The sequence below is a fragment of the Ipomoea nil genome, unplaced genomic scaffold (assembly GCF_001879475.1).
Source record: "Ipomoea nil cultivar Tokyo-kokei standard unplaced genomic scaffold, Asagao_1.1 scaffold2957, whole genome shotgun sequence".
NCBI classification, from domain to species: domain Eukaryota; kingdom Viridiplantae; phylum Streptophyta; class Magnoliopsida; order Solanales; family Convolvulaceae; genus Ipomoea; species Ipomoea nil.
This window is the reverse complement of record NW_017619385.1, coordinates 3,206,867-3,278,955: the sequence shown is the minus strand read 5'-3', so window position 1 is coordinate 3,278,955 and position 72,089 is coordinate 3,206,867. Positions and strand designations below refer to the sequence as shown.

The 72,089-nt window shown below is 39.2% G+C and overlaps 3 protein-coding genes and 1 non-coding gene across 5 annotated transcripts; 2 read left to right on the top strand and 2 right to left on the bottom strand.

Annotated features, from left to right (window-relative positions):
- Positions 1 to 36,645: 36,645 nt before the first annotated feature.
- LOC109162827 (squamosa promoter-binding-like protein 6) lies at positions 36,646 to 41,163 on the top strand. Of its 2 annotated transcripts, none has more exons than XM_019311524.1 (4): positions 36,646 to 37,977; positions 38,282 to 38,418; positions 38,892 to 39,742; positions 40,917 to 41,163. In XM_019311524.1, the coding sequence occupies exons 1-3, from the start codon at positions 37,376 to 37,378 to the stop codon at positions 39,737 to 39,739; spliced, it is 1,587 nt and encodes a 528-aa protein (XP_019167069.1). In that variant the 5' UTR covers positions 36,646 to 37,375; the 3' UTR covers positions 39,740 to 39,742; positions 40,917 to 41,163. The 2 variants fall into 2 exon arrangements, with proteins under 2 accessions (XP_019167069.1, XP_019167070.1); XM_019311525.1 differs by having other exon boundaries at positions 36,647 to 37,977; positions 38,895 to 39,742.
- Positions 41,164 to 42,688: 1,525 nt separating this feature from the next.
- On the top strand, positions 42,689 to 42,760 carry TRNAD-GUC. Its single transcript has one exon. It is a non-coding gene; the product is annotated as a tRNA-Asp (tRNA).
- A 2,492-nt stretch (positions 42,761 to 45,252) lies between these two features.
- On the bottom strand, positions 45,253 to 48,102 carry LOC109162828 (UDP-arabinopyranose mutase 1-like). The gene is made up of 4 exons (XM_019311527.1): positions 47,687 to 48,102; positions 46,447 to 46,697; positions 46,196 to 46,364; positions 45,253 to 45,795 (listed from the first exon to the last, which is right to left on the bottom strand). Exons 1-4 carry the CDS (start codon positions 48,017 to 48,019, stop codon positions 45,457 to 45,459), a joined length of 1,092 nt encoding a protein of 363 aa, XP_019167072.1. The 5' UTR covers positions 48,020 to 48,102; the 3' UTR covers positions 45,253 to 45,456.
- Positions 48,103 to 70,801: 22,699 nt separating this feature from the next.
- On the bottom strand, positions 70,802 to 71,650 carry LOC109162732. The gene has a single exon (XM_019311416.1). The coding sequence runs from the start codon at positions 71,648 to 71,650 to the stop codon at positions 70,802 to 70,804; it is 849 nt and encodes a 282-aa protein (XP_019166961.1).
- Positions 71,651 to 72,089: the final 439 nt, after the last annotated feature.

Sequence of the window (72,089 nt, the reverse complement as noted above, 5' to 3'; positions counted from 1 at the left end):
AACAACTTAAGTTCATGTATACACCGCTTTGCAATTACACTATAATTTACATAAACATTTATCAAATATGATTATATATAATTCACTTTGATCCGAACCCTCTATTGTACTTGATGGAACTAATTGAGTCGGTTTCTAAATGGATCAACTAAGTTAGCATAAATTAAAGAGATAGAATGGTAAACGAGAAGAATTGTATTAGTATTGGATGGATAAGCATAATAATATTAAAAGAATGTTGTAGGAATTGAACATGATTTATAATAACTAGACAATGCCAATTTATACAAGAAAGAATCCAACTAACTTAGCTAATTTCACGGTGAGCCGTAAGACCGGGTCAAAGCCCGCAAGGTGAGCCGTGGGATTGGGCTGAATCCGGCCGCCCTGGCGGCCCTGAAGATGGGCTTTGAGGTGGCACAACGATCGTCGGAGGCCGGGCCCCAGGTCCAACCACTTGGCTCGGGTAGCCTCATCCGAGTCCCTGCCTTGGGCCGCCGAACCTTCTTCTTGAGTCCCGGGCTTTGGCCATCCAAACCTCAAGTCCCCATTCTTGAGCCATTTCCAATATCTCTATCAGTACTAACCAAAATTTAGACCATTGTGCCCGCACGGACATAACTTAATGGTTTAGTAGACAGTATTTGGGAGGATAGACCAAGGCTTGAACCTCGGCGACCCGGCAGTGTTTGGATTATGCCCAAAGTGAGCAGATCTCTTGTGCACACCGGCATTTGACCACGTCTGCTGAGCCATTGAGTCATTGTGATTTACATCATCCTCCCAAATGTTCTGTCAGGCCAGAATATGAGGAGCCCTTTGAAATTGGGAATTCAACCTTTTGGGAGAAGAAAATTAAGACCATTGAGGTTGCATTTCAAATCCTCTTAAATGGGAACAACAGCACACGATTTCTAAAGTGAATCAATTGTTCAAGATGATAAAATTAAATTGGCATAAACTTATAGAACCAAAATCAGTTTTAGTGGCTTCAGAATGAGTGATCAAGTAAGGAGAAACTAATTCTCATACTTAATCTTGTCAACACTCTCTTGGTCAAGCTATCACACGAGTTCAAAATACAAAATAATAATATAATAATAATAGATGAAGTGCATTAAAGTAAATTTACATGTTTACCACTACTACAAGTCCCGGCAATCCTGACAAGACAAAATTTTCTAAATGTTCATCTATCTTCATGAATGAATAACATAATTGCGTTAGAGTATGGTCCTCTAGTTTAGTTGAGGGTGCTCAGATTTGACTGGACTTCCCCATTGCTCATCAATGTGGTGTTCCCCACTCAATTTAATGCAACAGAAAGTTTGATATTGCAGGGCCCTCCCCTTAGCTTGCTTTGCTTGTACTTGTGCATCATAATAATTGTATATACTAATGCAAATTCTTTTGTTTTTCTTCCTAAATTTGATAATTATTCTAACCATTATCTCACATATTTAATTTGTTTTGTATGCCGGGGCAGATCCAGAGGGGGCAATGGAGCAGTTGCCCCCCTCACCCCTCACCCCTCCCCACTCTCTTATACATATTGATGTGTATATATATATATATATATATATATATATATATATATATATATATATAGCACTAACTTATATATAAAAACAAAAGAGTTAATTCTATTTTTTACAAATAAAAAATAAAAAAATTCCATCATGCACACTAATTCTACACTTTCAATTCACACATATGTGCAAACAAGGGCGGAGCCCGCCCTTGGGGTAGGGGGCCCTAGCCCCGAGTCGTTATGCTGTGCAACTGTGTGCACCATGCATGGTGCATGGTGCACACGGTTGTAAAAACGACGTCGTTTTGACTAAAAACTCATAATCCATTTTTAAAAAATCAGTTTCGATTCCCGCCAACAACATTATATTGTTCATTCATTACGGATTTTCATTCATTATGGATTTTTAGTTCATTCATTCTGTATATTTAGTTCATTCATTCTGGATATTTAGACGGAAATCAAAACTGATTGTTTTTTCATTCATGCTGGATATTTAGTTCATTCATTCTGCATTTTTAGTTCATTCGTTTTGGATATTTAGTTCATGAATTCTGGATATTTAGTTCATTCATTCTGGATATATAGTTCAAATTATGCACAATATAATGTTGTTGCTGGGTATCGAAATTAATTTTTTTTTATTTTTAAGTGGGACGCGCGTTTTTAGTCAAACGACGTCGTTTTTGCATCCGTGTGCACCACGGATGCACAACATAATTTGCCCCAGCGCCCCCCCCCCCCCCCACACCCGCCCCCCACACCCCACCCCCACCCCATTTTTAGTAGATATATAGATATATATTATTATAATATGAATAAATTACACTTTTGGCCCCATTCTTTAAAAAAAAAAAAATCTATTATGTATATATTAAATGAACTCGAAAGTTACACTTTTCGTCCCTAAGTTATGGGATAATTGTAGAATTCGTCTATAATTGTTGGTCGTGTTCACTTTTCGTCCCTAAGCTATAATTGACGTTGCAAATTCCATCTTTTTAATAACAGGTTGTGGTCACTCTTCCTTTCTAAGCTATACTTTGTTCCTAATGTTTTGTTAATAAAGGGACGAAATTTGCAACATCAATTACGGAGTATATTTTAGGGACGAAAAGTAAGCACGACTAATAATTATGAATTCTTCAATTACCCTATAACTTAGTGATTAAAAGTGTAATTTATCCTATTTTTTACTATAGTATAAATTTTGTGTTATGTAAAAAATTCAAAAGTAATGTTTGACAATCTTAATGATCGTACTCATATAATTATATATTTCATATATTATTGCACATAGTATAATTAAAAATAATTATCAATAATAATTGACACAATCATATATATATATATATATATATATATATATATATATATAAAATAATAATAATAATAATAATAATAATATTGTGTGATTGGTACTAATATCGACTAAGATGATAAATTTCCTCTATAAATTTAGCCCTCATAACCTTGACTTTTTAGCTCCGCCATTGTCTGCAAAGTATTAAATTATTAAAAATCATTAGAGATAAAATAATGTCATGCATTCACTTTTCAGCTAATTGTTTGCAAAGCAGGAACATGTATACAACCCAACAACTAGCACCCATAAAGACAGTAATAAACCATTGGACCCCATATATATGAAAATTTATTAAATTCAAATATGATACCCTAACAAAGCTAACTAATACAACAACCAAGAACTACATAAGTTTGCAAAAGACAAAGGAAAACATACAAAACTTGTAGCCATTATTGAATACATAAAGGTAGCATACACACTTGCAATTGCAAAAAACAAGGTAATCCAAAATCAATTTCATATGCAAATTAAACCAAACCCAACCTTATACATATATAGAAGATACATATAGTCATATATATATATATATATAAAATTAGGTTCTGGTGCGGTTAAGGTGCTCAGGTGCGGTTGTGCGGTTTAATCTGGGTCATTCATCTCGCTTAAATCAACGTTCAGGATTACCAAAATTTAAATAAAAAAAAAAAAAAAAAAAAAAACGCGGTGGCAATTTTGTAATTTTTGCATCTAGGTCAAAATTAAGGTGAGTTGATCTGTGATTAATGTGCGTGAGTTTTGTATATAAGATGCGTGAGTTTTGTGCGTAAGGTGCGTGAGGTTTGTGCTTAATGTGCGTGGGGTTGTGCTTAACGTGAGTAGTTGTTAAAACTTAAAGTCTGTGAGTTAATTTTGCGTGAGTTTGTACTTAATGTCAGTAGTTGTTGAAACTTAAAGTCTGTGAGTTAATATTTAAAGTGTGTGGATTTTGTGCTTAATGTGCGTGAGGTTGTGCTTAATGTGTGTGGGTTTTGTACTTAATGTGCGTGAGTTTGTGCTTAAGATCTAACACTTAAGGTGCGTGTTTCTATCACTTAAGGTGCGCCATTTTTAGCTTATGCTTCTTTCTTCCAGACACGTGTTTTTTTTTTTTTTAAATTTTCATCGATTTGAGCCATTGATCTAAATTTGATCAACGGCTCAAATCTAACCGTACAACTGCACGGGAAACAATACCCGCACCTTAACCCTTCGCTACTAGTATATGGTGGATGGAGGTTCACAGGCTCGTTCGCTGCTCGCACACAGGTTTTCTCGTTGCTCAATGTTCACACACAGATTTGCAGGCTTGTTGCTGACAAAAAAAAAAATAAATAAATAAAAGAAGAAAAAAAAAAAGACAGATTTGGTCGATTGGGGATTTTGGGAAAATCGTTGTAAATTGATTGGGGATTCCTTGTAAATTTTGTTTGGCTAGTTGAGACAACACAACATTCAGTACTAATATAATAAAACATTCATGTAAATCATTTTTTTTTAAAATAATAAAAGTAATAATGTTTAGTTTCAAAAGATAATTTAAAAAGATAATAAAATATATGTTTAATTTAATAATCCACGTAGGTACCACCTTGGGGAGATAACCTGCTGATGAAGGGATCAACTTGCTAATTGGTATAATTGATCAAATTTGGCTAATTTAGTGATATAATTGCATTTTTTTTTTAGTTCAATGGCCGGCCTGATTGCATTTTTGTATACGAATTCTTTTTACAAAATAATTTGAAATAACGTGGGTATATATATATATATATATATATATATATATATATATATATATAAAGAGATTAATTATAGAAAAGAATTTTTTTTATTGATAAATACAAATTTTTCTAGAATATTTGCATAAATGCTAATTATTTTATTTTAAAATTTGTAAAATTATTTAAAGAATGTGATTTTTTCTTATTTTTTTAATATATTAAATAAATTTATATATTAATAAAAGAGATTAATTGTGAAAAAAAAAATTTATTGATAAACAAACATAATTTTTTAGGTGATGTAAAAGTGGGCTCACCGTTGAAAGTGGAGAGAGAATTGAATGGATGGATAGTGAATAATGGTTAATTGCACATTTTGTGTTTTTGAGAGAGGGAAGATTTCATAAGTGCGGATAGTCTAGTAGCAACTATAGTGTTGCAGTTGAGCCAATTTCAATCGATCACATGTGGATTTTTTTTTTTTTTTTTTTTGTCCTTGTTTGTTAAAATAGTTAGCTTATTAATTAATTTTGTCTTGTTTTACCGCTATTAGGTTTTGACTTGGTCAAAAAAACTTATTATCTCAAAACATTTTATTAGGCTAGTTGAAATCTGATTCGAATTGAAGGTTTAATTTGAGCATATATTTGGCATTTTAAGGCCCTCGGGATTAGAAACCGCCACAAGTGAATTTCGCACTTGATTATTCTAAACACCGTGATTAAATCATGGTTGAACTTGCTCAAGTTCGTGAAAACTATCACAGCTTTCTATCTAAAAAAATTCACTCTATATTTATTGATATAAAACAATGATATTTATTACTGTAGAATTATAGATCCCCTAGACATTCCTCAAGATAACTAAAAATTCCAACAAACTACCAATAGCTAGATACAAAATTAATCCAAATTAACAAACTAAATCGAAAAATAAAATAAATCCTAATTAACAACCTAATCTAATAAAAACTCCTAATTATACTCGATGATAATTTCCATATCCAACTAATAAAAGTAGCACCAATTTGATTAAAATAATAGTGACACGAAAATTATTATTATGATTAAGCTCAGTTGTGGATACCTCTCATATTTGCAAAATTCTCTCTCTCTTCTGAGAGATTCGTCCTCGACTCTATGACCCGAGTGCCATTGAAATTTGCTACAGACCATGAGTTATAGAATCTATTGAGCTCCATCTTACAGGTGAAATGTTGTGGATTGGGTTATTTCTTCGTGTAGTCCTTGTGCTCCCAAGTTTTGGGTTTCTCCTTAACCTTCTCATGCATGCAATGTAAATAAATTTTTTAACATTGTCACTTTATTTGTAATTTTTTTTTGTTTTTTTTTTGTTTTGTTTTTTTTTTTTTTGTTTTGTTTTTTTTTTTTTTTGCACAACTCACTTCTACTCAACAAGAATACATGAGAAATCCAACGCATAACATTTAAAAACAAAAACAAAAAAAAAATAAAAACAAAAACAAAAACAAAAAAATGAATCACACCAGAAACAACAATTGACAAAAATAGCAAGAAATGTGACCCAACTTGTTCAATTTAATTTTCTCTTGGAGGGTGAGAGCAACTTAAACTCTGATAGCTAATGATGTAATCATGGTTGGTGACGGGAGGCGACTTGGACATCGGGCGGGCGGTGTGCCAGTGCTTCACGCTGGAGGGGGCAACTGTGGCCTTCATTTACGTGAAACCGCAGGAGGATAAAGACGCAGAAGAGACAATGGGAATTATAAAGAAGGCCAAAATTGGGGACTCCAAAGAGCCGATAGCGATAGGCGCGGACTTGGGGTTCGACGAGAATTGCAAGAAGGTGGTGGATGAAGTGGTGAAAGCGTTTGGGCAGATTGATATTCTGGTGAACAATGCCGCGGAGCAATACGAGGCAAGCACCGTGGAGGAGATCGATGAAGACATGCTTTTGAGGGTGCTCATGACCAATATCTGCTCCTACTTTTTCCTCACTAGGTTGGATTCAGGAGGAGGGCCTCATCGACTTGGGCTTCACAGGGCCAAGACATATGTGGGTCAAAGATGGGCCCTCTGACGCTTTCAAAGGAGCTCGTTTGGATCGGGCCTTGTGCAACGTAGACTGACGCACTAGGTTCCCAGACGCCTCCGTTACCCACCTGCCTCGTTTTGCCTCCGACCACACGCCGTTATTAATTCGGCTGAAAGGGATTGATCGGGCCCACTCGCACACTAATTTTGCATTCCAGGCGGCTTGGTTGAAGCATGCAGATTTCCGGCTGGTGGTAGAGGGTGAATGGCAAAAAGATAGCAACGTCATGTTCAACACTAGCAAGTTAGCATCTAAATTGGCAGATTGGAACAATACGGTTTTTAGGAACGTTTTCAAGCGAAAGAAACGTCTGCTGGACAGGCTAAACGGCATTAAAAATGCATGACTACTGGCTACCACAGTGGCCTTGCAAGGCTGGAAAGGAAGCTCCGGGAGAATTTGGAGGAAGTCTTATATCAGGAAGAGCTGGTGTGGTTCCAACGATCTCGGGAAGAGTGGATTAAATCAGGGGACAGGAACACAGCCTTTTATCATGTCGCAGCCACAGTGCGCAAGGCACGAAATGTCATCGATTCTCTCAGGGATGATGCTGGGACTTGGATTTCGGAGGATATACGACTTCGGGAACACATTCGGCAATATTATGTAATGTTTTTTTCCACCGAGGATACTGGGGCTAGTGACCGTGCAATGCAGGCGAACTTCCCACGACTCTCGACTATGGATTGGAATATATTTAACATGCCAGTTACACAGGAGGAGGTTCATAAAGCTCTTTCGGATATGAAGCCTTTCAAGGCGCCCGGCCCGGATGGCTTTCATGCAGCGTTTTACCAACGCACGTGGGAAATCACAGGGGAGACCATCTTTTTGCTGGTTCGAGACGCCTTCAATATTGGGGGCCTCCCGGACGGCATAAACGACACTCTTATAACACTCATTCCCAAAGTCAAAAGCACGGAAACCATCAAGCAGTTCAGACCGATCAGCCTGTGCAACGTGAGCTACAATATTATAACAAAGACAATTACCAACAGGCTGAAGCGCATTCTTCCTAAGATCATCGGGCCTTTCCAAAGCTCTTTTGTTCCCGGACGACAGATAACTGACAACATACTTATTTTTCAAGAAGTCGTGCATACAAGGAGGGACAAACGGGGGGCAAAGGGCTACATGGCGATTAAGCTAGACCTCGAGAAGGCCTATGACCGACTGGCGTGGGACTTCATTGACGATACCCTCGATAAAGCCGGTTTCAATGGCTAATGGAGAAAGCTAATGATGGAATGTATTACATCTTCCCGGTTGTCCATTATCTAGAACGGACAGCGTCTTGCCCCATTCAGACCTGAATGAGGAATTCGTCAAGGCGATGCTATGTCCCCGGCTATCTTTGTACTCTACATGGAGAGACTTAGCCAACTGATTGTTTCGGAAGCAGAGGCTAACAATTGGAAGGGAATTAATTTAGTCCCAACAGGTCCAACTTTAACCCATCTTTGTTTTGCTGACGACATGATTTTGTTTTCGGAAGCTTCTTTAATACAGGTGGAAGTGATCAAGAATTGTTTGGAGCGGTTCTGCGCGTCCTTTGGGCAAAAGATCAGTCTGAGCAAGTCACATGTGTACTTTTCTAAAAACGTTCATCCGAGGCTTACGGAGGAAATCACGAACAGACTACAAATAATGAAAACTGTCGACCTAGGCAGATATTTGGGAGTGCCAGCTTTGCACGGAAGAGTCACATGCAACACTTACTTGGCCCTCCTTGACAGAGTATTCGCGCGTTTGGAAGGGTAGAAATCCAAGACCTTATCCTTGGTTGGGCAAGTTGTCATGGCAAAGTCTGTCCTAAATGCAATACCGGGATACACTATGCAAACAGTAGCGCTACCCCTGGGAATATGTGCAGAACTCGAGAAGCGCATAAGGCGGTTCATCTGGGGCGGGAATGGTGCTGACGGGAGGAACAAGCTTAGTTTGATTAATTGGCATACCTTGACAAAAACTAAAGAGGCTGGAGGTTTGGGGCTGCGTCGACTCCAGGACCTGAACACCGCCTACATGTTGAAACTCGGGTGGCGACTTCAGACTGATTCACAGAACTTGTGGGCCAAAACCCTTGCGACGAAATGCAACATGAAGGGAACGAGCCAAGTAGCAGCTTTGGAAAGACGCAAAGTGTCAAATGTATGGAGGGGCATCTGCACAGCGATGGAGCCTTTATCGAAGAGCCTCGTTCGCATTGTCCACAACGGGGAAACAAATCGGTTCTGGATGGACAAGTGGATCATGCTACACCCCTACGTGAGCAACTATGTACTCCGCTTAGTCTGGCCGAACTCTATGCAAATGTCGCAGATTACTGGGAAGAAAATATAGGCTGGAAGTGGGATCTTCTCAACCCGTTGTTGCCTTATGATACCCTTGCACGCCTTGCAAACTTTATTTTGGTGAGAGAGGTGGACGATGAGTTTGGCTGGGGACCGGACTCCAAAGGAAAATTCTTAGTGGCGTCAACCTATGAGATGTTAGGAGGAAAAGAGACAACCAGTGTGGATAACAACTGGAGCACTATTTGGGCTTTACGCGTCCCCGGACGGATTTGCATGTTTCTGTGTCTCGTAAAGCACGGAAGAATATTAACGAATGCCGAGAGAGTACAGCGACACCTAACAACTAACACTTACTGTGGTCTTTGCGCAGGTGTAACCAAAGACCTCGATCATATTTTCAGGCATTGTACATCGGCGAAGTGCATTTGGGATACAGCTCTGGACTACAGAACACTGGAGAGATGTTCAGGTTTAAGCTGGATAGAGTCGCTAGCGGCGAACCTCAAAGACGACACTCAACAAGGTTTCACAAAGGGCTGGCCGAAAAACTTCAGTATCAAACTTTGGTGGCTTTGGCGCTGGAGAAACGAGATGGTTTTTGACTCTCAGACGAAGTCGATTGGGCAGAAGCTGACCTGGCTCAAGAGTTACGAGGCTGAGGTGCGCGCTGCGTTCACGACTAAGCAGGTGGAGGGGGCGGGAAGAGAAACAGCGGTCGATATTAGAGTGGGGTGGTTGAAACCTGACGTCGGGTGGTTGAAACTTAACACCGATGGGTGTCGCAAAGGGGATGGGCGGGCAAGTTGTGGGGGTTTGCTCCGGGACCACCAAGGGAAGTGGTGTCGGGGCTTTACTTACAACATTGGACGATGCACGATTGACGAGGCAGAAGCTTGGGCAATTTTGCAAGGTCTCCGGATGACGAAGGAGTATGGGGCTACCAAGGTTGTGGTGGAATGCGACTCAAAGACGACAATCGACAATCTGAGGATGGGGCTCGCAGGGCAGAACTGCGGTCTTAATAGTTAATACCCTCAGGTGGTGTAAACGAGAGGTGGCGCAGATTAGTGATGTGAAGTTCAAACACGTGTACAAGGCCGCTGACATCCTAGCCTCTCTAGCCTTAACCCACCGGATCGGGTTACAGACCCACGAAGAAATGCCTAATGATGTTAACAAAGAGTTTAGTCGTGACTAGATCGGTGCCCTTTACAAGAGAGGACCCCCGTGTGATCGCCCCAAGGATACTAGGCGTAGATAGTTTCTAGGTAACCCCCTCCCCATGTTCCAAAAAATGGTTGGTTGATACCAAATGATATAATTCTAGTTGGCATGGTTTTCCCCGCACACTCTAATTAAAAATATTATCTCAAGATAATTTATTAGGCTAAGTAAAATCTGATTTGAAGGTTTAATTTAGACTGGAAATAAGATATATTTGTGGGATTTTATAGATTTGGTTTAATTTATACTGGAAATAAGATATATGTGTGGGATTTTATAGATCTTCGGTCACATCAGGTTATAAGATGATACATAGGATTAGGACGACGCCACAAGTGAGATTTCACACTTGGTAAGTCTAAACACGATGATTAAATCATGGCCAACCATGGATGAACTCTCTCGAGTTCCTGAAATCTATTACAGTTTTCTTTCTAATTAAAAAATCCACTCTATCTTTATTCATATAAGACAATAATATTTATAGGTGTAGAATTCTAGTTTCGTTGAACACTCCCCAGATAACTAAAAATTCCAACAAACTACGATAGATACAAAATTAATCATAATTAACAAACTAAATCTAAATAAAATAAATCCTAACACCCTAATCTAATTTTTTTTTTTTTTTTGTGAGTAACAACCTAATCTAATAAAAACTCCTAATAATACTCAATGATAATTTCCATATATTCAACTAATAAAACTAGCACTAATCTAATTAAAATAATAGTAGTGTTGCAAAAATCCTGTCTAGCCACTAATTAATCGGCGCCTAGGCGCTAGGTGCGGGCCGACCGCCTAGCATATCACCATAATCGATGGTCGCCTAGGCGTTGACCGCCTAGCCCTCTTAGGCACCTCCTAGACCTTCTAGGCACCGATTAGCTATTGTTCACTTTTTTTAGATGAGTTATTTCACTCAAAACGACATTCTTTTGAGCGAAATAATCCTAAATTGTTCAAACTCTAGATGTTTTTAAAGTTAATATTTAATATTTTAGTATTAACTATCAAAGTATTAAAAGGTTTATAATTATCACGTCTTAAAAAATTAAAGAATTCTAAACAAATTTTTAAAAAATAAAAAATTACACGGACGCCGATTAATCGCCGCCTAAGTGCCCACCGAGCGCCTAGCAATTTTTTCAACCATAAATAATAGTGACACCAAAATTATTAGAATGAACAAGCTCAATTACGGATGCATCCCGTATTTGATAGCCTTTCATGGTGACATGTAAAAAAAATATTTTTAATTCTATTTAAAGTCAGGTGTATTGCAAGCTTGAAACAAATACAAAAGTTGTCAAATTGACATCTTTTGTACTTGTTATTAGGACTATTAGGACTCTATTATCCATATTAGACTAGGACTATATTATTCGTGTTAGACTAGGATTCTATCTAGCATCTCTATATATTCGCTCCCTGTACTCTCAGATATTATTATTGAATACAGAAAATATATTCTCATCTGGTATCAGTTAGCCAGGGTTTTCTTTTCCAACATCCATGTTCCTCACTTCATAGCAGTAGCCGATGGCATCAAACCAAGATATACCGTATCAGAAGCGGTCCGGTCAACGACGTGACGTTGATGATCTGTGTCAAATTTGTAAAGGTTTCGGCCACACGGGAGCCAATTGTGTTTGGCGTTATGATGATCCGTGTCAAATTTGTAACCGTTTTGGTCACACGGAAGCCAATTGTTTTTGGCACTATGATGATCCGTGTCAAATTTTTAACCGTTTTGGTCACACGGGAGCTAACTGTTTTCGGCGTTATTCAGGGGCTCCGGGTTTTCAGGCTAATGTGGCCGTCTCTGGTGATAATGGTGATTCCAACGGTCCTCATCAGTGGTTCCCTGACACTGGTGCTACAAATCATGCTACGCCTGATTCTTCTTTGATGACTTCTGCGACAAGTTATGATGGCCCGGAGACTCTGCGAGTCGGCAATGGTACAGGTTTGCCTATTGTTAATGTTGGTTCTGCTTCGTTAGCCACTGATTCTATGTCTTTTTAAGTTACATGATGTTTTGCATGTCCCTGGTCTCTCTTCTTCTCTATTATCTGTCCAGCGTTTTGCAAAGGACAATAATGTTTTCTTTGAGTTCCACCCTCTTTGTTTCTATGTGAAAGACATTTTGACCAAGAAGGTTCTTTTTAAGGGACATGCGTCTGGGGGTCTCTACACATGGCCTGCGTCTTCTGCTTCCCCTGCTACATTTGTTGCTGCACGGTCATCTTACGTTTGGCACATGCGGTTGGGGCATCCTCATTCTCGAGTCTTACATAAAATTTTAGCGTCTTCGTCTGTTGGTACATTTAGTTCTAGTGATCTTCCCAATGTCTGTTCCTCTTGTCAATTAGGAAAATCTTCTCGTTTTCCTTTGTCTCGTGTCGAAACTACTAGTACGCATCCTTTGGAATTAATTTATTCAGATATTTGGGGCCCTGCGCCATTACTTTCTGCGTCTGACTTTAAATATTTTGTGTTGTTTGTGGATGATTACACTCGTTATATGTGGTATTATCCCATGCGTGCTAATTCTGATTTGTATGCTATATTTGATAAGTTTCGGTCACTAGTTGAACGTTCCTTTTCTCGCAAGATTGTTTCTTTTCAATCTGATTTAGGGGGAGAATATAAAAAGCTTGGTTCCGCTCTTGCGTCCTTAGGTATTCGTCACAGGCAATCCTGTGCGTATACTCATGAACAAAATGGCAGGGTAGAACGTAAGCATAGGCATGTTGTTGAAACGGGACTAGCATTAATGGCTCAATCCTCTGTTCTGTCTCGTTTTTGAGATTATGCTTTTGAAACTGCGATTTATCTAATCAATAAAATGCCTACTCCTGTCTTATCTGATAAATCTCCTCATTATCTTTTGCATCGGTCTACTCCATCTTATTCATATCTGCGTGTTTTTGGGTGTTTATGCTTTCCAAATCTGCGTCCCTATAATCGCAACAAACTACAGTTTCAGTCATCCCCTTGTGTCTTTCTAGGATATCCTCCATCTTTTCGTGGTTATCGTTGTTTAGACACTAATACTAACAAGGTTTTTATCTGTCGCCATGTGCGATTCGATGAGGCTGTCTTTCCTTTTGTTGCTTCTGTGGATTCGCAGGTTCCAAAACCACGCCCGGAGCCGTGGGGTGTTGCACCAATTGTTTCTGGTGGTGATCCGACTATTGTCACCTCTCGTGACCCTCCTACCGCGCCCATAGCACTTCTGATCACCTCCGCCAGCAGCCTGCTACTGCCGAGCCCGTGACCGAATCCGAGCGGATAGTCACGGACCAACCGGCTCCTCGGCCAAGTGGCGGGCCTCGTGGTCGGTCTCGTCCCGCGCCCTCACCCGTTCGCTCTCATGGAATGAATACGAGAAGTTCGGGACCACATGATCATGTTGCTTTATCTGCTATTGTTGTTACTCCTTAACCTACATGTTTTACTCAAGCGGTTAAATTTCCTTAATGGCGGGATGCAATGGATTTGGAATTTAATGCCTTGGTGCACAACAATACATGGAGGCTTGTTCCCTTTAAATCAGGTATAAATGTAGTTGGATGTAAGTGGGTGTTTAGAACCAAGAGAAAGGCTGATGGTTCGATTGAGCGTTACAAGGCTCGGTTAGTTGCCAAGGGATTCAATCAGATTGCCGGTGAGGATTTCTTTGAGACCTTTAGTCTCGTTGTTAAACCGACTACGGTACGTCTTCTTTTATCCTTAGTTATTTCTCGTGGATGGACTATTCGACAGTTGGACATACACAATGCTTTTCTAAATGGCAATCTCGCTAAGACGGTTTATATGCGCCAGCCCCCTGGTTTTGAAGACAAAACGATGTCCGGGCACGTTTGTCTCCTTCAACGTTCTTTATATGCGCTTAAGCAAGCTCCCCGTGTTTGGTTCACTCGTTTGCATGATTTTTTGGTTTCTGCTGGTTGCTCACCTTCCAAGACGGATGTCTCTCTATTTATATATTCACATGGCAATACTCGTCTATATTTTCTGGTTTATGTGGATGATATTTTGGTTATGGGATCTGATCCGGCTCATGTGACTGCTCTTATTGACAAGCTGGCTCTTGAGTTTAAAGTTTGTGATATGGGTTTGCCCTCATTCTTTCTGGGTATTGAAACCATTCCGTTGTCTGATGGCATGCTTCTGTCTCAACAACGATGCATGAAGGATATTTTAAAACGAGCAGGTATGGTTGATTGCAAGCCTGTGACTACTCCGGTTTCAACCACGAAGGCCGAGACTGATGCAGTGGTACCATACGCTGATCCCACTCAGTATCGCAGCTTTGCAGGTGCTCTGCAATATCTTACAGTAACTCGGCCTGATATTTCCTATGCAGTTAATCGTTTATGTCAGCACATGCACTCTCCCTCTATTGCGGATTGGGCGGCTCTCAAGAGGGTGTTACGGTATGTAAATGGGACACTACATCTTGGTCTTAAGATTACGTCTTCTCCTTCTCTAGATATTCATGCATATTCTGATTCAGATTGGGCTGGCAATCCTGATGATCGCAAATCTACTAGTGGTTTTGCTGTATTTTTGGGGACCAATCTTGTCTCATGGGTTTGTCGAAAACAACGCACTGTGGCTCGTTCATCAACTGAGGCTGAATACAAAGGACTGGCTGATGTCTCTGCAGAGGTTACTTGGCTCGTCTCTCTGATGAAGGAAATCGGGTTTGCGCCACCTTCTGTGCCCAAACTCTGGTGTGACAATCTGGGAGCTACTTATCTGTGTGCTAATACGGTGTTTCATGCTCGCACCAAACACATTGAGATTGACTACCACTTTGTTCGTGATAAAGTCGCGAAGAAGGAATTACAAGTCAATTTTATTTCTACCAAAGATCAGATAGCGGATATTTTTACTAAGTCTCTTTCGTCTGTACGTTTTAATTTACTCCATTGCAAGCTCAATGTTTTGACTGACCAACCTTGTGCTTGAGGGGGAGTATTAGGACTATTAGGACTCTATTATCCATATTAGACTAGGATTATATTATTCGTGTTAGACTAGGATTCTATCTAGCATCTCTATATATTCGCTCCCTATACTCTCAGACATTATTATTGAATACAGAAAATATATTCTCATCCTTGTTTCGTTTTCTTTTTGTATTATTATTTTGTATTAAAAGTGAGTTGAAATTGTAGAGATGTGAAATTGTGATTCATTTTGAAAATAAGTTGAAATTGCAAGAATGTAAAGAAAATAATAATGGAATTACAAATTTTATAATGTGAATATATGATCCACTTTTGAAAGTGAGAGAGTATCTCATGAATAAAAATAGCCTCTAACTTATTATGTCTTTATTAATTTATCAATATATATCATGAAAATTACGAAAGTCAAATAAAACAGAAAGAATTAATACCTAATATAGTTCTCGACTATAGTGATTTTACTCAATTTAGTATTAAATGACTTTTTGTGCATAATTTAGTCCTAAATGACTTTTTGTGCACAATTTAGTCCTCGGCTGTGATGATTTTACACAATTTAGTCTTTTGTTAAAAATTATGCTAGTTGACGGTTAGAAATTGGGTCATAATGGTAATTTCTTATCCTTCATCCCATTTTGGATGATTCCTTCTTCGTCCCCTTATTAAGATCCACACGGAAATTCAAATCTCCGTACCCAAATCAACTTCAACCCACACAGAAATAAATATTTGCCTAATCTTCCTTTCTTAAGGTGATGGGGTTGATTTAGGTACGAAGGTTTACATTTCTGCGTTGATCTTAATGAAGGGAAGAAGAAGCAATCATTCCAAATGGGATGAAGGATAAAAAATTACCGTTGTGACTCTATTTCTAACACTCAACTAATATAATTTTTAACAAATGTCTAATAGTGTAAAACTATCAAAGTCGAGAACTAATTAACTATAAAAAGTCATTTTAAAATTAAATAAAATAAAATTACGAGAACTATTCAAACGGAAATGTATGGCTGATTCATAATGTCATATTAAACTCTCTTTCTATATACAGTATTTAGATTGAAATGGATGTCTGTTCGCGCACGTGATGCACCTAACCCTACAACGTTGGAAGTATATTATGGCTCTGTTTGACAAACCTAGCTGAAAAGCTATAAGTTAGGAGCTGAAAACTGAAAAGCTATAAACTCTGAGTTGAAAACTGAAGAGCTGTTAAGCTAGCTGTTATGATTGAAAGTGTTTGGTAAACTTAGCCTTTTGACAAGCTGATAAATGTAAAAAGACTAAAAAGGACATTTTCATAAAATTTAAATTAGTTTGTTTACATATTAAAATTTAACATTTTGTCTTTAAAAAAAAATTAACGTTTTGAAATAAAAGTATTAGCATAATCATGATCTAGAATCTCATAATGAAGTAGCAACATTGTTGCAAATCTCATAATAATAATAATAATAATAATAATAATAATAATAATAATATTATTATTATTATTATTATTATTATTATTATTATTATTATTATTATTATTATTTGCGGTGAAAGTTGCGAATAAATTAAAGGAGAAGAGAAAAAGGTTTTAATTGAGAAAGGTAAATTATGTCATTTCTTTAAAATAATAAGGATAAAGATGGAAAAAAAGTTAGGAAGCTAGGAGCTTATTTTGAAACGCTACCTAAAGTAGCGTTCCAAAATAAACTCTTATTTTAAGCTAGGAGCTTATTTTAGGAACATTACCAAGTAGAGCTTATAGCTTGTTAGTAGCTTAAAATAAGCTATAAGCTCCTAAATAAGCTCTGCCAAACAGAGCCTATATATGCGTGAGCGTGTGTGTGGAAAATGATAATTTTAATCTATATGTCTAAATTGTAGATTCAGTCCATAAATTATTATCGTATACAATTTTTTTTTAATTATGTTTAAAGTGACACTTTTCATCCATCACTAACAAATTATGTTAATATTAATGTATTTTAAATTTTTAAATTATTGAGAAAAACCTTAGTCATTTTTTATTTATATCATTTTGTATCAAATAATTAATTAATCATTGAGGTTTACAAATTCATTTGTTTATTTGTTTTTTTTTTTTTTTCTATTCGAGTGTAGTTAGCCACTTAAAACTTCAAAATTATTTTGATTTTTTAGTTTACTATAAATATTACTGGTTGAAATAAATATTACAAATTTAATTACTTTATTATTTTCAATGTCAATAAATTGGAGTAAATTTCCAGTCTATAAGCACTTAAACATACACGTATTAAAGAGAGATAGAAACTCATGTTGTTTGTTTGCATGTGAAATTAAAGCGTTTAATCAGCTTGGCTGAGCTGATTGATTCCGATGAGTCCTTGTAAGTCTTTGGGAAAGTGACTCATCACTCATCCTTTCCCACACCTAACGCTTTGTATTTTTCTCTACTTTTCTTCCATCCTTGCCTGCCTGCATCTTCAACACTCAATTAATTTCCAATTATTTTCACTTCACAAATAGGCAAGGATGGAACCGGAATTTAATTTAGATAATTAATTCCATTCAAAATTTTGGTACGAAATCAAGATAATAAGGAATTTAATTTATAGAAAATTAATCTCACTTAACTTAGTTTGAAACTAAGAAATTTATTTATTTAAAATAAATAAATACTAAGAAAGGGTAACTTGAGGTTATAACGATGAGAATATAATTGTGTTGTATTCAATAATAATGTCTGAGAGTACAGAGAGCGAATATATAGATGCTAGATAGAATCCTAGTCTAACACGAATAATATAGTCCTAGTCTAATATGAATAATATAGTCCTAATACTCCCCCTCAAACACAAGGTTGGCTAGCCAAAATATTGAGCTTGTCACGGAGAGAATTAAAACGAAGAGACGACAGAGACTTTGTGAAGATATCCGCTAGTTGATCCTTGGTTGAAATAAAGTGCACCTCTAACTCCTTTTTGGCTACTTTATCGCGAACAAAATGATAGTCAATCTCAATGTGTTTCGTGTGGGCATGAAACACTGGATTGGCACATAAATAAGTAGCTCCCAAATTATCACACCATAGTCGAGGAGGAGACGCAGGAGGGATGCCGATTTCGTGTAATAGGGAAACAAGCCATGTAACCTCTGCAGATACATCAGCTAGTCCCTTGTATTCTGCTTCAGTCGAAGAACGTGCCACAGTCCGTTGCTTCCGACAAACCCAAGATATAAGATTACTGCCCAAGAACACAGCAAAGCCACTAATAGATTTGCGATCATTCCGATCCCCAGCCTAATCTGAGTCAGAATAGGCGTGAATATCCATAGAAGTAGACCGAGAAATACGTAGACCAAGATTCAGGGTGCCTTTAACATACCGCAGGACTCTTTTTAGAGAGGCCCAGTCCGTAATAACGGGAGCATGCATATGTTGACACAAGAGATTAACAGCATAAGATAGATCAGGACGAGTTACCGTAAGATACTGGAGAGCACCAGCAAGACTCCTGTATTGTGTTGGATCGGCATAGGGAACGGCAACGTCGTCGGTGATTTTCGCAGAAGAGACAGGCGTGACTACTGGCTTGCAGTCCACCATGCCAGCACGTTTGAGAATATCCTTCATGTACCGTTGTTGGGATAAAAGCATACCGCCAGATAACGGGACAGTTTCAATTCCTAAAAAGAAAGAAGGCGCACCCATATCACGAACCTTAAACTCAAGTGCTAATTTGTTAATGAGAGCAGTAACACGGTCTGAGCCAGAACCCATAATCAAAATGTCATCAACATACACCAAGAAATAAAGACGAATATTGTCACGAGAATAGATAAAAAGAGACACATCCGTCTTAGAAGGCGAGAAGCCCACAAAGACAAGAAAATCATGTATCCTTGTGAACCATGCACGCGGAGCCTGTTTGAGATTGTATAGAGATTTTTTAATCAAACACACATGATCAGGCAATGACTTATCCTCATAACCCGGTGGCTGTCGCATGTAAACAGTCTCAACTAGCTCGCCATTCAAAAAGGCGTTGTGAATATCCAACTGGCGAATATACCAACCACGAGATACGGAGGCGTACCGTAGTGGGCTTAACCACAGGACTAAAAGTCTCAAAAAGGTCCTCTCCAGCAACCTGATTAAAACCCTTGGCCACTAACCTTGCTTTATGACGGTCTATTGAACCATCGGCCTTCCGTTTGGTTTTGAAAATCCACTTGCAACCAACAACATTCATACCTAGTTGAGACGAAACAAGATGCCAAATATGATTATGGACCAAAGCGTTGAACTCCGCGTCCATCGCATCTCGCCACTCAGGAAACTTGACCGCTTGAGAGTAACAGGTAGGCTCAGGCACTATGGTGGAAATAGTGGTTAAGGCGACATGTTGATGCGGGCCCGAGCTGCGAGTGTTCATGCTATGCGACCGAGGAGGCAGAGTAGTACGCTCAGGACGTCCGCGCTGCTCAACCTGCTGGTCAGAAACGGTCCGCTCACTTGATGCGGACTGCTCGTGACCATCACCGTCATCATCACCAGAAGCCGACACGGGCTCATCAATCTGTCGAGCGCCATCAATAACCGTGGCCGAGAAACCACTTCCTCGAGCGCCATCATGTGCAGTAGCCCACGGTTCGGAACGTGGTGTAGCAACCTGCGAGGCAATAAGAGAAACAAAGGGAAACACAGTCTCATCGAATCGCACGTGGCGACAGATAAAAACCTTGTTAGTGTTAGTGTCCAAACAACGATAGCCACGATAAGACAGAGGATAGCCTAGAAAAACACAAGGAGACGAATGAAATTGGAGTTTATTTCGATTATAAGGACGAAGGACAGGAAAACACAAACAACCAAACACTCGCAAGTAAGAGTAGCACATAGGAGATCGATGCAAACGGAAGTGAGGAGACTCATCAGATAGAACACGAGTAGGCATATTATTAATTAGATACAAAGCAGTTTCAAAAGCATAGTGCCAAAAACGAGATGGGACAGATGCTTGAGCCATTAAAGACAGCCCTGTCTCAACAACATGACGATGTCTGTGTTCCACTCGACCATTTTGCTCGTGAGTATACGCACAGGATTGCCTGTGACGAATACCCAGCGAAGCAAGAGTAGAACCAAGCTTTTTATATTCTCCCCCAAAATCAAATTGAAAAGAAATAATTTTGCGAGAAAAAGAACGTTCAACAAGTGACGGAAACTTATCAAATATAGCATACAAATCAAATTTAGCACGCATGGGATAATAACATATATAACGAGTGTAATCATCCACAAACAACACAAAATATTTAAAGCTAGACGCAGAAAGTAATGGCGCAGGGCCCCAAATATTTGAATATATTAATTCCAAAAGATGCGAACTAGTAGTTTCGACATGAGACAAAGGAAAACGAGAGGATTTCCCCAATTGACAAGAGGAACATACATTGTGAAGATCACTAGAATTAAATGTACCAACAGATGAAGACGCTAAAATTTTACGTAAGACTCGAGAATGGGGGTGCCCCAACCGCAAGTGTCAAACGTAAGAGGATCGTGCAACAACAAATGCAGCAGAGGATGCAGAAGACGCGGGTCATGTGTAGAGACCTCCAGACGCATGTCCCTTAAAAAGAACATTCTTTGTCAAAATGTCATTCACATAGAAACAAAGAGGGTGAAACTCAAAGAAAACATTATTGTCTTTCGCAAAGCGCTGAACAGATAATAAAGAAGAAGAGAGACCAGGGACATGCAAAACATCATGCAACTTAAAGGACGAATTAGTAGCTAACGAAGCGGAACCAACATTAACAATCGGCAAACCTGTACCACTGCCGACTCGCAGAGTCTCCGGGCCATCATAACTTGTCACAGAAGTCATCAAAGAAGAATCAGGCGTAGCATGATTTATAGCACCAGTGTCAGGGAACCACTGATGAGGACCGTTGGAATCACCATTATCACCAGAGACGGCCACATTAGCCTGAAAACCCGGAGCCCCTGAATAACACCGAAAACAGTTGGCTCCCGTGTGACCACATTTACAAATTTGACAAGGATCATCATATTGCCAAAAACAATTGGCTCTCGTATGACCAAAACGTTTACCAATTTGACACGAATTATCATAACACCAAAAACAATTGGCTCCCATGTGACCGGAATCTTTACAAATTTGACATGGATCATCAATGCCAGGTCCGCTATGCAGACTGTCACGACCCATCCTACAATCTCGACTGCTTCTAATGTTCAACTCGGAGGTTCCGTGGACGAAGAGACCAAATTCGACGTTGAGAAGATTAATCAATTCTGCAATCTGGCTGGCAGTTTCCGTAGAGAATTGCAAAAGCTTTCATAATGCATGTCTAGAAGTAATTAATTGCAATAAGGTGAAGTAATTGATTGCTTCATGGGTTTTGCAACAGTTTGTTGCATGGAAAAGTCGCGGACGGTGGATCAAGAATTTTCCGGTAAGGATCAATCATAATTAACCCTAGCTAACTGATATCATATGAGAATATAATTGTGTTGTATTCAATAATAATGTTTGAGAGTACAGTGAGCAAATGTATAGATGCTAGATAGAATCCTAGTCTAACACGAATAATATAGTCTCAGTCTAATATGAATAATATAGTCCTAATAATAACCTAACGGAAACAAGGAAAGATCCAAGTCGTGCGTAACATACATTTTTCTTAAAATCAATTCGCTACATCCGGAGGATACTAGGAGCGTTGTAGTGTCAGTTTCCCATGATAAAATGGATCACGACCTTAAGTTTAAGAAGCACTCAAACAAAAGATCCAGCGAATAAGAATAACAAGCTGAGCACTTCGTACTTTTACATAAATGTTGGCAGAAATTTTAGAAGAAAACGAATTTGAGAGATGAAGAGAGAAAACTCAAATTTTAACAGCTCAAAATTAGCAGCTTAAACAATTCTGCCCAACACCAAGTATTTATAAGAGATGGAGAAATAAATAGCATTAATCCATGACATTAACATCTGAAATAAATTAGATATGTAACCCTCATAATTAATTCATAAAGGATTAAAATTAACAATGTCAGAACGATAATCCGAGCAGTACCCATGAATAGTTACCTGAAGGTTGGTCAATTATTCGGTCAAACCGATTGGTCAACTAGTAACATAGGGATGGCAACGGGGCGAGGCGGGGAGTATACTCCTCATCCCCGTCCCCACGACCTCGTCCCTGTCCCCGTCCCCGACGAAAAATTTGAAATATTCCCCATCCCCGCGGGGAATTAGGCGGGGACGGAGATTTCCCATTTCCCGTCAATTCCTAGTTAAAATGTTAAATAATTGTAATTTTTTATAATAAAAAAATAAAATCTAAATTCTAATTTCAAATATTAAAATACTAAGTCTACAAATATATATATATATATATATATATATATATATATATATATGAATAAGGGTCAAATACCCCATCAAACTGCACACAATAATGCAATTAGGTCACTGAACCTAAAAAACCAACAATTAGGTCCCGAAATTAACCAATTTCAAATAATTCTTTCAATTTGAAGGTTTCCAACAGGTCATCCTCTCAAATTAATTATTTTAAAAAAATAAATTTTAAAAATTAATTATTGTTAAATTAAAAAAAAAAAAAAAAAAAAAAAAAAAAACCCGACTCCGCCCAGAGACAACCGACTCTGCCAGAAGACAACCGTCTCCGACCGTGGAGACGAAGAAATTCTTCCTCTCCGGCAGTGGAGACGAAGAAATCGGCCGGAGACGGTCGTCTCTGGCCGAAGTCCTATTTTTTTTTTTAATAATTCATTTTTTAAATTTATTTTTTTAAAAATAATAAATTTGGAAGGATGACATGTTGACATATTGGAAACCTTCAAATTGAAAGAATTGTTTGAAATTGGTTTGGGGAGTATGCTATTACATTATACTAGTAATTCACCCGCGCGATGCACGAAAAAAAATTATGTTATTATAAATATAAATAAAAATAGAAAAACTAAAATATTTTAAATTATTTAATATAATAATATTTTTGAGCTTCCATTGGTCAAGTATTTATTATTTTTATAGAATAAAAAATTACAATTAAAATTAAAATTATAATTATAATTATAATTTTGTATGATTAATATAATCTCTAATTATGTGCATATTCAAATAAACTTATAAAGATAATTTACATAATTATATTGATTTATTCTTAATTATATTTCATCTATATTATAATTTTCACAATACAAATAATAACTAAGATAATTACATTTGGAAAGCAAATTTCAAATTTTGTATGTGTAAATTTAAACTCTAATTGAACACATTTTTTATATGATTATATAATATATAGCTATTTTATTTTTCAAAAGTATATTTTTTATATGATTATATAATATATAGCTATTTTATTTTTTAAATGTTGTGCTTTTTTTTTTTTTTATATAATAAAGAATGTTGTGGCATTAATTATAACATTAATTATTTCCCAAACCATATAGCTTTATTATATAAAGGATGTAATGAATATATAATTAATGTTGCCATTGTATTGTATATATAATTGCCAGTATGCACTGTACTATATAGTATATAAACATGCAGTATACAACGCATATATATATATATATATATATATATATATATATATATATATCCCGCCCCGTCCCCGATGGGGAATCACATATATTCTCCGTCCCCGTTCCTCGAAAATTTTCTCCATGCCCATCTTCGTCGGGGCAGGGATCGGATATCCCCGTCCGTGACGGAACACATTACCATCTCTATAGTAACTACTACACGACCGACCGAATGGTGGCTTTGAGTTGGAAAAAATTATACAAAGGTTTAGCACTACAAATACTGGTACACGAGTCAAGTCCTTTCAAGCTCATTTTGGAATTTGATTTGCACCCCTTGCGAGTAAAAGAGAACATCTATACTATACAATTTATCATAATTTTAAAAGGCACTTGTATATATAGTGGTGCAAATTCACTTCCCAAATCAATGTGGGACAAGTGCGTTTACCAAGCCTTTCCACCTTTATTTTCCAACTCAAATGGATCTACTTTGATAATTAATATATCACTCATCCATTATCCATTTTTAGCGTACAATATATCAATCTCTTCGTCTCACTGCGAAGAACAAGAATCTACTTTAACCTGATCCAAATCAGAAGTGAATCTAATATATATTTATACCACAAAATAACCACTTTTTTATATCATTTTATGCTAAAAATTCCAACAACATGGTCCGACCATACACAAATTAAAGAAACATTATCGCTAGCATAAACAATTTAAAATGGGTACTCGGAGAAATAGGGACAAACTCGCAATAAAAAATCAACTAATAATTCTTTTTTGCCATTCTTCTTTCCCGACTAAACACAAAATGAGACTTATAGGGTCTGTTTACTAATATGAAATTTTCTCTAGTTTTTTGGAAAATTAGAGAATTGAAAAACAAAAAAAAAAAAACAAAAAAAAAACAAAAAACATGTTTACTGGTGCAAATTTCATTTTAAATTTGAAAATAAGTTTTCAGTTTTCTCTTAAGAACTATTTTTTAAATGGAAATTAGAATCATCTATCATCAATTTGGTTATATGTCACTATAACCACATTACTATGATTACATTCATTATTATCTTTTTTACTTATTACCATCTTCTGATCTATCTTTTCTACTTACTTATTTATACATAACTTATTTGCTTACATTTTAAAGTTAGATATTATTTACATTATCAAAATTAAGAATTAAACTCTATACAATGTTTTCAATTTTACTTGAACTCTGACAGGATAATAGGGCTGGCACCCAACCCGGATCACAAGTGTGCATCCGACCCTGTGCCACGTGGAAACCAACGGGCAAAACCCCAACGGGCAAAACTCCAACGGACAGAATTCCAACAGATGCCACTTTTAATGCCATTGAAGCCACCATTGAAGTCACCATTGAAGCCACCATTGATGAGAATGAATTAAAGGCTTAGGCTCCCCATTTATGTCCCATGTTGTTACTGTTAGGACTTTAGTATAAATTGGGCCCTCCTCAGCTAAGCAAGGGACACACTGTATTTTCTATACTAAGACACTAAGGCAATACAACTATTGTTACAATCCATTATTCTAATAATATATCTCCGGTAACATATTTACCGTCATTGGTGCTTTCATTGAGAGACTCAGTCCAATACTCAAGCAGCCGACTACACACACAACTCATTCATCTTTCAACAGCAAGCTTTGAAAGAATGGTGTCCCGCAGCTCCCACGGATCCCGCAACGTGAACAATGGCAATGCCTCAGGTGACCTCCGGGACCAACTCACCAACAATCGCAGAGGGGACCTCCGAGAACAGCTCAACAACGGGAGGCCCGGGGACCTTCGAGACCAACTCAACAATGGAGGGGACCTTCAAGACCAACTCAACAATAGAGGGGACTCTCGAGACCAACTCAACTATGGAGGGGCGAACCAAGCCGTGAACCTCCAGGCGACCATTCAGCAAGCAGTAACGGTGGTACTAAATCAGGTGGCGGTGGGACTGCAAGGCCAAGTGGCCCCGCCGCGACCTCGGGAAATAGACGTAGAATCCCCGCGAAGGGTAGATGCCCAGGACGCAACCCATCCAGCGAGGGACGCAGGGCGTCGTACCAGGACAGGGGATCCAGGGGAGGGTACCCAAAGAAGTGGACCAGCCAGACGACAACCTGGACCCTCCCGCTCTGCAATGGAACGGTTGGGACACGGGGCGCCCGCTCGGCAAAGGCCAGAGTCACTGGCCAGGGGTCCTCCACTAGAGGCCCTCGCCGGCACGAAGAAAGAGAAGCAGAGAGGTCACCCACGGAAAGGATGGGCGAGTCTCGTGGGCCAGCCCCGCGCCGGCACGGTGGCGAGTCGGCCCTGCATCGACACTCGGACGAGTAACGCATCGATAAACCGGCTTTGCGTCGGCACTCGGCGGAGCGACGCATCGATGAGCCAGCTCAACGTCAGCACTCAGCGGGCGAGCGACGCGCTGATGAGCGAGTTCCACACCGACACTTGGATGGACGGAACGTCGAGGAACCACCACGTCGACACTCAGATGGACGGCACGTCGATGAACTAGCTCCACGCCGACACATGGAGGAGTGGCAGCCGGCCCCGCACCGGCACCCTGATGAGTCGGCCCTGGTCGAGAGGCTGCAGAGAAGAATCAAAGAGTTAGCAAGAAGGGTGGAGGCACGGGAGCAGTCGCCGGAACCCGAGGTGTGGATGGCGGCACCATTCTCCCCAAGCATCATGGACGTATCTTTGCCAAGGGACTTTAGGTTACCCGCTATCAAGGCATACACGGGGGCCACTAACCCATGTGTCCACATGATGAGGTACAAGGCTGCTATGGTAATGATCGGGGCAGGGGACGTCATCATGTGCCGAGCGTTCTTGTCCACCCTGGACGGACCGGCCCAAGATTGGTTCAACACCATCCCAGATGGGTCGATCCAGAACTTTGGGGAGTTGTCCCAGAGCTTCCTGACATACTTCTCCGGTAGCATACAGCGTAAGAAACCCTTCTCTCACCTCTGTGTAGTAAAGCAAGATAGAGGCGAGAGCCTCAAAGACTTCCTCATCAAATGGAAAAAAGAAGTCAATAATGTCTACGACTTCGACTCCAAGGAGACGATCCCGATATTTATCCATGCCTTAAGATCGAGGTATTTCCACAAGCAGCTAAACGCCCACCACCCCCGCTCTTACGAAGATCTGATGAGGACGGCTAGCCGCTATGCTGAAGCAGAGGACGTCGACAGGAAGAAGAAGGACGAAGAGGATGGCAGGAAAGGTGGGAAGCCTGGGAAAGCTGGTTCGCCCAGCCAGGCACCACGCTCGAACCACCCGACCGCCGGGAAAGGCCGAGACCACGAACGACCTCGCCTGGTCCCCTTGCGTAATTTAACTCTTCTTACCCATCCCGTCAGCGTCATTCTAAAGCAGGCTGAGGAGATGGGAATAGTGAAGTTCCCGCCAGAGTGCATGAAGGTCTCTCCCAAAGGAGACCAAGCAAAGTATTGCAGGTTCCATAGGCAACCCAGGCATGACATAGATGAATGTAACGTGTTGAAGAGACAAATAGAAGAGCTCATACACCAAGGCTACTTCCGAAATTTTGTCAAGCGATCCAAACAGCAGCAACAGCCGCAACACGATCCGCCGAAAAATCCACCAAAAATGTCTGGAGGAAGGAGGATGGCGCCGAGCCGTCCACCTCGAACGCCAAAAAAAGAGAACACGACCAAATATCTGAGCAGGATGATAGCGAGAAGGAAACCGAGGAGGTGGCGCCCAGACAACAAAAGAAGCACACCATACACTTTATCTATGGTGGACCTGCGGGGGGCGACACACCCAACGAGAGGAAGAAGTGGAGCAGACAACTGTACGTGGGAGAAGTGGTAAGTCTTCCCAAAGGAAAGAGGCAGAGGCGGGAGGCCATCACTTTCTCTGACGAGGACCTCCCCGAAGGCTCCCTGCCCCATCGCGACACATTGGTGATTAAAATGGACATCAATGATATGATCGTGCATCGCATTCTGGTCGACACGGAAAGCTCGGTCAATGTGATGTACTACGACGCCTTCAACAAGTTAGGGCTACCTAGGAGCCAGCTTAAAGAGGTACGAACTCCACTCTCTGGGATTACTGGGGATTCGGTGGAGACAGAAGGGTCGGTGATCCTACCCGTGGAGATAGGCACGAGCCCCAACATTCGCAAGCTGGACATGGAATTCATTGTGGTAAGACTCACTTGCGCGCACAACATCATATTGGGAAGGCCGGCACTAGAGGACCTCAAGGCCATAGTGTCGGTGGAATACTTGTGTATGAAGTTCCATACTCTGAATGGGATAGGAGTCGTCAGAGGAGACTGGCGAGCAGCCCGTAGTTGCTACGTAAAGGCATGTAAGAAAATTGGCAGCAAGGACCTACAGGTCCACATGATCACGGAGAAAATTTTCAAAGAAGAAGAGGCTTGGCCCCGCGCTGAGCCCGTATCAGAAACGGAAGATATAGTTCTGGATCCCTCCAGACCAGATCGAGTGGTGAAGATCGGCACAGGCACAAACCCGGAGCTAAGGGCCCAGATAGTGGATGTAATCCGCCGTTCTCGCGCGGTGTTCGCATGGGGGCCAGAGGACATGCCAGGCATAGATCAAAGCATCATAACCCACAAGCTCGCAGTCGACCCCAGCGGAAAGCCGGTGCACTAGCGAAAAAGGTATATGTCGGCAGAACGAAGAGAGTTCGTGAAAAAAGAGGTGGCCGCGTTGCTCCACGTGGGGCACATCAAGGAATCTACTACCCGTAGTGGTTGAGCAACATAGTCTTGGCTCCCAAAGGATCAACATGGAGGATGTGTGTGGACTACATGGACCTCAATAGGGCATGCCCTATGGACCGTTTTCCATTACCCAACATAGATCAGTTGGTGGATGAGACGGCAGGATGTGAACTTATGAGCTTCATGGACGCCTTCCGTGGGTACCATAAGATATCCATGCATGAGGAGGACACCGAGAAGACCGCTTTCACCACTCCCGAGGGGATATTCTGCTACTTGGTCATGCCATTTGGATTGAAGAATGCCGGGGCCACATAAACTCGCATGGTGGCAAAGCTGTTTAAGACGGTGTTGGGATGAAACATGGAAGCATACGTAGATGACATGATCGTCAAAAGTCGCAAGGCCACCTCTCATGTCGAGGATCTCAGCAAGGTATTTTCCATTATGAAGAAATTTAATTTGCGCTTGAACCCAAAAAAATGCACCTTCGCCGTTGATGGGGGAAAATATTTGGGCTTCATGGTCACTAGGAAGGCATTGAGCGGAACCCGGAAAAGGTAAGGACTATCCTTGACATGGAGCCTCCGCGGTCCATAAAGGAAGTCTAGAGGCTCAATGGGCGTCTGGTGGCTCTAAGCCGTTTCCTATCTAAATCGGTTGAACGATCCCTCCCCTTCTTCCAAATCTTGAAAAAGAACAAAGGGTTCGAGTGGACGCTAGATTGTCAAAAGGCCTTCGAGGAATTGAAAAAATATTTATTGTCCCCGCCCCTGCTTGCAAAGCCAGAGGCAGGTGAAACCTTAATCTTGTACTTGGGCGTGTCACAGGGTGCGATCAGCTCCATACTGGTCAAAGAAGAAGGAGGGACTCAGCGTCCCATCTACTACGTAAGTAAAGCCCTAGACGACGCGGAGCTCCGGTATAGTGTGTTGGAGAAAACAGTATTTGCCATAGTCACTTCATCAAAAAGGTTGGCTCATTACTTCCAAGCTCACCCCATCCACGTGCTCTCACACCAACTGTTGGGGGGCTTCCTCCGGAATACTAACAGCTCCGCCAGGATGGCACGGTGGGCCATGCACCTCAGTCAGTTTGACATAGATTTCAAACCGAGGCCCGCCATCAAAGGCCAAGCTCTTGTAGACTTTATAGTGGAGTGCACAACCCGGGAAGTGACGGACTAGGTAGAAACTGAAGATGGAGGGTGGTGGACCTTGTCCACAGATGGTTCTTCCAACAGCAAAGGTTGCCGTGGCGGCGTAGTGCTCGTCACTCTGGAGGGATTCCGCGCCTACTATGCCATCCGATTCCACTTCAAGTTATCTAACAATGAGGCGGAATATGAGGCCCTCCTCAATGGGTTGCGGTTGGCAGCAGGACTACAAGCTGAAAAGGTCCGAATTCGATGCGATTCCAAGCTGATAGTTAGCCAGGTTTCTGGTGAGTATGAAGCCAATGAAGGAAGCATGCAGAAATATAGAGACGCGGTGCTGAGAACCCTGCGCGAATTTGAGGGATATGAAATACACTAGGTACCAAGAGAGCAAAACGCTGACGCTGACATGCTCTCAAAACTAAGTATCGGAGTCCACAGCTACATCAGGAAGATCGCTCGGCTAGAAGACCTCGAGACTTCAAGTATCGATGTTTCGTTGGTCTTCCCTGTGCAGACTAGGGAACCATGTTGGATTAACCATATCAAGCAATACAAGGCAGATGGATCCTTACCGCAAGACGAGGCAGACACAAAGGTAACAAAGTTACGGGCACCCGGCTACATCGTCTTGGGCGATAAGCTATACAAACGCTCCTACAACGGCATGTTACTGAGGTGTCTCTACCCAGATGAAGCCAATTTGGTGATAAAAGAAGTCCACGAGGGGGTAAACTCCGCGCACCAAGGGGCGTACACCATTGCACGGGGCATCATGTTACAAGGGTATTTTTGGCCCAAAATGCTGAGGGACTGCGCCGAGTATACAAAGCGATGTCCCAAGTGCCAAGAATTCCAGACACTACCAGGTCGACCTGCGAAAAACTACACCCCGGTAAGCACCGCGATTCCCTTTTCAAGATGGGGAGTTGACCTGGTAGGGGCCCTTCCCACGGGGACTGGAAGCAGGAAGTACATCATTGTGGCCATCGACTATTTCACGAAGTGGGTGGAAGCCGAGCCCCTGGCGAGCATCATCGTAGCAAGGTGCAAAAGGTTTGTCGAGAAAAACATTTTGTATCGTTTCGGTATCCCTCTCCAGGTAATCACAAACAACGGTCGTCAGTTCGAGGCACGAGAATTTTCTGAATTTCTAGCAGGATGGGGCATTAAGCATAGCCGAGTGGCGGTATCTTATCCTCAGGCGAACGGACCAATGACGGTAAATATGTTACCGGAGATATATTATTAGAATAACATATTGTAACAATAGTTGTATTGCCTTAGTGTCTCAGTATAGAAAATACAGTGTGTCCCTTGCTTAGCTGAGGAGGGCCCCATTTATACTAAAGTCCTAACGGTAACAACATGGGACATAAATGGGGAGTCTAAGCCTTTAATTCATTCTCATCAATGGTGGCTTCAATGGTGACTTCAATGGCAGTAAAGGTGGCACCTGTTGGAATTCTGTCCGTACTTGAGTAGTTTTGTAGCCGTACTATAAATATCTACAATATCTGTTCACATTTTCCGGTAACATGGATCCATATTACCGAAAATATGTTCGCATTTTCCGGTACTCATTGGAATTCTGGCAGATAATATATCTCCGGTAACATATTTATAGTTATGTTATATCGTAATACAAGTTCGATCCATATATCAGATATTGAAATCTCACATATATTAGAATTCAAAGTAAAAATTATATATTCATATACATGCCATTCAAATGAATATATTCAAAAAAATATTTAAATATTAGCTCAAAAAATATTAATATTATTTAAACTAAATTTTAGGTGAACTTAGTATGGTATTAGTTCGGATATATTTTTTAGTTTTTATGTTATATATACAAATATAATTTTTTTTGGATATCAAATGTAAAAATCTTACATATATTAGACTTAAAAGTTAAAAAAAAAAATTAAATTTATTCTATTTAAATCAAACATATATAAAAATATTTTAAATATAAGATTTAAAAATTACTCAAAATTAAACTTGTGTTAATTTTATAACGTTAATTAAAAAGTAAATATAAAAAAATAAGTGTTAAGAAATTAAAAAAAAAAAAAAAAAAAAAAAAAAAAAAAAAAAAAAAAAAAACTGTTTTCTAGTAAACGGGCCATAACTACTCACGTAAGATAATCTCATCAACCCTCCAACGTTAACATAGGCGCACCATCAAAACTTGCATCATGCTCCCTAAACAAAGAATAATGTGAGATGTCAAAAGCTTCCAAATGTCTCCCCAACTAGCTACACCACTAGCCTTAATACATCTTAATTTTAATTCGATATTATAGATCGAGTGGGTCAAGTCAATAAATTCTAATTGAATTTTCCCAAACTAATAAGCCATATATCTAACTACAATTAGATATATCTCTGCCAAATATTAAATACAACTTAAATTATAATTAGATATTGTAGACCAAGTCAAGTTAAGAAATTCCAACCAAACTTTCCAATTATAACCTATTGGCAAGTTCTAAGCTAGCTTCAGATAATTTCTAATAGTTTAGCATTCCTACCAATTCAAGTGAATTGCATTCACTAGTGCGATATAATTGCAGACTTTATAATAAACACCTAAAAGTTTTCACTAAGTTACTCCTTAATTAAAAAAAAAAAAAAAAAAAAAACTAAAAGAGTAAAAGTTAAAACGTATTGTAAACTTAATTGTGTAATTTACAGGATGTTACATATGAGCAAGCTTTATCTAATGCATATCATCGAGTAATGATTGTGAGTTTTCCTTATCACCAATATATATATATATATATATATATATATATATATATATTTTACTATCTTTATCAGTTTTTTTTAAATCATTAAATTTTAATTCATAACTTACTAAAAAATTAGTTCCGAACACTAACTCACTGATGAAAAAATCTATAAATTATTGTTTGCCAGAGTGTATTATCTAGTGCTGTAAAAATTAGCATAACGGCTGCCTAGGCGCTAGGCAACCCTAGGTCGAGGCGATTTCATCCCTAGGTGGCTTTTAGCCGTCTGGCTAACTAACTGACCAACTAGGTGCCCTATGCGCCGAGTTGGGCGCCCAACTTGGTTGAGTCGGTGCTCAACTCGGCCGAGTTGTTTTTTTTTTTTTTTGCCTGCTCGGTTGCTCCTCTTCTATATTTCTCCAACCATGTACTCAATTAACTATCTAATATATGTAATTGACTAGTTTGTGGGATTATAACAGTCTAATAACTCACAACCTTGGATGAAAAATGTGGAGACGATATACTCGAGTTACTCAACCGCCTAGGCGCGTGCTAGTCGCCGCTAGGCGCACCCCGGATGTTCGACTAGCGCTAGCGCCTTCTGCAATATTGGGGAAGCCAAATTCTGTATTGTGAAGCATGGTGGCATTTCTCAGGGTCACTGGAAATGGGTCAGCTGGATGCCCCCGCAGCGCGGGCTGGGTGAAATTAATTAAATACGGACAGGGCTATGAAATCCGATACGGGGATTGCTAGTGTAGGAGGTCTTATTTGTAATGAGTTAGGCAGATGGGTTAAGGGTTTTGCAGTCAAGATTGGGCTAATTGATAGCTTATCAACTGAACTGTGGGACCTAAGGTAGGGTCTATGACTCAGTTTGAGAGAAGGGTTCGATAAGGTTTGGATTGAAATGGACTTGGTAGCGGTGGTGGCCATTATGAACGGGGGGGTGTAACCGGGGAAAGATGGTTGGAGCCTTGATTAAAGATTGCGTCGACTTGGCGAATAAGTTCCAGAATTTCTGGATCACCCATATTGAGCAAGAAGGGAATAAATCCGCCGACGGGCTTGCGAACCATGGACAGTCCATTGATTAGGGGACTCTCAACCTGAATAATGCTCCGTTGGGATTAAATGATCTTCTTGAAGCTGATGCTCGTAGCACGCCCAATATAAGGATTAGATAGTGCTCTCGGTTGAAGGCATTAGATGTACCAAAAACACAAACGAAAAACAAAAACAAAAACAAAAACAAAAAACAAAAAACAAAAAACAAAAACAAAAATAAAAACAAAACAAAAAAAAAAAACAAAACAAAAAAAAAAACAAACAAACTTATAACATTTTTCAATCACCAATTTTGCCCTAGCATCCAAATTCAAGCACAACACTCAATACCAAAATCTTTATTAATAAATTATTATCTTGTCAAACGGTAGAATAATCGAATACGGAGTATAACATTTTTCAATCATCGATTTTAGTTATATCTACTGAGTCACTAATTGTCATGATTTATATCGTTCCAAATGCTTTGTGGAATCAGGATTTGAGGAGCCCATGGGATTAGAGATTTAGCCTTGGGGCAAGTATAAGAGTCAATGGCTCTGTTTGGCAAACCTAGCTAAAAAGCTATAAGCTAGGAGCTGAAAGTTGAAAAGGAACTGAAAGTTGAAAAGCTATAAGCTCGGAGCTGAAAACTGAAGAGTTGTTAAGCTAGCTGTTATGATTGAAAGTGTTTGGTAAAATTAGCTTTTTGATAAGCCGATAAATATAAAAAGACTAAAAAGGACATCTTCATAAAATTTAAATTAGTTTGTTTACATATTAAAATTTAACATTTTGTATTTTAAAAAATTAACATTTTGAAATAAAACTATTAGCATAATCATGATCTAGCATCTCATAATGAAGTAACAATATTTTTGCAAATCTCATAATAATAATAATAATAATAATAATAATAATAATAATAATAATAATAATAATAATAATAATAATAATAATAATTGCGGTGAAAGTTGCAGATAAATTAAGGAGAAGAGAAAAAATGTTTAATTGGGAAGGGTAAATTATGTCATTTCTTTAAATTAATAAGGATAAAGATGGAAAAAAAAAGTTAGGAAGCTAGGAGCTTATTTTGAAACGATACCTTAAGTAGCGTTCCAAAATAAGCTCTTATTTTAAGCTAGGAGCTTATTTTGGGAACATTACCAAACAGAGCTTATAGCTTATTAGTAGCTTAAAATAAGTTATAAGCTCCTAAATAAGCTTTGCCAAACAGAGCCAATACCTAAATCTTCATTGAACTAATAGTAGCGAAAAAAATCTAAGAAGAAATAATACTTTATTTTTCTCTTAAGGCTCTGTTTGGCAAACTTAGCTGAAAAGTTATAAGCTCGGAGCTGAAAACTGAAAAGGAGCTGAAAGCTGAAAAGCTATAAGCTAGGAGCTGAAAGCTGAAGAGCTGTTAAGCTAGCTGTTATAATTGAAAGTGTTTGGTAAAATTAGCTTTTTGATAAGTTGATAAATGTAAAAAGACTAAAAAAGACATCTTCAGAAAATTTAAAGTAGATTGTTTACATATTAAAATTGAACATTTTGTCTTTAAAAAAAAAATTAACATTTTGAAATAAAACTATTAGCATAAAAATGATCTAGCATCCCCTAATGAAGTAGCAATATTGTTGCGAATCTCCTTCATCCCATAATAATAATAATAATAATAATAATAATAATAATAATAATAATAATAATAATAATAATAATAATAATAACAATAACAATAACAATAACAATAACAATAACAATAATAATAATAATAATAATAATAATAATAATAATAATAACAATAACAATAACAATAACAATAACAATAACAATAACAATAATAATAATAATAATAATAATAATAATAATATAATAATAATAATAACAATAACAATAACAATAACAATAATAATAATAATAATAATAATAATAATAATAATAATAATAATTATTATTATTATTATTATTATTATTATTATTATTATTATTATTATTATTATTATTATTATTGCGGTGAAAGTTGATAAAGGAGAAGAGAAAAGAATTTTAATTGGGAAGGGTAAAAGAAGTCATTTCTTTAAAATAATAAGGACAAAGATGAAAAAAAAAGTTAGGAAGCTAAGAGCTTATTTTGAAACGCTACCTAAAGTAGCGTTCGAAAATAAGCTCTTATTTTAAGCTAGGAGCTTATTTTAGGAACATTACCAAACAGAGCTTATAGCTTATTAGTAGCTTAAAATAAGCTATAAGCTCCTAAATAAGCTCTGCCAAACAGAGCCTAAATCTTATGAAAATGACACCGGATTAGTAATAAGGATTGAATTTGAAAGTGTACCAAATTTAAGGATAAAATGGGGAGTTTGGTAAATAGTTGTTAGTTGATTGGGTTAGTGGATTAGGTTTGATTAGTTTATAACATTAGTTCATTGGCCCTGTTTGGTAATTAACATAGTTAGTTTATCAGCTAATTTTGACTTATTTGATCACTATTAGCTGTTTGATTTGGTTAAAAGATTAATATAAGTGTTTGATTAATTAGCTTTTTGTAACAATTTATTGTTTCAAAACGCTAAAATTTAAAAAATTACTCAAAATAGCTTTCTCGATAAGCTTTTTGAGAAAGTCATTTTACATGCAATCAGCTATCAGCTAACAACTAATTTACCAAACATCTTTCTACAATCAGATAATATTATCAACTAGTCAAACTCACTAACCCAATCAGCTAACAGTTACTAGCTAACAACAATTTACTGAACACCCCCTAAAATTCAAAAAGCTGCTCAAAGCAGCTTTTTTGATCAACTTTTCAAAAAAGGTCATTTTGCATGTAATCAACTATTAACTATCAACTAATTTACCAAACATCTTTAATGTTTTGGAGCAATAAGTTGTTACAAAAAGTTAATTAATCAAACACTCATATTAATTATTTACAAAATCAAACAGTTAATAGTGATTAAACAAATTAAAATTGACGGACATGCTAACTATTTACCAAATAGGGCAAAAATGTGATTAAATTATAAATTAAGAATTAAATCCAAAATTGAGGACGAAATGAGGAATTTAGTCCAAGGAATAAGAGAATTGGTTCCTTATTTTATTCTTTATTTTATCTTTATGCAACCATTTCATCCCTAGTCATTAAATGGGCCCAAAGTATGTAAATAGTAATTTCCCTACTTGCTAAGCAAAGTCGCAAATTGGGATGCCCTCTCTCTCTCTCTCTCTCTCTCTCTCTCTCTCTCTCTCTCTACGCTATGAAGAAGCATAAGCTCTTCCATGGAGCTTGGAACCCAAAATCCTAGCATCACATTCTTTCACACACTGCTGTTACGATCAACTTCATCTCCCTAAAATACCACTCACCCACCATATAATTCTGGTACTTCGGGGCCTCCCTCTCTCTCTCTCTCTCTCTTTCTCTCTCATATTAACTATCATTTGGCAGCTTTCCATTTTGTATTTTTAGGAACTGGACCACTTTTTTTCACTCCTGACTATAGTGTGGGTTTTTCCCTGCATAACTGCCCTGTTTCCACTAAGGAAGCACGTATTTTGGCTGTCTACTTTTGCTTGTTTGGCGATTCTTGATTAAAATTTATTACTCCTAGTGAGTAGTCGCTCACATTTCTGCTGTCTCCATATCTCAATTGTGCTTTTCTTCACTGGGTTTTCAAGAAAATTGAGACTTTCTTTCAGATTCCCTCATAAATGTTCATGTTCTTGTGAGAATGGGCTGGGTTCTTTGTTAAAGTATGGAGTTGATCATTCAACACGGGTAGCGTTAAAAAAAAAAAAAAAAAAAAAAAAAAAAAAAAAAAAAAGTAGAAGGGGGAACTTGAGTGTTGGTTTTTGTGGGGTTGTGATTTAGAAGTTAGAACTCTATTGTTGATTAAAAAAAGATGGAGTCTTGGAGCTATGTTTCTGGGGAGAAGGGATTTGTTTCTGAGGAATCTATTTCTGTGGATGATAGAAGTAGAAATGGGTTTATGAGCTGGGAATTGAAGGCCCCATGTGGAATTGGAGGCACTATGGGGGACATTGAGACTCAAGGAATTGTGGGAATGGGTTCTCAAGATTTGATTACAAAATCTCTGGGTAATAATCACTCAATTTTTGCAGCTCCCCACAGTGCATTTTCTGGGGAGAATCACTCTAGTTCTAAGCTATCCACTTCAATTGTGATGGAGTCAAGTTCTAGAGATTCATCACTGATTGACTTGAAGCTTGGGGGTATTCCTGATCACAGAGCCACTCAGATTAACAAATCTCATAAACCGAACCACCCCGCTTTGTCCTCAGCTCAATCTTCCACTCCGGTTAAGAGAACTCGAGCTGGAGGGCAGAATTCCCAGCCCCCCTTCTGCCAGGTTCATGGCTGTAAGAAAGATCTTACCTCCTCCAAGGACTACCACAAGAGGCATAAAGTGTGTGAGGCTCACACTAAGACTTCTAAGGTTATCGTAAATGGTATCGAGCAACGGTTTTGTCAGCAATGTAGCAGGTCGGTTTCCAGTTTCCATTCCTGGTCTTTAGTTCTGTAAATTATATATATATGCACAGTTTTCTTGAAACAATTGAAGATGGAAAAGGATAAGTTTTTAATCTTTAGTCAAGGTCAAGCATTAACTTCTACCCAAATTTGGTGTAAACTTGAGCCATCAATCTGCTGTGTAAAGAATTGCTCTGATAGTGGGAGCATTTAGTTTTGACTATTCATTATAGCAGATTTTTGGTAATCTCCCCAATTGTACTACAACCAACCTACTACTATATAGCTAAGTTTGTGTGTGCTTCTGATATTTCAGATTCCATTTGTTGGCTGAATTCGATGATGGTAAGCGTAGTTGCCGTAGACGTTTAGCTGGCCATAACGAGCGTAGAAGAAAACCCCGCACGGGTCTTAACTCTGGCAGAACGGGGAGGCTTTTTCAGTCATATCCTGGTACAAAACGATCCGTTCTTCTTTGGTTTTCTGAAAATTTTCAAGGATGTTTCTGTTATTCGACTTCTGCATAATCTACAATTATAGGAATTGTTTGAAATATGAGACCGTGTTTAGGATAATTCTGTTCTTGGACTAACTACTATATGGCTTATTAGCTAAAATGTGAATTGGAGCACATGTTTCAATTTGGTATCAGAGTCAGACCAAAGGTCATGGGTTCGCTTGGAACCCACCGCACACGTGAGGGGGCGTGTTGAGCATATAACCATTAATGTGCAATCCAACTATCAGCTTAGGCTTTTAGTTGAGATGGAGCACATGCTTCAATTGACACATTGTTGCTATTATGAATTTGACAAACTTGTTAATGCCATTTTTCTGTGTTTTCATCATGCTTCGGTTTTATGGTCTTTGGTAAAAGATTAAAAGTAACTAAGAAATGCCATTTTTCTGTGTTTTCATCATACAAGCAGGTACGAGCTTTCCGGGGACAGCTTTCACAACGTCATCTTTTGTTTGCCAAGATATACTTCCTAGCAGCCTTCCCCGTCCACCAAAATACGAGATGAATGATTGGTATAGGAATGTAAAAGTCGAGGACGGGGTCGACTTTAGCCCTCCTCAGCTAGCGATTCCCTTAATCAACGCACACTCACAACCGAGATCTCTTTTCCCTTCATATAATCCGGAGAAACATTGTCCTCCTTTAGCAAGATGCAAAGTTAGCGAGAGTAGTAACAACTCGTATGCACACGATATGGACGTCCCAAATTTTGTTTCTCATTCTCTCTTCAACAGCAATAGTGAAGTGTTGAACGCTTTTGACTCGTCATCAACCATTCACGGGAATCACGGCCTCTCGGGGATGTCAAGTTCGGGCCATGCTCTCTCTCTTCTGTCATCTCACTCGCAAAGCTCTTCTAATCATTCATCCATGGTTCCCACACCCCACCACCTGATTAGCCCGGGCACTAATACTCTCTACAACATGGCACATGTGTCCAAGAAACATTTAGGGGCGAGCCCACCCGCCTCGACAAGTGGGCTGTCAAGCACGCTTAACTCGCCTGGAATAAATTCTTCGGACGAAGCACGCTTGGAACAGATGCTATTTTCCAACACTGGTCAGAACTTTGCTTTCAACAGGGTTGTCCAAGTACCGGAATATATGAACGAGAAGAACCAAATTTGCGGCGAAGATGGCCCCACTATCAATTTGCTTCAGTTGTCATCACGGCTTCAGCAGGTGCAGCATCAAAGGCATTCCATGCAAGCAAGGCAGGAAAGCGATGTTTTTTCTGGAAACAGAATCACATGATTGGTAAGCATATAACTCTCCTAAACATAAGTGTTTTCTTATCCGTTTACATTGCAATAACTAATAGCACCGTCTTCAAATACTGTATATACCCAATTGTTTTGATAACATTACTTGATGAACGAAACTAAGAAACAGAGATATTTAAGGATTGCCACAATATTGACATATTCCACAGTAGTATGGGATCACAGTTATTTGCAGATTTAAGATGATCTAGCCTTCAAACAAGTGCAACTAGTTGATATATGCTACTTCACGTGCGATTTGCTGGTCCACTAGTTAAAATGTTCTTACATATTCTTGGATATTTCAATAGAACTCTTTAATTTTGCAGAATTTAAGGATTAAAGCAGAAGTAAGCAATCCCTTCAAACGATATTACCAATTTACCATTGCATTTCATCTTGAAATGTATCACTTGCGGATAGGAAAATTCCCTTTTGTTACTTACAGCTGAAGTTTTACAGCTTCTTCCAACCCCCTCCCCAACTTTCTATAGAGAAACTTTTCCTCAAAGATATACTTATCTTCCCATACATCTTTCCTTGTAACGCTTATATCTAAAGAAAGCATTTATGGAAAGAGAGTTGGATTTTTGGAATTAATAAGGTGAAGTGATATCTAATATATTTCAGCTTGATGGCTGTAAATACTTCCTAACATCATTTGTTGGTCTGAGGCCGGTAAAGGGTCAAGTCTATCAATTGGTGGCTAGGGGATTGTTGGGATGAGGCCGGTAAAGGGTCAAGTCCATCAATTGGTGGCTAGGGGATTGTTGGGCGGAGGCTAGTGAAGGGCTAACTCCAGCACCTTGCCTCTCGAAAATGTTATGGCGGTATAAGGAAATAAAATTGCGACTTTCGCTACTAGATATAGCTTTTAACGTAGTGATTAGCACAAACTGTACAGTTAAGACTGGCAGGTGCTGGGAGGGGGAATTGGGTCAAGTCCAGGCTAGGAGATTGTTGGGCGGAGGCCAGTGAAGGGCCAAGTCCAGCACCCTGCCTCTCGAAAATGTGATGGCGGTATAAGGAAATAAAGTTACGCCTTCTGTACTAACTATAGCTTTTGGTGTAGTAGTAAGCGTTTGATCTTAACACCATTGCTTCCCGGAAACGTTTACGCAAATGTGTAGACGTCTTAATCCTCTTTTGCTCTATTTTGCTGTCTGCAGATCCAGGTTATGTGCTAAAAGCATGCATTTGCTCCGGCCTTTGCAGCGCTAACTGTGAAGGAAGAAGAAAGCAGGAGGAGCCTTGAATTGATGTTCATTTTTCTTTCCATTTTCGTGTGAAGCTGAAAACTGTTTTTCCCAGCTCTCTTCCTTAATAAGCACTTCCTTTTTTCCCTTATTGTTGACGCTGCAAAAGCTGCAATCTTGACTCTATTCCAATTGTATATCAATCCCTTCTATTTTTCTTGTTTGGTTCTTTCATTATCCCAATTCTCACATTCTTGTTCAAGATTTGTGTGAAAGTTGTGTTCGTTCATACCATAGTTAATAGTAGTGGTGAGCAGAATTTTCAAATAAACGACACAACCGATAACCACTAGAAATTTTTTTTGTTTTTTATAAGTCACGATTAGGTATATGTAACTCACACCCTGCAAGGCTGCAACTGTGTATGTAACTCACGCCTTGCAATTGTTAGGTCTCAATCTTACGTCATTGTTCATAATCTACCACATGAGTACCAACTAAGAAATTCAATTCAGATAGTGATATATTAGGAAGGGAAATTTAGAAAGGGTGTAAGATTACTCATTTTTTTCCTCTCTTAAAGTTTCCCATCCTAATTTTTTTTTTTGGTGTGACTTCTATTTATTGGGTGCCTATAAATTTGCTAGTATGATTTACTTGCAATCAAATACTAAATGATCCACTGGTATTTGATTGGCCCTTTATGTGGGATGTCTTAGGTTCGAGCCTCGGTGTAGGCGCATATAGTATATGGGTATTCCCTCCCTTTGTAATAAAACAAAAAATACTAAATGATCCAATCAAATAGTATCATGTAAGAAGAAATTGAGATGGAAATTTTAGGACGGGGTATGTAGCACTATTTAGATTATTTGATATTTGGTCAAAGTACCTATGAAGTTCATGTACTATAGTGTTTTGTTCAATTTAGTCCGTGTACCTTTATTCTGTTCAATTTAGTCCCTCTACTTTAAAAAATGGTAAAACTAAGACAATTGTCTAAATCTCATTACGAACATGGTCGTAATTATTTATTTTGGACATACTAATTTAATATATTGGTGGTAAAAATGATAGATTTTAAATATTTATAAAGTAATATATGAGTAGGAATATAAATATCATCAGTGCCACGTAACCTAAGTTAACGATAATATTAACATCGTTAACTATTGTCCTTAATTGCACTACTTTTGAAAGTACAGGGACTAAATTGAACAAAATAAAAATATATGAACTAAATTGAACAAAACGCTATAGTACAGGGACCTCGTAGGTACTTTAACCTTGATATTTCAGTTGTATATCAATTATGTTTAAATAGTACATGTGTTTCTCAAATGATTAGTGGTATTTTAGGAATAAAAACATAAATAATTTAGATACAATAATATTCTGAAATAAATATTTTAGGTCTGCAATTAGTTTTGCAGTAATCAAAATAGGTTCAATTTCAATATGTAATATTTTTTAAGCATATAATATAATAATATATAAAAATAAAATATATAGTTTAATTATCAACTTAAAATTTTAATTGAAACGAAACATATATTTCAATTTGGTACATCGATAAACATATTATGTCCACGTATTAAGTATATAATTTATTTATTAAATTAAGACACGTAACGAAAGTTTTACTTCCATCTATTTATCATTTTCCGTGTTACATGCAACATGATTTTGTCATCCTTCAATTCACTCATCGATAAATAAAATTACTAATAAAATCTAGCAAGTAAGTCGTTGTAGTATAGTGGTGAGTATTCCCGCCTGTCACGCGGGTGACCCGGTTTCGATCCCCGGCAACGGCGTATTTTTTGGCTTTTGATGAGAAATGTTTGGCTTTTGTTGCTTTCCACTACGTTTTCCTTTGGAAAAGATGAAAACTGAGGCGGCAGAATGAGAAATGATGGGCATGGGAAGAAATGGAAAATAGTGTACTCCCAATTTTTATTTTCCCACACAATTTTGATGTAGACACTTGTATTGAGATCCACATAAAAAAAAAAAAAATTTATCAATATCCGATACATTAATAAGTAAGATTTTGGAGTAAAATTTAAAGAGCAAGATTTAGAGTCCAACACGACTTTTGTGTTGCTTTCCACAACGTTTTCCTCCGGAAAAGATGAAAATTGAGGCTGCAGAATGAGAAATGATGGGCATGGGGAAGAAATGGAAAATACGATGCGTGCTCTCATTTTCAAATTTTAACTTTTATTTTCACACACAAAATCTTAATGTAGATACTTGTATTAGGACTCACATGCAAAAAGTATCTTATCAATGTTCGCCATATTAAAATTTAGGGGGAAAGATTTGAGAATAAAATTTAGGAATTAAGATGTATAACTTGAAAGAAATAGCAAAAGCAAAAGCAAATGCCAAAACCATCTAATCCAAATCAATCAGTGATTCGTTCTTCACAACACGGTGTGTACAGTTGGCATTTGTGAATGATTGTGCCAACTGGAGGGAGGGAAAGGGAAATTGCAAAAGAATAGTATAGTATACCACTAAATTATAAACCTTGTCTACACCACTACTATGTGTAGATCTAGTCAACTCAAAAATTAATGGTTTGGTGGAATCTTTAACTGCCATGACTTTGCCATTACCATTTACAACTAATGTGTGTGTCACCAAGCCCATACATCATTAAAAACAATTGCATGTTGAATGATTAAAAAATAAAACAAGTACTCCGTACAAAGGTATGCATGTTGATAGTGTAAATTGTTTCAGGTCGGGTAAATGTGTCGTGAATTCTATTATAGGTGAAATAATATAGTTGGGAAGTTAAATAAAGGTCCGACCACCTGAGGTAGGAAAGATTAATAGATATGATCGGTATGACTGGAAAATTAATTGAAGCCCGACCATGTGAGGTCGGGAGGCTCCGAGTGGAGTTGTTCAAGTTGGGAACCAAAAGTCCCCCCTCTAGGTGAAATAAATACCCTATATATAAAGGGAAGAGGTGACACATTCGGGTGCTCGGCATGTCTTCCAAGTATTCATAGAGTTTTGACATGTGGTGAGACGCTTGGAGACCGAGAGGTCTACTAACAATAGACTGGGAGGTCTACTAATTAATGAGACTAGGGGTCTATTAATAAATAAGACCAAGAGGTCTATTAGTATTTAGTACAAGAGACCGGGAAGTAAGTTGTACTCAGTAAGTACATTATGGTCGGGAAGTGCATTATAGTCAAGAAATGCACTATTGAGATCGGGAAATGCACTAGTGAGCTCCGTAGGCCAAGTGGGTTGCACCCTATCACTTATGACAACGGAAGATCGTCAGCAAAACAGAGTTGCAGAGTTTTGTACTAGAGAAGTGGCTCAATTGAGGTTCAGTACTTCTTGAAAGATGATTTCAGTTGGTCAAAGAGGTCGTGCTTTAAGAGAAGTTGATTATTCGTAATATATAATGAAATTTTTTTTTAATACATAGAAAAGGAAAATAATTAAACAGAAAATGATGGCGATTAAGTCACATCAACGTCCGCTAAAAGATGAAACCAAGTAAATGGATTATTATCAAACCTAGTAAGAGAGAGTTTGATCGGATCTCATGGAGTAGTTAGAACAGTTGACTTAGCTTGTATGTGATGATGACCAAGCCAAAGTCCAATGTCTAATTACATCTTGCAATTTGGCCAAGTGGTACTCACTTTTATTCATACATGACATGAAGAAAATATAATTATATTAACATACTTATCAAGTTGAAATACTCAGGATATGTTTGTTTCATTTAACTAGACACAAGAAATAAAAATGAAAATCATATACATTGTTCAGTTGACAACTTTTTAAGTACATGATTTGATTACTCCTATATTTTAAAAAAAAAAAGAAAAAAAAAACATTATCTAATTTAAATCAAGTATATCATTTCAACGCTTTCTCATCACTTCACTACATAAGATTAGTGCTTTCATATTCACATTATACTTTGGATGTCATCATATTAAGATTAATTGCTTCATTTTTTTATTATTATTTATTTTTTAAAACTTCAATTCCAATTATAGGGTTATACATAACCGAACAATAATATTAATAATCATTCCAATTCCAACCTGCTATAAAATATGTAAAATATTTTCACCAAACTCATTCTAATTACAAGTATTTGCCCATTCCAATTCCAATTCTAATTCTCATGATCAAACCAAACACACCCTCACTGTCTTGAAAATGTCTTTAAAAAGTGTGAAACTCAACAGAAATAAAGCAGTATCTTGGCTTGAAAACAATGTAAAACAGAAGAGAAGGGGAAAATAAAGCCATCAATTAGCCAGCAAAAACTGATAGATCATTCTATAAATAATGCTGAATGTAATTTAATCAGGTGCATAAATATCTCAAATAGTTCTAAACTCAATAGGGAAATATAAGACTGTAACCATCTCGCCGCAATGCAAGTAATCATAAACAGGCTGAAAACGATACTGTCTAGCCTATCGAAGCAGAGTCCTAGCTCTACTAACATAATCTGCTTTTACTTGGAAGGGCCATTGGGTTTCTTGGCAGCATCTTCAGATGGGTTCAGCTCGTCCCAAGCTTCGATCCAGGTCACCATTGCATCGGCCAGCTTGAGGAAGTACTCGTCAATCTTCCCGAGCTTGGCCTTGACTTGCTTGGAAATCTCGAGGTAACAGCTCTGGACAGTGGTGCATTCCTTTGGAAGAGTAACAGACTGGAAAAATGGGATCAGCTCCTCTTGCCAGTAGATACCCTTGTATTCTTTCTTGAGGTTCACGAAAGGATTGCTCGCTTTGCTGTGCCAGATGTAGGGCAGCCCGGTCTTGACACCCAATCCCATGTGGTCGCAGATTACCTACATAGAATGCAAGATTAAGGATACGTTAACGTCAAACGCTAACCACTACGCCAAAAGCCATAGCTAGTAACGAAGGCTGGAACTCGTAACCTAGCTCTGATACCACTTGTTAGGACGAAAATCTATAGCTAATAGCTGGATCCCGTAACCTAGCTCTGATACCACTTGTTAAGACGAAAATCTATAGCTAATAGCAAAAGCGCAACTTTATTTCCTTATACCACGACACATTTTCAAGAGCCAGGGTGCTGGACTTGGCCCTTTACAAGCTTCCGCCCAACAACCCCTTAGCCAAATGGCGTTTGACTTGGCCCTTACCAGTCTCCGCCCAACGAGAAGCACTCACAAAAACGACAACAATGAGGCAGCCAGATGGATAAAATAGCGTAAATAGTACCTTGCAACACCACCCAGCCCACATATCATCGTAGCGTCCAATGGGCTGGCCATCACCCATTAGTCCAAAATACATAGCCGGGCCAATTAATTCCCGGTTGAATCCCAGATTCATACCACACATTGGGAAGAGAGTTCCCTTAGGTATTGTCATAATGGCATCAACATACCTGAAAATGGTCGGAAGGGATTAGCTAGCTCATCAAGTTATCAATCCAAAGAAAATGCAGACAGGAAGGAGTGCCCCCGTACCTAGTGTTCCTTTCAAGAGGCTTGACAAGCTGGGTGGGTGCATCATAATCAGGGATGTTAAGCCAGAGGCCGTGCGATACAGCAGTTGGTGCACCCTCACGGAGGCTGAATGGGTACCCACGGACAAAATCTGCACCATCTCGGTATGGATCATACAAAGTGTTGAAAAAGAATGGAGTTGACGGGGACAAGAGGTTCTTGATGTGCTGTTCAAGAGCATTAATGTCCTTGCCAGATGGATCTTTGGCTACCTATATATTCAAAATGACAAAAATTTGAGAAAACAAGAAATGGTCTTGTGATCCCCAGACAAGAGGCAAGCAAACAAAACTTCTTACCAACTCTTTTAGACCTTCAAATCGAGAATAGCATAGCATTGTAAAAACTCAAAATAAAGTATAATCTTATACAGAAGGAATTTGGCATGTAAAAAAATGAGATTACTCATCAAAGTCAATCATCATCAGAATAGATAAAAGCCACAAAATTTGGTTCAGGCATGCAAATAAAGTCTGAGAAGACAAAGAAATGTGATTTAAACAAATACATAACTCTTACTCGCTTCAGGATACTCATTGACTTAGAACATACACAGGATGAGAAGGAAAACAATAAGCAAATAAGAAAACAGATAAAAATTCCTTCTTGATTTTCCAGCTATCATGCAATGTTAAATGAGTGAGTTCAAATCTGAAGCCTTGTTTTTAACATCATTTTCAAAACTCAAAATGAAATGTCTTTATTGATTATCTAGATAAAGCCCACACTATAGAGATCACACATCTAAAACAAAATTGAAACAAAGCAATTAGATAAATATACCTGAAAAGGTAGCATGCAAGAAGAAAATTTTGAAAATTAAGCATTCAGAAACACCCATAATTCAGATTCAAAATCAGATCTGTAATCAAAACTCCACAATCTGACAGACAAATCGGATCAAATAATTGCAAATCATAACCACAATAAACCCTCCAGCCCATGATTCAGACTCTCTCTTTTCAGATCCATATTCAAAACTTCAAAACGTCTCGCTAATCGACAGATCAGATCAGATTTCAACAATTCAATGAGCAATTGACTAAAACACGCCTATAAATCAAGTTTCAATTTTGAAATTTAAAACAAACATTCAAACCACAATCGAACATAGATACGCATAAATCTGAACTTCAAATAAAAAAAAAAAAAAAAACAACCAAAAATAGAAACTTTTGGCAAAAAAAGAAAGAGGGCTTACAAAGCAGTCATCATCAATGGTGTAGATGTACTTCTTCTTGGAAACCATGTAGCCAAAGCAACGGCAAGCGGAATCCTTGAAGGAAATGCAGGAAGCCTTGGGACCCAGAATCCGATTAATGTCATTGCGGTTGTAGAGCTCGTAGTCGAAGCCGTCGGGGACCCGGATGGTCTTTGACGGGTCGCCGTCTTGGACTATGATCAGATGGTACGGCTGGAAAAAGGGGCGCCACTGCTCGAGGAAGTCGAGGTTTCGGATGGTGGGTATCACTATATCGAGCTCATCTTTCAGCAGCGGGGTTGCGGGCACAGATGGAGAAGAAGGACCCGCCATTTGAAGTCACGCAGCTAGGAATGGGGCGTGTTGAATAAGCGGGTCGTATTTGGGGGGATTGTGGGGAACTAGTTCAGAGTTGAGCTGTATTTATAGTGTGGGAAGACAAAGACGAAGACCAAATGCTGTCACGCAATAACGGTGTGATTATCGGACAAGATTTTTGCGTTACTCTCACCTCGCAGTAAAGTTCGCAAAAATGTAATAAATAATAAAGAATAAGCATTAAATAGGCCACCAAACAGCATATCAAAATGTAATTAGGCAATCAAACTTAAAATATACGGAGTATATAATAAGATTCTTGAACAACACAAAATTATGCAAAATGACATGTTTATCTTAAATTGTAGGTTACCGATTTTAAAAGTAATTTTTATTTTCAAATAAAATAATTAATTAAAATTATTTTTTTTAAAAAAAACTAAAACTGCCGCGGAAAGTTTATTTTAGTTTAGTTTTTTTTTTATTTTAATTAATTATTTTGGACTTTTTTTTGAAAGTTACTGGTTCTATTACATTGTAGTATCTGTTCATATACTTTCTCAACCTACTGAAACACAAAGAACCAATAACGCATCCACTGAGGTTCGAACTCATAATCTTCCAAATGGAAGTCCAACCCGGGTCTTCCTATTTTGGACTTAATTACATCTTTTTTGAGTTGTATAATTGTATAATTTTGTGTTGTTCAGGAACCCAATTGCATCTTTTTTGAGTTCGATGACCTAATTGTACTTTGGTGTGCAGTTGAATGGCCTATTTGACCCTTATTTTAATAATAAATAATCAATTCAAAGAGAGCAAAAAATGTAATTTTAGTCCCTCCGCCACTATCGTTTAGTCATGAAAAATACTACATGTACTCACATTCCCTACTCTCAATTTTTACTCCTACACTTAAAATATTGATGTAGACGCTTTAACAGGGGCCCACATGAATAAAATAACTTATTAGAGTCCGCCACATCAGGAAGCAAATTTGAGGGAGTAAGATTTGAGAGTACATGTGGTAGAACTCTCATTTTATTTCTCGGTGTTTGGTAAATAGCTGTTAGCTAATTGGCTTAGTGGTTTGACTAGTTGATAGCATTAACAGATTATAGAAAAGTATTTGGTAATTAGTTATTAGTTGTTAGTTGATTACATACAAAATGACTTTCTCAAAAAACTGATTCAATTTTAGCATTTTGAAACCATTCTAAACTCCTAGTGGCTTTATTTCTTGATAATTAACAGGATGTTTGGTTGCAAAGCCGTGGGAAATGAATAAGGTGAAATAAAGTAGGAATTTCAAATTCAATTATCTTGTATGCACTAAGCAGGGATAAAATTACTATGAATTTCAATTATAGTGTTTGGTATATATATATATATATATATATATATATATATATATATGAGAATTGAAAGAAATAATAAGTTGTATAAATATCAAAATGCCTTTGCAATTGTTAATGAAAGATATAGGATTATTAGGAATGATAATTTGATAATTTGATTCTCTCACTCCAAAATTTCTTCTCATCTATTATGAAAGTGCAATTGTAATTTCTAGGAGAGATGGATTTGCAATTACTCAAATTTGAATAATTGTAATTTCTTATAATTGCAATTCCTCTTTATCAAACTCTAAAATTTTTCACTTATTAGAATTAATATAAATTGAAAAAGAATTAAAATTCCTCTCTACCAACATGTCATTAATAGTTATAAATGTAATTAAATATGTGTAATTTTAGTCAATATGCTAACTTTTGTCATCAATTACCATTTTTTATGCTAGTCAACTAGCCATAAATATGTTATAAAACTACCCAAAGAATAAAAATAACGATGAAATTATATTATCAAAACTAGTATAGTATCTGTGCGATGCACGGGAAGGATATTATTCAAGATATTGTTTAATTGTGTGAAAAATTTAAGAGATTACTATATTAAAATTTGTAAATTACAAAGTTGATCTTAAAAAAAAAAATGTAAAGGCAAAATAGTAACAATAATGAAATTACTTTAACATACAATATACAAAAATAAGTGTCACAAAATTACAAATTATTGAAGATTTTGTGGTATACCACGTTGGTTGTTGATGTAGCATTTGTACTTGAGTTGTTGGAGACAATATTTGATTTTATTTTACATCAAGATAAATTCAAATAATTTATAATTATTTTACCGATTTGGTTCATATAAGATATTCAAAATTGGTCATATTTGGAATGATTTTGAATAATATTTGATTTTATTTTACATCATAGTGTTCGCAGATATTTTTAATTGCATTGTTGATGAAATGAGTTAATTGTTACATAAATACTGCAATTTCGTAATGAATTTTAAAATGATTTAGCAGAATTGAAGTTATGAAATTTGATGAAATTAATTATTATAATATTAAATTTGGTAAATTGGATCCAATCTGCAATGATAAGGTTATCTCATATTTGGAATGATTTTACTTTTAAAAATGATATAAATTTAGTTATCTCATATTTCGAATGATTTTCAATAAATATTTGATTTTATTTTACATCAAGATAAATTCAAATAATTTATAATTATTTTATCGATTTGGTTCATATAAAATATTCAATATTGGTCATATTTGGAATGATTTTAAATAATATTTGATTTTATTTTCCATCGTGGTGTTCGCAAAAATTTATAATTGCATTGTTGATGAAATGAGTTAATTGTTACATAAATACTACAATTCCGTTAAGAACTTTAAAATGATTTAGCATAATTGAATTTATGTAATTAAATAATTATTATAATATTAAATTTGATAAATTGGATCCAATCCACAATGATAAGGTTATGATTTTGCTTTTAAAATGATATAAATTTAGTTATCTCATATTTGGAATGATTTTCAATAAATATTTGATTTTATTTTACATCAAGATAAATTTAAATAATTAATAATTATTTTACCAATTTGGTTCATGTAAAATATTCAATATTGGTCATATTTAGAATGATTTTGAATAATATTTTATTTTATTTTACATCATGGTGTTCGCAGATATTTTTAATTGCACTGTTGGTGAAATGAGTTAATTGTTATATAAATACTGCAAATTGTAAAGTGTTTTTATTTTTGTTATTTTGTGTTATTAATTGTTAACAACTCTACTGGTCAGTACCTTGTGCATGGAGATAGTTTTCATTTTTATTTTATCTTGTGTTTTCTTGATTTTCATATGGTAATTGTGTAGGGATGGATGCACAATTATATACGCAAAGGAAATTGTCCTCGTTTCATACATTCTTATAATCTGCAACCAGTCAATCATATTGTATGTTTTTGTTTATTATGTTTGATAGTGTTTGCTTTGTTCAACATAGTTAATTGATTTATAGCTTAAAATAAGGTTGTTAATTAAACTAATTATCCATGTATATTATAATAAAAAAATTAATGCAACATTTAACAATAGAATAAATTATTGTGTATGAAACACAAATCTAAACCCAAACATTATTCAATAATATCAACAAAAAATCTCCAAATCCTTAACCAAAAAAAAAAAAAAAATACAACTTTAAAATTTCTCATAAAAAATCCATAAATAGTCCACCAATTAAAACCAAAACTTATGCAATTTCAAGGTTTCTCTAACTTCACAATGGATTTGACCTTCTTCCCCACATTTAATGAAAATGAATCATCGAGTCTACGCTTTGGAATATCCAGATTCAATTATTTCAATTTCAGCATCTTGTTGGGGTTGTTCTTTTACTGGTGTGGTGACCTCACACCAAGAAGATAATTCCTTAAAAAAATAACAAAAAGTGTACATAATTCTTTATTGACTAATATTTACGAAGTTAGAAGAATAAATATAAAAATAGTTTATTAAATTACAAAGAGAAATTACCTCAACACTGTTAACTTGTCCAAGTTGTAATCTAGAAAATGCATCTGAATCATATAGAATAAAAGTACATACATTATTTACTTTTTATTATTTAAAAGTAATAAACCATAAACAATTAAATTATGTATATGGGTACCCTGATATATTAATTAATTACAAATTGTGAATGATTATTAATAAAAAAAAAAACAAATACACTAAATTTTCAATGATCATATAGTTTTTTTTTAATATAATAGTGCATCAAAAAAATATAGATTTTAATAATTTTTTTCCAAAAAATGTGGCGGTATGTTTATTTTTCATACTGTTTGATGGAATAGTATAAAAAAAATCAAAGAATTAATATATGCCTTTTAAGAATAGATTTCAATATGCCAATACATTTACATAATTAAGATATTATTATGTCAAAAGAATACCAAATGTAAATAATAACATATACCTCCACATCTTCAAGCACATATTCTAAGGTTGCTCCGCGGTTATTCTTGATTTCGTAGAGACGAATCAATCGTACTTTTGTTGTCCACGCAGCACGATATGCGTTTATTTAATTCAATAAAACAAAAGTAGGAGCTATTATATTATATGTAGATTATTTTATTTGGAGAATATGTATCTGAACCAGTGAGATACAATGAAATATATGAAATTGGTAGTGGTAATATGTTTCTTGAAATGCTTGATTTATATAGTGGTAGTGGTAGTGGTAGTGGTAGCATAATTGAAGTTAGGAAATTTGATAAAATTAATTATTATAATATTATATTTGGTAAATTGACAATGATTTTTGTATAATTGATTTAGCGAGAAAATTTCAATTTTGGTCATACGACTATAGGGGTCTTGTTAATTTCAACACCTAACTTTCAAAAGTATCAATTCAGTACCTTGAGTATGTAATTTTTCTCAATTTAGGTCATTCCGACCAATTTACCGGTCAAATTCGACCGGAGAAAATAATAGGCACAAAACTGAGGGGCAAATGAGTCTTTTCATCCTCTGCTCCTAATTGACCGGACCGCGTTCTTGAGCCGGTTCACCAAATCGACTCCACTCCTTCCCTCACTATTAGACCTGCGTATTGTTCTACTCTAAGCCCTAACATTTGTGCGGCCAAGAGCAGACAGAAGGGTGGAGAGAAGAACGAACCGTTTGCAGTGCCATTCCCCATCTCCATTTTGAGTATGAGTAATTTCTACACTTCTTCTTCTTCTTCTTCTTCGAGTACTGAGTACAATGAATTTGGAGAGAAGTTCCCAATTCACCATTGTAGATGTGGTCATCAATTAAAAATTCGAACTTCATGGACAAATGAGAATCCAGGTCGGAGATTTTGGCAATGCTGTGGTAGTATGGTAAGTAATTATCATTAGTTTTGGTTAAGAGAAAATTTGCTTTCCCAAGATTTTGCAAATTCGTTAATGGTGTTAGTTAATTTTTGCAATGCCGTGCCATTCCCCATCTCCATGTTGCAATGGTGTTGTTTAATTTTCAAAGCTGTGGTTTATTATGCTTGTTTATATATTATTATTTTTGGTTACTGACTGCAATGGTTATTTTTGCAAACTGGGATGGTGCTGATTGCAGTTTGTTATTTTTTTGGTAAAGTTTGGTTTTTGTGTTTTTGTGTGAATACAGAGTCAGGTGGGGTGTGGATTTGTGGATTGGTATGATCCTCCAATTTGCTATCGTTCGAAGCGAATCATACCGGGATTGCTAAAACGCATAAATAGACAAGATGAAGAAATCAGAACACTAAATACTAAGCTTAAAGGTCAGAAGATGGAGGATGGAAAAGTGTTGAAGTGGTTGAACAAATTAGTAGTAATATTGATTGTAGTAGTTGTAGCTTATGTTGTCAGTAATGTAATGTAATCAAGACATGAAGTGATCCTTTTGGTAATGTAATGAAGTTATCTTTTTGGTAATGTAATGTAAGCAAGACATGAAGTGATCCTTTTGGTAATGTAATGAAGTTATCTTTTTGGTAATGTAAACAAGTGATCCTATTGCCATTTGAATTGTCATTGAATAATCAACCATTCCTTTACAAAACTAAGCAGCCACACTACCATTATAAGTAAAGCACACTGCCTAAATAACCAAATCACACTGCCTAAATAACTAAAGCACACTGCCCTAATTCACCAAAGCACACTGCCATTAAATAACTAAAGCACACTGCCATTATAAGTACAACAGACTTCCATTATACCAACAGAATGTTCACATTCATTGCAACAATTCCAACCATTCCAGCAATAAGGTTTATAATCACTGATCCAAAAACACCAAAAGTAATCAACAATATTACATCAGTTAAGGCTTATGTTCAGTGATCAAAAAACAAAAGTAGTACATCAGTCAGTCTAGTCTAGTCTACGTTGATTGGCTCATCAATGTTTCCAAAAAATTTGGACTTCATCGTTGTCTTGCTCCTCGTATAATATGGCTTCTTACGGTTGGATTCCCTTTTCTGTGTGCTCTTCTTTTTGCTCACTGTAGGCTGCTCCCCAAGACCTTCATTGCCTCCATGATGCACAAGAGCTTCAACCTCTTGACTGATTCCATGGTGTTGTTGCTGCCCAACCTCTTCATTAAGTCCATGCTGCTGACTCACTCCATGATCCTGCTGCCCAACCTCTTGACTCACTCCCTGCTGCTTAGTGATGTGGATGGGGATTTGTTTAGTGGAATAAATCACCTTTTTCTTTGGCTTCATGGAAAACAATATACTACTGTTAGTTACAAACCATGCATAGATTCAAATACGCTAAATAAAATTATATACCACAAGGAATATTACCTTTTGCTTTGGATTAGATGGACATCTCCTTGAATTGTGTCCAGCTTGCTTACAAAGGGAGCAGTGCAACTGTATGTGCTTTCTTGAGACATATACTCCATCCACACTCAACTTCGGTCTCTCAGGCTCATCCTCACCCGCAGATTTCTTCTTTAGCTTCTTAGGTCTCCCAACCTTGGCAGAATAGATAGGGGGCAGTAGAGGAGTGTTGTTACTGATTGGCCACTCATCTGGACCAGCCATAGGGTTAATTGAGCCCTTGTATATTTTCAGATAAGTATCCTTTGAGTAACATGGATGTACAAAGTCGTAAACTGCTCCATTGCCATTCTTTTTCCAAATAGCACACACAGCATGCTTGCATGGAAGCCCAGTGAGATCCTACTTCCTACAAGAGCATTTTTTATTCTCCAAGTCCACCACTTGTTGGTCTCCATACAGATGTTGGACTTCAAACTTAAACAAATCACACTAGGTAACCAAATATCTAGCAGCTTGTTTTTCAATTTGCTTCATTTTTCCAACAATTTTAGGACAGATACCTGAGTTCCAACCAGCTGCCTTTTGTCTTTGTTCGAAGAATTTGGCCATTAACATTTCCTAATTGTTTCAAGACAGTCAATAATAGGCTTCTCCCTTGCCCCAAGTAAAGCTGAATTCCATGACTCACAAATATTGTTCACCAACATGTCAGAATGGCTAACTGTTGAGAAGTGGGATCTAGACCATTCCTTAGGATCCTTATCACCTAACCATTGATATGCTTCTTCATCTAATTCCCTAAATTTGCTTAAAGCAGTACTGAATGAAGTCATAGTTGTTGCCCTAGCACAAGCCCACATACTATCCTTCAGTGCTCTGCCTTGAAACCCTGCCAAATATTGGAATGTAGGTGCCTCACACAAAATCTGTGCTCTACTCCAGGTAAGACTGCAACAAAAGCTGGAATTAATCCCTTTTGTTTATCACTTATAAAACAGAAATCCTGCTCACAGTGGTCTAAAATCTGCAAATCATCCTTGAGCAATCTTAGAAACCAACTCCAAGACTCCTTATTCTCACCTTCTACAATAGCATATGCAAGGGGGAAAATGCAGTCATTAGCATCCACACAGACAGCAGTAAGTAACATCCCACCTGTAGAACATCTCAAGTGACATCCATCCACTCCTATGAGGGGTCTACAATGCTTGAAGCCTTGTTTGCTAGCATCCCAGCACATGTACATCCTTAAAAATCTCTTCTGCCCAGATCCATCAGCCAAATCTCTGTCCTTGACAATACAAGTGGTGTGTGGGTTTGTCCTTAAAATTTCATCATGGTAGTTCCAAATCTTCTTGAAGTTGTCTTCATCATCACCTAGTCTTTGTTTCTTAGCCTTCCAAATTGCCCTATAGGCTTGTTGATTACTTAGATAGAAACCCTCTTCACTACTCACCTTATCTCTGAATTTTTTCATCATCCATTCAGGATGGTCTCTTAATTCCTTACACCACCTCTTTGCAACAACACTTGCTTTGACTAAAGAGTTCTCCCAAACCCAACAGCAACCTTCATGCACATCCACCATGTTTAGAATCCTCCAAGACAAAGAGTTTTGTACTTTCCTCAGTCCTATTCTCCAAGGACAACCATGTTGTGAGCACTCAACTATAACCCTCTGCTTATCATTTCTAAGAGTTCTAATATCATTCCCATTTTTTAAACCATAGTTTCTAATTACTTCTCTAAATTGTTGCTTGGATGCAGAAGTCATGCCTAATGTAAACTGTGGATCTTGCATGTCAGTGGCAGGTCTAAAAATAGTCCACTTATTATCTACATCACTGTCAGAATTCACTAATGAGGCATCATCAGAGAAGTTGATCTCATCAAAATCATTTGTGTTTCTGTTTCTGTCAGGCTCTAGCTCAACCATGACACCATTACCATCTTCAACATCACTTTCAATCTTTATGTTTCTGTTCCTGTTTCTGTCAGGCTCTAGCTCAACCATGACACAATTACCATCTTGAATCTTTATGTTCATGTTCCTTTTCCTGTTTCTGTCAGCCTCTAACAAAGCCTTCACACCCTTACCATATTCCTCATCATTACCACCATCAGCACACTTCTCATCCTTGTTTAAACACTCAACCTCAAGCTCAAAGTCACTGTCCCATTCACCCTCAGATTCAAAGAAATCTATTTCTGTTTCAATAAAATCAGTAGCATCCACTGTTTCCACCCATATCTCTAATATTTTCCCATCTTTCTGTGCATTAATTAGACATTTTGCAACATCAATGTCAGTTTGAAGTAAATTCAACCTTTCAGTGGTAAAATCATAAATGTTGGCTCCTATTTCAGAATACCCTAGAGCTTACATCTTATCCTTGAAGAACTGTATACAGACTTCCTTAGCATCCACACTTTCATATAATTCTACATCACCCCCCAAATACTTCACTTCACCTTGCCTATTTATAATTCCATTGTGAAATAGAGCAATTTCAAAGAGGCCAAGTTTATCTTCTGGAAAGCACCAAAATAGTAAAACAATAAAGTAAAAGCATATGTCAGTATAACTAAACTACAAACTTCAATATATGCACATGACATTCCAAGAAAAAGATAAACACTGTGGTCGCCCCCAAGCAAACCTACTCAGAAAATTTAAATATTCAATACATTGGACCCCACAAGCAACTTTCTCAGAATATGTCCTTAATCTAACATAAATATACAAGTAAAATGGTCCCCACATGTCATCTTCTCAACATATATAAAGCCCAGTCAGAGAGAATATCACCATTGCTACTTTACACTATACTCTACTCACATACACACAAGAACTACTCTGAAAAACAGAATAATGCGAAAGGTTCCAATTTCAGAGTAATTTTTACAAGACTAAGTAAATCTTACTTGCTTCGAGAGTATTGGACGCACTACCCATTCCACTACCAGAAGATGACATAGCCATTCGTCGTTGTGTTCACCTTCCTTCGTCTGTGTTCGACGGAGTACTTGTTTACTCCTTCGACGTCTTCACCTTCGTTCGTCTGTGTTGTTCGCTTTAGGGTTGTGAAACAAATTAGGATTTGATTTACGAGATAGAGTAGAACAATACGCAGGTCTAATAGTGAGGGAGGGAGTGGAGTCGATTTGGTGAACCCGCTCAAGAACGCGGTCCGGTCAATTAGGAGCAAAAGATGAAAAGACTCATTTGCCCCTCAGTTTTGTGCCTATTATTTTCTCCGGTCGAATTTGACCGGTAAATTGGTCGGAATGACCTAAATTGAGAAAAATTACATACTCAAGGTACTGAATTGATACTTTTGAAAGTTATGTGTTGAAATTAACAAGGCCCCTATAGTCGTATGACCAAAATTGAAATTTTCTCTTGATTTAGCATTTTTTTTAATTATATATATAAAGTATATGTAAAATAACTTAGGTTGTGTTGGAAACCCGGAAAATGATTTCTGGAAATCATTTTCCGAGTTTTCAATGTTTGGAAAGAATAAAAAATTTGAAGTCAACTGAAAATGAGGTACTGGTTAATGGAAAATGAGCCCATTTTTAAGGAAAACAACTTCCCCTTTAAAAAAAGGGAAGTCATTTTCCAGATGTTGACTTCTTCATTTGTTCACTTCAAGAGCAGTTCACTTTCTTCATCTTCATTGGCTTCTTCATCCTTTGGCTTTTGGGCTCACTGGTTTCCGGCAGGTTTCCGTCGGAAACCTGAGCACTGATTTCCTAAGCTTTGGTTTCCGGCGGAAATCTGGTTTCTGCCGGAAACCAAAGGTTTAAAAAAAATAAAAAAAATATAGTAAACAGACATGGTTTCCGCCGGAAACCATGAATATTATATTTGTTTTTTTTTTAAATAAATAATATTATTTGATTTTAAAAATAAATATTATTATTTATAATATTATTGTAAATTTTATATATTTTAAACAAAATAATTAATTATATAAAATGTTTAATTATACAATTCTACATCATTTCCGGAAAATGAGCCAAACACCAAAAGACAGTTTTCCATTGTGCAGCCAAACACAGGAAAAGAAAATGACTTCTGGAAAATGATTCATTTTCTAAAAATCATTTTCCAGAAGTCATTTTCCTACTTTCCAAACGAACACTTAGCAGAATTGAAAGAATTGAACTAATTTGAATTTTTGAAATAACAAATACGGAGAAATGAAATTAATTATTATAATATTATATTTGGTAAATTGGCAATTTTTGTATAATTGAAGAATTGAAGTTAGGTTGTAACATGATTTAGTAGAATTGAAGTTGATTTAGCAGAATTGAAGTTAGGAAATTTGATGAAATTAATTATTATAGGCTAAAGTGGCATCTAGCACCATGAACTATATTCGATTATTCATCCGGCACCCTGAACTTTCATATCATATATATTAAGCTACAAACTAAATTTTTCTTTTCACCTAGAACTTTTAGCAGGTTTCCCTATCTTCTTGCTGATAGGGCGCCTGATGTGACATTTCTCTTAACCTTATGTTGTCCCTGTAAGCATTTACATATTTAAAATTTAAAAAACCAAAATTATTATATTAAAAAAACCATAATTTTCCTCTCTTTATTTTAATAATTTATACTTTTTCAATTTTTCAATTTCAATGTTTCAAAAAAAAAAAAAATTCCGAAATTTATATTTTTTGGCTAATTTTTTTGTTTAGTATTTTTCCTGTTTTCCTAATTTATATAAATGCTAATTTTTTTGTTTAGTATTTTCCCACATAAATATATCTACCAGCACTTTGAATGTATACTGCACAATTGTCAGTGAAATTAAAAATGAAATCAGGTTACTAATATAAAGTGTCAAAAAAAAAAACCAATATACATTGCCAATACAAAACAAAATAAACTCCCAATTCATAATCCACTAGCTAGTTAAAAGTCAAAATTGTACATACACAATAGCTATAAACACCCGTGGTTTTTTAAATTTTAAATATGTAAATGCTTACATGGACAACATAAGGTTAAGGGAAATGCCACATCAGGCGCCATGTCAGCAGGAAGACAGGGGAACCTGCTAAAAGTTTTAGGTGAATTTTTTTTTTTTTTTAGTTTGTGGCTTGATATATACGATATGAAAGTTCAGGGTGTGGGATGAATAATCGAATATAGTTCATGGTGCTAGATGACACTTTAGCTATTATTATAATATTATATTTGGTAAATTGGCAATGATTTTTGTATAATTAATATATTATGTATAAATTTTAAAATATATAAAATTGAAAATAATTTGTAAGTGTATAAGAGAGTAAATGCAATGTATAATGTATTATATTTAAAGGTATTATTTAACATCATTAACAACTTGGAAAAGGGAAAAAACAAAAAACTGAAAAGAATTTGTGAGTAATTTACAAGAGAGAAATTACAATGTACAAGTTAACAATGCATTTAATTACACTAATGAATTGTTATTCTTATTAGACTATCATTATGAATATTATTATATTTTACAAGTATTTTTTATGTGCGATGCACAAAAAATATGTCCAATATTTATATTTTAATTAAAAATAACTAACAAATTCTTACTAATTAAAATTTATATGAAATCAAATTTATTTATTATATTAATTCAATATATAATGTCTACAAATATTATTATCATTAAAGAATATAAGAAAATATATTGTGGATGCATGTGCATGGTAACAATAATGGAAAAGATAACGAAAGTTATAACAGTAGAGGTATTTTTGTTCAAAAAATTTATAAAAATATAAATAATTAATACATTATGTATAAATTTAAAAATATATAAAATTGAAAATAATTTGTAAGTGTATAAGAAAGTAAATGCAATGTATAAAAAATGTGTTGGCATTTTCATAAATATATTGAACTTTAAATGCAAATAATAACACTATGCAATGCACTTAGCAACACCATAGAATGTATCTCGTGAAGGCCGTGATACATATATGTGAAGGAAATTTGTCCACCTTTTACAATTTATGATTTTTTTTTTTTTTGGGTTTATGGTTTAACTTTTTTAATTTGGGTTAAATTGTATGAGTACAGACAGATGAATGATTAAGAGATTCTCCATTTTCTCCTTTATCTCTCTATTCTGTTTTTCCTTTTAACAATATATTGGTTGTAAAAATAATTAATTTTAAATATTTATAAAATAATATATGAGTTGGCATGTAAATACGATGATGTGATAGAAATTATATCAGTACCACATCATATATTGTCCTTAATTGTTTCATTGAACAAAACACTATACTATAGAGACCTCATAAATACTTTGACCGTAATTGTGTTATGTTATTACATTGTTTCCTACAAATTATCTATTAAATTTTATTATAAATTACTACATTTATAACATAAAATATTATATATATATATATATATATATATATATATATAACTTAAAATATTAATTATATATATAATTTTGTTATGACGTATTTTTATGAGATTCGAACTATTCTACGGGTCGGATCTCACATGAGACCAACCCTTACCTATAAAATAGATCAAATTATCTCATTTTTAACGGATTCAAAATATGTCAAATATGGACTGAGTGTCACTTTTAATGGCCCGATGTGAACATGGATTAGTTTGAGAATGATATAGGTTAAAGGTGCCTCTTACAGTTAAGGCATGCTCAGGACTATGAGTGACAAACAAAAAATGCCAAAATGGTTTTTAAAAAAGAGTTCTACTATATAGACTTCCAAATTCTACTCTCTTATTTGTACTTCCTGAGGTGGCAAACCAGGATTGGTTATTTTCATCATGTGGATCCACAGAAAAGTGTCTACATCAAGAACATGTGAGAAAAAGTACAAGTTGAAAGTATAAAATAGAAATACACATAATTTTCTTCCAAAAGACTGAACCCAACCCTAAGGACCTCCACACCAATTTTTAAAAAAAAAAAAAAACAACAACAATTTACATAAAACACGGAGATGTCACGTGACATGCTTTGACCGGCGTTAACGGCATGGATGGAGAGGTAAGGGTCACGTGTCTAGATGTAAAGGGCGGACGTGGCCTGCGGGGCGGCTCGTTCAAAGTCCCCGGTCCCGGATATTATTGCAGTTTTGCCAAGGAAATGCTTGGTTCATATGCACATCATTCCTCATCGGCCCCACAATCTTTTCGACTAGAACATTGCCTACTTTCAAATGTCTTGAAAGACGGGCTAATCATTTTGTCCTTAAAGCAAATTTTGAAACAAATCCCTCTTGCTTTCGAGGTAATTAGTATAGTATCATGATAGAATCGATTACCAATATGCTAAAAATGGGTTGTTTAGAAGCAAATTTTGAAACAAATCCCTTTTGCTTTAGAGGTAAAGTCTAGTTTATTTGATTGTTTAAATAGTGAGTTTTTTCTCAAAATGGTCCATTTGCTCATTCTTAATTTTGCATTTTGACTTTTAATTGCACCAAATTTAGTCTCTTGACTTTTAAAAACTCATCCAATTTGATTCTCCGTTACATTTTTCGTCAACTCAGTGTTAAAATGGAGAGAATTTTTGTCCTTTTACCTATTGTACACCTAATATACACTGAGAAATAATCGAGGATCATTTTGAGAATAGTCAAGGGACCATTTTGGGGAAAACTTGTTTTTTTTTTTTTCTTAATAATTTCATTGTGTATATTTTTTATTTTTTAGACTCTATCAAATTAGAATTGTTGTAGATTTTTTTCACAAATATAAGTAGTTAAAATCCCACAATCCAACCTCAAAGTTTTTTTAACTTTCTCTATAGCCGTTTTCAAAAAAAAAAAAAAAAAAAAAAAACTTTCTCTATAGACTTTTTTCCTCTATCTAAACATACAATTTTTTCTCTATTCTTATCAAGTTTTACCATAAGTTCCGTAAATTTCATAAATACTCATATACGTTTTATTTTTATCTTTATACATATATATATATATATATATATATATATATATATATATATATATATATATTGATGGATTTAATTAACTCGGGGTGGCCCGAATTATTAAACCCGGATAAGAACGTAATATGGAATAAACAAATGTAACGCAAGGATATCGTAAGGTCGCAGGGACCGTATATTGTATTAAATATCGCTAATAAGTTATTACAATACTTGATTAGGACAATAATAGCTCTAAAGTGATAGTTCAGGAATATGTTGTGTCCTTGTTTAGGACAAGATTGAGGCTTTTATATCAGCTAAACCCCCAACCGCACCCCCAAAATCGGGGGTGGTTAGATCGGCCCGCTTTGACCGCGTCTCCTCCGGGCATGTACCGAGCTCGGCCTAGCCGAGTCCACCATGGACCGACTCGGCAGTAGCCAGGGACCATGGTGACGAGCTCAGGTGCACCGAGCTCGTCCGTGGCTGGGCTCGGCCCATGGCCGAGTTGCTTGGGGCCGACCCGGTGGGCCGAGGCGTCTCGGGTCGCGGCGATTCGGGTCCGTCTCTCAGGGTCGGTTCGCTCCGAGTCCAATATATCAATCACGAGCCCCCCACTCTCTTCGTTGTGATGAGTCGACAACGATAGAGAGTAGACACATTGCAAGCCGACTCCTACGCGGTCACCCCTAGTTGATAACTAGCCGACCTCCTCCAAATAAAATCTTTATCGCTGATAGAATTTCCCTTCCGAAAAATCCTCCCCAGATATGGTAGAATCGCTATTAACATGCAATTTCCTCATAAAATCTTGAGAATCTCACCCATCATATCCATCAAATCTTTTTCCCATTCCCATCACCTTTTCCTCTTCCCCATGCACCTTTTCAAATTTTGAATTTTTGGTCAACTCTTCCCCTTCCCCCTCTTTTCCACCATCCATATCCTATTTAAACCCCCTCACTCTCCATATTTTCGGCCACTCCACCATACCACCACACCAAGAATCTCTCAAGCTCCTCCTAGGGTCACAAGCTTTCTTCCGAGTCTCCAAGTTTCATCCCGAGTCCGGTTAGTCGTTTCTTTTTCCTCTCCTTCTTCCTAGTTGTCCGAGTTGCATATATTTGTTGCTTTTTTTTTTTCGGCCGAGGGGTCCCTACCGCGATCCCTCATCCTTTGTCTCCCTTGCATGTCTATTAGTTTTGATCTTGGCGTGTTGGACTCCATTGACGAGAGTGAAATTGACATGGACGACTCCCACTCTCCGGACGCCTTGGTCCCGCTCAAAAACGAGCTTCCCGTCTTCCCCGAGGGGTCCGAGGACCTCCGGGACGACTCGGCGGCCACGAGTTCGCGCGAGGTCGAGGTCGAGTATATTAACCTCGACCCGCACACCCCGAGCACCACCATGGCCCGCCTTTCGCCCTACCAACTCTACAAGGCCCGTGCGCATAATGCCATATCTTGACCCGAGATTGCCTTGGGAATACTAGTCCCGAACTCGCATTGTGTGCTTTTGGCCTTCCTCCTTAGGTGTAGAGAGGTGCGCATAATGCCATATCTTGACCTCTTCAACTACCTTTTCCAAGCCACGACAAGGGGTGGGTGTCTTTCTCGGCTCGCCCCCATATGAAAACCTTCCAAGATCTCAACTCATCCAACCACGTGTGGAAACCCAAATTTGTGTATGTCTCCGTGGGCCCTGAGTTTCCCTTCATATCTCCTTGGAGTCTCCGGTTCTGGAAGCATGTTACCCCTAGGAAAGGAGTCGTTTTGCTAGAAGACGTCCGTATTTTTCGACGGGGTGGCCCAACCATCTACATCACCCCGATGGTGAGCGAGGAGAGCCTGGCGGGTTTGGGCTTCGCCCGGGGTGCCCCGCTCCCTCCCCCCTTACCGGGTCCCCCCGCGGACGAACCCTAGCCCATTGCCGTGGACTCGCCCACCGGAGGTGAGAACTCGGATGGCTTAGCCTTCGAGTTCCTGCCGCGGGATCGGGACGAGTCCCCCCAGCTCGGCCTCGGCTGGGTCGACTTCTGCACCCAAGGTCCTGCCCGAGTCCGAGCTTGAGCTTACCATGCTACGCCGAGAGGTCGGTCTCCCTCACTCTAGGTTCTTTCCCGTATCCTTGTAACATCACTCGGTGTTTTGATCGAACATTTTGGTTGGTTGTTTGCAGGAAACCCTTCCTTGATGGCCGATCGGGTCGCGAGATACCAAGAGAGGAAGCGCCATAGAGCCGCCGAGGGGGGTGGAGCGAGCACCTCCCATACGACTGCTACCGCGGTACGCACTCGTTCTACTAGCGCGTCGGTGATCCCCGTGCCTCCCGTTTTTCCGCGAGCACCTCTTGTTCCCCCCCGTCGGTCGGGACTCGGAGACCTCTCACACCTCCGCGCGTTGCTCCAGGACTTGGTCTCCTCCCGCGGGCCGGCCGTCGCTGACGAGGGTGCCGTGTACAATCACTTGATGGAGGTGAGCATGTTTTGGGCTCCCCTCGGAGAGGGTAGATTTATGTCTCTCCACTAAGGGGTGAGACTTTATATTTCACATGTTGCTAACTTGTGTTTTTTCTTTTCGAGTTGACAGGTTGTTCTCTACTGCACCTCCCTTTACGGGAGCCATGAGGCGCTCTGGGCGCAATGAGACTCTCGAGGGGCGGGTCGCTGAGCTCACTCCGTTGTTGGACCAGGAGAAGGAAGCTCGTCGTCTTGATGTGGATAGACTGAGATAGGAGATGGGCCACGTGGTACCTGCTTACCAGAGGTCCCACCAGTTTACTTTAGATGCTATGTCGTATGCCCGGGGCTGGCGGCAGGAGCTTATAGATGAGTGGCTTGCCTCAGAGGAAGGGAAGAGTCGCATCGAGGATGAGGGGATGGCTGCTTATGATGTGGGCGAGTACACAATGCAACAGGATATTTTTGCTATCTTGAAGCAACAGGACCCCTCTTTTGATCCTGTAGCGAGGGGCTTGCCAGGTTATCTTCCTCTGCCCGAGGGCTCTGCGGTTGGTCCTTCTGCTGGAGCGGGTGCTTCTACTCTTCCTGTCGGTGGAGATGTGGCTTCCAGCTGCGCGGATGCATTGGGGAGGTTGGATGCCTTGCTCGTGAGCCAGGCCCCTCTTACGGGTTCCATCTCTCCATCCACGGAGAACGTCCATGATGGCTTGGACACCTATGTCGAGGGGATGGCCGCCCACAAGGTCGCCCGTGATGCCCCCGACTTGAATGGCTAGCCCGGGGTTGCTCTCTTTTTTTCACACTTAGATGCAAAACTCTGCGCTTATTTTAGCTTTGTATGGAGCTCGTTTATTTTGTCTGAACTCCTTGTCTATGCAAACTCCGTGCTCCCTTGACTTTGTATCGAACTTATCTATCTTGTACGAATTTTTCCTTGTTTAAAATTTGTTAAGAACTCGCTTTTGTTGCTTCTATGCTTTCAAGGGAAAACAGAGAAAACATCTTGGGTGGCTGGAACATAAGCCCGGGGTCGTGGCACGGCGTGGGCCTCGGCTATTGCCGAGACACAGGAGCTCGGCCGCAGCCGAGTTGTTGGTCCTTGGCCTTGGCCGAGCTGCTAGGTCTCGGCCGTGGCCGAGTTGTTGGTCCTCGGCCTTGGCCGAGTTGCTGGTCCTCGGCCTTTTTTTTTTTTTTTTTGATAGCCGTTCGGACCGAGTCCTTTGGAACTTAGGCCGGGGGCTCTTCCGTCGGGGTTGGTACGCGAGGTCGGACCTCGTGCCCCCTTAGGGTGTGCTAACCGCGATAGTATATTCTTGTGAGACTAGACCGCAGGGCTCCTCCGTCGGGGTCGGTACGCGAGGTCGGGCCTCGTGCCCCCTTAGGGTATGTTAACCGCGACAGTATAGTCTTTTGACACTAGACCGTGGGGTTCCTCCGTCAGGGTTGGTACGTGAGGTCGGGCCTCATATCCCCTTAGGGTATGACTGGGGAAGTCGGGTAAAAAATTGCCTCCCTTCCTGAGGAGTGAGTGAGAAAAAATGTTTCGTAATACAAAAACTTTATTCTGTTTATAGCAATGGAGGGGGCATGCCGCCCCCTGTGACATTATTTGAAAAAAGGAGATGAGATGGTCCTAACAGCCGGGTTAGCCCATGGTGGATCACTGGTAGTACCTCAGCAAATGCTTCGAGTTCCAAACTCTGGGTATCACCTTTCCTTTGGGGTTCTTGGGTTTGTAGCTGCCGGGACGGACCACCGCTGTCACAATATAGGGGCCTTCCCAGTTCGCGATGAACTTTCCTCTGGCTTGGGGTTGGCTCACCTATTTCCTCCTGAGTACATAATCTCTTGCCTGGAAGTAACAGGGTTGTACTCGTCTGTCGTGGTAGGACTTAGTCTGCCTCTGGTAATTTTTAGCTCGGATGGAGGCTGCTTCTCTTCTGTCGTCCACCAGGTGGAGGTCGGCCCTATGGTGCTCCTTGTTGGCGTCGGGGTTATATTCTTCTTCTCGGCGGGAAGGTATGACCGCCTCTGTAGGGGCTCGAGCTTCAAAACCGTTTGCTAAGGAAAACGGTGTTTCCCCCGTGGCCCTCCTGGGGGTGGTGCGATAGGCCCATAGGATGGCGTCACGCTCTTCCACCCATGCTCCCCCTGCGGATTCAAGTTTCTTCTTTAGGCCATTCACTATGGTGCGGTTGGCTTTCTCCACCTGCCCATTGGCTTGTGGATAGCATACGGCCACTCGGCTATGGTTGATGCGCCACTCGGCGCAGAATCTTTCGAACTCCTGCCCTTCGAATTGGCGTCCGTTGTCAGTGATGAGTTGCATCGGGACCCCATATCGGCACAAAATGTCTTGGTAGACAAACTGTTTGCAACGGGCACTTGTGATGCTTGCCAGCGGCTTCGCCTCTACCCATTTGGTAAAGTAATCGACAGCCACTATGAGGTACTTTCTTTTGCCCGACCCCATAGGTTGAGCCCGTACTATGTCCAGTCCCCACCTGGAGAAGGGAATGGCCGAGCTGATCGGGGTGTAGTTCGTGGCGAGTTGACCGGGGTCGACCTGAAAGTGCTGGCATGTCTCGCAGCTTCTGGCGTAGTCGGCGCACTCTTTGGCCATTCTCGGCCAAAAGTACCCCTGCAAGATGGCTTGGCGGGCCATCGTGAAGGCACCCTGGTGGGCGGAGCAGGTCCCTTCGTGGATTTTTTCCATGACCGACTTGGCTTCGTCCGGGTACAAGCAGCGAAGCAGGGCGCCGTTGTACGAACTCTTATAGAGCATGTCCCCCATGATGACATATGTGGGGGCACGCCACTTCACTAGCTTGGCTTCGACCTCATCAGGAGGTAGCGTACCTTTTTGCTTGTACTCCTTGAGATAATCCAACCAACAGGGGGGGGGGGGTCGGCCTTGTATGGGTAGGACTCCAGACTCGACCTTTCAAAATCATCAACTCGGGAAATTTTAGAGATGTGCTCCGGGGCTCCTTGGCTGAATTTGGACAACATGTCGGCATCCGTGTTTTGATCCTGGGGTACCTGTAGGACTTCATAGTTTATTAGCTGGACCAAGAGCTGGAGCACCACATCCCGGTACCTCCTCATTCTCTCGTCACTTGCCTCGAACTCTCCCGTGACCTGGCCCCCCACTAGCCTAGAGTCGCACCGGATCTTGAGTTTCTCGACCCTCATGTTTAGTGCTAGCCGGAGCCCTCCGAGGAGTGCCTCGTACTCGGCTTCGTTGTTGGACAGCTTGAAGGCGAAACGGAGGGCATAGTAGGCTCTGAACCCCTCGGGTGTGATGAGGACGACCCCTCCCCCGCAGCCTTTTGGTCCACCACTCCTCGTCTTCGTCTCGGGCTTGTTCGGTGGCCACCCGGGCGGTGCACTCGACTATGAAGTTGGCTAGTGCCTGCCCCTTGATGGCAGGACAGGTTCGAAACTGGATGTCGTACTAGCTTAGCCGCATGGCCCACTTGACCAACCTGTTGGCCGACCCCGAGGCTATCAGCACCGCTGGTTGGTGAGGACATGAACGGTGTGGGCCTGGAAGTAGTGGTTGAGCTTCTTTATGGTGATGTCTACCGTGAAGAGGGCCTTCTCGACGGGTGTGTATCTGATCTTCGCCCCCCGTAGAGCTCGGCTCGTGTAGTACACGGGCCGTTGGACCCCGTCATCGTCCCGGACCAGCACGGAGCTGATCGCGGCCTGGGAGATGCCGAGGTACAAATATAAGACCTCCCCCTTAACGGGCTTGGCTAGGGGGGGGGGGGGGAGCGACATCAGATACGTTTTGAGGTCCTCGAAAGCCCTATGGCACTCCTGGGACCACTCGAACCCCTTGGTCTTCTTGAGCACTCCAAAAAACAGTAGAGATCTTTCGGCCGACCTCGAGAGGAAACGACCGAGGGCTGCCAGTCATCCATTAAGGCGTTAGACTTCCCGGAGACACCTTGGGGGCTCCATGTCCAGGATAGCCTTAACTTTGTCAGGGTTGGGCTTTATGCCTTTCTTGGAAACCATGTACCCTAAGAACTTCCCCCCTGTGGACCTCAAAAGTGCACTTCTTGGGGTTCAATCGCAACTTGAAACATTGCATAATCGAAAATACCTCAGCTAGGTCGTCTGTATGCAAGTTGGCTTCGGTGCTCTTCACGATCATGTCGTCGACATAAGCCTGCAGGTTGCGGCCGAGGACTTGTTTGAACACCTTGGCTACCATTCGGGTGTAGGTGGCACATGAATTTTTCAGCCCGAAAGCCATGACCTTGTAACAGTAGACCTCTTCCGGGGTGGTGAAAGCTGCCTTCTCCTCGTCGGCCTCCTCCATAAAGATCTGGTGGTACCCTCCGAACGCGTCCAGGAAGCTCATGAGGGCACAACCTGCTGTCTCATCTACCAGCTGGTCGATGTTGGGGAGTGGGAAGGGGTCCATAGGACAGGCCTTGTTGAGGTCGGTGTAGTCCACGCACATCCTCCAGGTGGATGGCTTTGGGGCGAGGACCACATTTGCCAACCAGGTGGGGTATAGGACCTCCCTGATATGACCTATCTCCAAGAGGGTGTCGACCTCTTTCTTCACGAACTCTCTCCTGTCGGCGGAGAGGTACCTCTTGCGTTGTTGGACTGGCTTGACTGCGGGGTCCACGGCCAGTTTGTGTGTGATCACCTCGCGGCTGAGGCCTGGCATGTCTTGGGGGCCCATGCGAAGACCTCCTTGTAACTTCGGATCGTGTCGATGATCCGAGCTCGGAGCTCATCCGGGAGGCGGACCCCTACCTTCACGACCCGATCGGGGCGGTTCAGATCCAAGACGACTTCCTCCGACTCGACTATGGGCTCGGCCCGGGGCCTACCCGCCTCCCCTTGTAATGCTTTCTCGGCTATGGTGTGGACCCGGAGGTCCTTCTTGCCCATCTGGCGGCGTGCTCGTAGGTAGCAGCTACGACTCACTCTCTGGTCCCCCCGGGCGGTCCCGACCCCGGTTAGTGTTGGAAACTTGATACATAGGTGCTCCATGGAAATCACGCACCTGAGGTCCTCCAGGGCAGGTTGGCCGAGTATCATGTTGTGTGCGCAACTGATTTTTATGACCACGAACTCGACTTTCCACTTCTTGAGATGAGGCGAGGTGCCTATCTCCACTTCCAAGGTAATCGATCCCTCCGTTTCGATCGAGTCCCCCGTGAACCTGGACAAGGGGGTCCTAACCTGCTCCAGCTAGTCTCTTGAGAGGCCGAGTTGGGTGAACGTGTCGTAGTACGTAACATTTACCGTGCTGCCTGTGTCTACGAGCACTCGGTGCACCACCACGTTGTTGATGTCCAGCTTGATCACCAAGGCATCCCGGTGGGGGACGGGGCCATCCGGCAGGTCATCATCAGTGAAGGTGATGAGTTCCCTCCTTAGCTTCTTCTCCCGTGGGGCTTGTGTCACCTCCTCGACGTACAGACTCCTCGCCCACTTCTTCTGCTCGGCTTGGGTGTCGCCACCCTCGGGTTCTCCGAAAATGACATAGATGGACTGCTCCTTTGGGGTTTGGGAGTCTTCCGTCATCTTGTCGTCCTCTTCAGATTTTTGGCCGTGTTCTCTTTTGCGGGGTGCCGAGTTGGACGGCGCGGAGCCACCACCCCCTTTCCTCCACACGGTGTCCCGGTTCTTGCCTTGGGGTTGGCTAGGTCATTTGATGAATTGGCCCAGGTAACCCATCTAGATGAGCTCCTCAATCTGCTTCTTCAGGAGGATGCACTTGTCCGTGTCGTGACCCTTCTGGCGATGGAATCGGCAGTACTTCTTGGGGTCGGCCTTCGCCGATATCTTCATGCATTCTTCCTTTGGGATCTCGACGATCCCTTGGTCCTCCGCGTGGGCTAGGATGATGCTCATGGGGTGCGTCAGCGGGGTGAGGAACCGTGTGGGGTTCAACCTGGGCCCCTCAGCATATTTGCGGCAGTGCTGCCGAGGTGCCCTGCCGCGCTCCTCCTGGGGAGCCTTGTCCTTCCGATCTCTCCCTTCCTCCTGCTCCTTCTTCCTCTTCTCGGCGACCTCGGCGTCGGCATACTTGGCCGCCCTGTCCATCAGGTCGGTATAGTTATTCGGGGGGTACCGGATGAGATCCTGGTGGAAAGCATCCGACATCACATTGTTCCTGAAAATCGGTATGGCCGACTTACCATTGAAATTGGCGACCCCCATGGCCTCTTTCTTCCATTTACTGAGATACTCGGCTAGCGATTCTGAGCTTCTCTGTTTCAGGTCACACAGGTCGGCGATTTGCTTCTTCTTTTGGATGCTGGTGGCGAAGTGGGATAGGAACTGTTTAGTGAGGTCCGTGAAGGTAGAGATGGACCCCCCCTCCCCCCCCCCCGGGAGGGACCCGAACCAGTCATGTGCCTGTCCGTCCAGAGTGGCAAAGAACCCCCTGCATAGGATGGCGTCGATAGCCCCAGTGATCATCATGGAGGCCCTGTACTTGGTGAGGTGCGACCGCGGGTCCGTGGTCCCCGAGTACGCCTTGATGGTGGGGAAACGGAAATCCTTGGGCAAGGGTTCCTCCATGATAGCACTCACGAACGAGGTGGACAGTATGTCTTGGGGCTCCGGGGACCCGTCCCTTCGTCGATCTTCTTCCGGAGCTCGTACATCTTCCTCCGTAGTTGCTCGACCTCGTCCCTATTGGAGCTTGGGACTCTACCGTTTGTCTCACCTGTTCGCTCTACCCGGGAAGCCTGCCCGTGTCATGGTGGAGCTCGGGTCCCACGACTTGGGGACCTACGCGAACCCGTCTCCTGTTGCGGCTGGGCTCGGGGTCCGTGGCTTGGCGACCCCCGGGTGCCCGATGCTTGCCGTGGTAGCCTGCGGGAACACGATTCTGCCGCTGGTGGCTCGTTGGCGGCCGGCCTCGGACCCAGCCTGTCCCGAGCCGACACACGATCGCCCAACCTCTCCAGGGCGGGCCTGGTTTGGGTTGGTGCCCTTCCATCGCCGCCGTGTTGAC

Excerpts from the sequence above, each read along its gene's own strand:
- LOC109162827 (XM_019311524.1), top strand. The coding sequence starts at position 37,376 with ATGGAGTCTTGGAGCTATGTTTCTGGGGAGAAGGGATTTGTTTCTGAG. Across the intron at positions 37,978-38,281 it reads TTTTGTCAGCAATGTAGCAG|ATTCCATTTGTTGGCTGAAT; the intron begins GTCGGTTTCCAG and ends CTGATATTTCAG. Across the intron at positions 38,419-38,891 it reads GCTTTTTCAGTCATATCCTG|CAGGTACGAGCTTTCCGGGG; the intron begins GTACAAAACGAT and ends TCATCATACAAG.
- LOC109162828 (XM_019311527.1), bottom strand. The coding sequence starts at position 48,019 with ATGGCGGGTCCTTCTTCTCCATCTGTGCCCGCAACCCCGCTGCTGAAA. Across the intron at positions 46,365-46,446 it reads CCTCTTGAAAGGAACACTAG|GTATGTTGATGCCATTATGA; the intron begins GTACGGGGGCAC and ends GACCATTTTCAG. Across the intron at positions 45,796-46,195 it reads GGGCTGGGTGGTGTTGCAAG|GTAATCTGCGACCACATGGG; the intron begins GTACTATTTACG and ends CATTCTATGTAG.
- LOC109162732 (XM_019311416.1), bottom strand. The coding sequence starts at position 71,650 with ATGGAGGAACCCTTGCCCAAGGATTTCCGTTTCCCCACCATCAAGGCG.